The 57,810-nt window shown below is 61.5% G+C and overlaps 2 protein-coding genes across 3 annotated transcripts; one reads left to right on the top strand and one right to left on the bottom strand.

Moving 5' to 3' along the window:
• Positions 1-435: 435 nt before the first annotated feature.
• On the top strand, positions 436-4,558 carry CHRNA2 (cholinergic receptor nicotinic alpha 2 subunit). Its single transcript, XM_013945037.2, has 5 exons — positions 436-590; positions 2,051-2,095; positions 2,252-2,361; positions 2,810-3,884; positions 4,433-4,558. The coding sequence occupies exons 1-5, from the start codon at positions 444-446 to the stop codon at positions 4,556-4,558; spliced, it is 1,503 nt and encodes a 500-aa protein (XP_013800491.2). The 5' UTR covers positions 436-443.
• A 1,818-nt stretch (positions 4,559-6,376) lies between these two features.
• On the bottom strand, positions 6,377-39,566 carry PTK2B (protein tyrosine kinase 2 beta). Of its 2 annotated transcripts, none has more exons than XM_067294473.1 (31): positions 39,501-39,566; positions 26,154-26,401; positions 23,556-23,734; positions 23,343-23,430; positions 22,824-22,903; positions 22,532-22,594; positions 22,060-22,114; positions 21,125-21,265; positions 20,329-20,403; positions 19,906-20,007; positions 19,328-19,445; positions 18,759-18,798; positions 18,609-18,655; positions 18,203-18,256; positions 17,432-17,529; positions 17,216-17,300; positions 16,263-16,363; positions 16,014-16,129; positions 15,326-15,426; positions 14,958-15,047; positions 14,085-14,289; positions 13,077-13,185; positions 12,742-12,807; positions 11,433-11,558; positions 10,842-10,988; positions 9,485-9,520; positions 9,088-9,115; positions 8,402-8,457; positions 8,117-8,260; positions 7,600-7,680; positions 6,377-7,453 (listed from the first exon to the last, which is right to left on the bottom strand). In XM_067294473.1, exons 2-31 carry the CDS (start codon positions 26,358-26,360, stop codon positions 7,238-7,240), a joined length of 3,054 nt encoding a protein of 1,017 aa, XP_067150574.1. In that variant the 5' UTR covers positions 26,361-26,401; positions 39,501-39,566; the 3' UTR covers positions 6,377-7,237. The 2 variants fall into 2 exon arrangements, with proteins under 2 accessions (XP_067150574.1, XP_067150575.1); XM_067294474.1 differs by having other exon boundaries at positions 8,402-8,448.
• Positions 39,567-57,810: the final 18,244 nt, after the last annotated feature.

The raw sequence follows: 57,810 nt of genomic DNA, 5'->3' as shown, positions 1-57,810 counted from the left end.
TCATGCCAGGTTAGCCTTGCACAGCCCTCAGCTCTCCAGCAGTAGCACTGGGGCAAGCAGCCTTGCAGGGGCTAATTTCTCTCTGCCCACCACGCGGTGGGGTTTAACGTCCCCGCATGCCACGGTGAAGAGGAGAGGGGCTTGTCCAGAGTCACCCTGAGCCCAAGACAAAGAGGAGCAGAGGGACCCAGGCGTCCTGAGTCCCTGCCCTGCATTGAAACACTGCACTTGGGTTGGGCTGCCCCGGAAAACGGAGGGTGACGCTTCCAGTGGGATCTGCTCCGGGGTTTCCCAGGTCTTGTGCTGTTCCTGTTTCCCACCCACTCCGGTGGAGCCGTGCCCCCCCCCCCCCATTTTAACCTCAGGGTTGTGGCAGGGATGCGGGGTGAGCTCTGCCCCCAGCCCTAGCCCCGATCCGTCCCCGTCTCTCCGCAGCCACCTGCATGCAGGAGCAGACCCACAGCCACGCCGAGGAGCGCCTCTTCAAGTACCTCTTCGCTGGCTACAACCGGTGGTCGCGACCGGTGCCCAACACCTCCGACGTCGTCATCGTCAAGTTCGGGCTGTCCATCGCACAGCTGATCGACGTGGTGCGTATCCGGCTGGGCGCTGGGTCCCCCCCACCAGCCCCCTGCCGCTGCAGCAGCTCTCGTGTCCCATCCAGGGCTCCTGCTTTGGGGGTCAAGAAGGATGTCCCTTCTCCCACCTTCTTGAGAACATGGCATCTTTGAGTGCTTTTAGGTGTCCAAGTCCAGGATGAGGGTTTTTAGAGTCACAGGAAGGAAAACCCTGGGACGGGGTTCAGGAGACATCAGGCAAGTCTTGTTCGCTGCCTGCAGTTGTACACAGCGTCGGTGCCTGCCCAAGCCGGGTGCCTGGGCATCCCTTGCAGCCGGCAGAAAGGCACACAGGGGTGCCCGGAGCCACCTGAGATGCCCCAGAGAGCCCCGTTTGCCACTGCACTCGGAGGGCACCGGTGTCTCCTAGGTCCTGCGGTGCATCTGCGAGCCCTGTGCAGATATCTGAAGATGCCTGAGGGCTTCTCAGATGGCACCGGATGCCCGGCCGGGCCCACGGATGAAGCTGCTTGGTGAGTTCAGGTCATGATTCATTCCCCCACGAGGCAGAAGCCTGTACTGCAGCAGCTGACATGTGCTCTGGCCTGCCCGGCTCTCCCGCAGGGGCTCGCTCGGATGGAGATGCTTCAGGGCAGCTTCCACCTGGGCTTCTGCCCCTCCGCCTGCCAGTCTTGGGGACATTCCTTCAAGGTTGCCTTCAGGCAGCAGCATCCACCCTGCCACCTCCAGCGGTGCCTAGCTGTCCATCCTGCCTCCCGCTGGGCTGGGTACCTTCCCTCCAAGGGTGTCCTTCCCCGGGCTCAGCTCCTTCCACCTGCCCTGGCCCAGGCTAAATCCGCCTCAGAGGGCACCTACCCCCTGCAGGGGCAGAGGCAGCCCTGGGGACTGGCACCGGGCAGACACCTCGGGAGGCATCGGGGTGCAGGGGGCAATGGTGGTTTCATGGGGACCCTCCTGGAGCATCCCAAATCTTTCCTTGCCCCCGATGGCTGCGAGAGCATCAAAGAAAAACCGCACAGCTCTCCACCCCTGTTCCATCTTTACCCACCCACCCAACCACCTACCCCTGGGGCTATCCCTGTGCCTGTCCGTCCATCCATCCATCCCCTTGCTCTTTCCTCCCATATATCCTTCCATAATCCATGGCACTGTGCATTTGTCCGTTCAGCCACGCTTCACCATGCCCGTGGAGCGACTCAGAGCCCTGCGCCACAATATGCTATTTCTTGCTGCCATCTAGCGAGCAGATATTCCCAGGGAAACACAGTCTGTCCTTCAACTCATACCGGTACCAGTGTCTTCCAGTAGCTGAACCCCAGAGGTGGATGGAGGTGGAGGGCAGAGGAGGAGCAGCTCAGCTGCACGAACTGGCTGGGTGAAAGCAACTCTTTGGGGGCTAATGAGGTGATGGGACAAGCCCTCAGGCTCTCTCCATCCTTCTTCTCTCATGCGCTCTCTCTTTCCCACCGCAGGATGAGAAGAACCAAATGATGACCACGAACGTCTGGCTGAAGCAGGTAGGAGCCGATTCCCTCTGCAGGGCCGGGGCAGGAGCATGTCTGGGAGGGCATTTGGGGCAGAGGAACTCTGAAGAGGAGGAGGAGGGTTGTGCTGGTCCTCGCCAGACCCCGTGGCAGCCTGATGCCCTTCCCTCCCTCCTCGTGTCCCTCCAGGAGTGGAGCGACTACAAGCTGCGCTGGAACCCAGCAGACTTTGATAACGTCACTTCCATCCGCGTGCCCTCCGAGATGATCTGGATCCCCGACATCGTGCTCTACAACAAGTGAGTGGCGCTGCCGAGAAGGGGCGGCCGTGGGGCCAGCCTTCCCCATCCCCTTCCAGCCCCTCAGATCCCTTGCTCCCCATCCCACCCCTTTTGGCACGGGTGCAAACCAGCCTGGGTCAGCAAGGGTACGGTTGGTGCTCACACTCCTGCCTGTCTCCCCATTCTAGATGATGCCTGGAGGGGGGGGGGGACATGGCATTATGCAAGGATGCACGATAGGGCCACAGCATCAAATCAAGGCTAATATCAGCACCGAGAGCTGATTTTCCTGAGTGCTCAGCCAGGCGGGGAACTCCTGCCCCTATTTCCCAGGGGAAACTCTACGGCATCACTTCACCCCACAGAGCGAGGCATGGCCAGGGCTCCCTGTGCTGGCTTCGCCCACCTTAGCAGGTTCAGTGCCTTCCTGCCTCCTCTGATCTTCACATGTCTCTGCCCCATGCAGCGCAGATGGGGAGTTTGCCGTGACCCACATGACGAAGGCTCACCTCTTCTCCAACGGGAAGGTGAAGTGGGTGCCGCCCGCCATCTACAAGAGCTCCTGCAGCATCGACGTCACCTTCTTCCCCTTTGACCAGCAGAACTGTAAGATGAAATTTGGCTCCTGGACCTACGACAAGGCTAAGATCGACCTGGAGAACATGGAGCACCACGTGGACCTCAAGGACTACTGGGAGAGCGGCGAGTGGGCCATCATCAACGCCATCGGCACCTACAACTCCAAGAAATATGACTGCTGCACTGAGATCTACCCTGACATCACCTTCTGCTTCATCATCCGCCGCCTCCCACTGTTCTACACCATCAATCTCATCATACCCTGCCTGCTTATCTCCTGCTTGACCGTGCTGGTCTTCTACCTGCCCTCCGACTGTGGAGAGAAGATCACGCTCTGCATCTCTGTCCTGCTGTCCCTCACCGTGTTCTTGCTGCTCATCACGGAAATCATCCCTTCCACCTCCCTAGTCATCCCTCTGATCGGAGAGTACCTCCTCTTCACCATGATCTTCGTCACGCTCTCCATCATCATCACCGTCTTCGTCCTCAACGTCCACCACCGCTCCCCCAGCACCCACAAGATGCCCCGCTGGGTGCGCAGCTTCTTCCTGGACTTCATCCCTCGGTGGCTCTTCATGAAGCGGCCTCCTGTGCTGCCTCCCAGTGATGGGGCCGCGGGGCAGTACGACCTGCCGGGGACAAGGCTCAGCAGCTCCCGGTGCTGGCTGGAAACCGACGTGGATGACAAGTGGGAGGAAGAGGAGGAGGAGGAGGAGGAGGAGGAGGAGGAGAAGACGTACCCCAGCCGCGTGCCCCAGGCGAGCTCCCACAGCCAGGGCACCCAGTGCCGCTACGTTTGTGGACGCCAACTCAGGAAGGCATCGGGGGGCCCGAGGGTGCCCTCCAAGGGTGACGATGCGGGTTCAGACCAGGGGCTGCTGCTGTCCCCCAGCATCCTGAAGGCCTTGGAAGGGGTGCAGTACATCGCTGACCATCTGCGAGCAGAGGACGCTGACTTCTCGGTGAGTGTGTACCCCTATGGGTTGGGGGTGGCCAGGGGGTCCCCACTCCAGTGCTGCCAGAGGGCAGCTGCTGGTGCTTGTCTGCCATGGGGACACGATAGGATGGCTGGTGGGATGCTCCATCGCTTTGCAGTGGAGCACTGCTTCGCCCAGGCTCGGCTCAGAGATGTTTGAAGGCCCCAGCCAGCCCACACTATCCTGCCCTCAGAGACCAGGGATAGACCAGACCAGCCTGCCTAGACCCAGCTCAGTGGTCTGCATGCCTATTTTCAGCCAGGTGGTTTCAGGAGACCTTCAGCGGGGTTTGCACTGCTCCGGGCTCTGCCCAGCCTCTCCAGAGAGGTTCCTCCCCAGCCCTGGTGCTCCAAGGGTTTCCCCAAGACTCAGCACAGGTATTTCCCCATCCTGCTGCGGGCAGCCAAGGCAAATGGCAGGACAGAGGAGAGCCGGGTCGTCTCCTTGGCCCGAGAGCATCCTCACAAGTGCAGGCAGTGTCCTCTCCCCACAGCCAGATACAGCCGTGCTCATGGCCCCTCTCTGCTCGGCAGGTGAAGGAGGACTGGAAGTACGTGGCCATGGTGATAGACCGCATCTTCCTCTGGATGTTCATCATCGTCTGCTTGCTGGGGACCGTGGGGCTCTTCCTCCCGCCCTACCTGGCGGGGATGATCTAGAGCGCAGCCGGGCAGGGGCCGCGACGGGGTCGGGGGGGTGACACGCATGTCCTCCTGCCACAGTGGACGTTGTGCATGGGCACCGGCTCCCTCCAGCAGCAAGGACACTCCGATGAGTCTGGCGTCTGCCCTCGAGCGTACGCTGCAGTTCCGTCCAGCCAGAGCATGCCTTTCCCTGGCAGCAGCATCCGCGCGCTCGGGGTGCAGCTGGGACCACGGTGGGAGATGCAGTCGGAGCTGGCTGCAGGGGGGGGGTGAAGCGAGAACTCTGCCATGGGGGGGGTGACCTGGTCCCATTGGGATGCTGGTGGGGGGGGGGAGACGGCCGTGCACATCAGCGGCTGACCAGGGCTGTCGCTGCCTCCGGCTGGATGCGCTCCAGCCCGGCCGTGCCAGCCTGGCGGGGAACGCAGCGCTCCGAGGAAGGCGCACCGCAGCCCCTCTGAGCCCGAGCACCGGCCGGAGGTGTCTGGGGGAGATGCCGCTTCCTTGCGCTGCTGCAAGTCCTACCTTAACCCCCCGAGCTGTGTCTGGTTGTGGCTCCAAAGTGCTGGGCGAGAAGACGCGCGCCTGGGACATCACAGCCTCTGCGGGATGCACCTTGACTACGGCATGCTCAGGACCGAGCGTGGCCGTGCACAGAGCCAGATCAGGCATCCGATGGGCCACACAGTGGAGGAATAGCTGTCAGGAACGGGCAAAGGCATCTGCTCATTGAATCGGAAAGGTGGGTGGCTTGGTAAAGCCCGGGCAAATGGCCCTCTCTGGCCCACAGCAAAGATCACCAGGCTGCTTTCCTCCACCCCCTGCCCACCTCAGGCTGTAGATCCAGCACTGCCTCGCTCTGACAACTACAGTCCAGCTTTAAATTTCTAGCTTCAAGGTTCCCTGGAAGACCAAGCCTTGCAAGGGATCTAGTCTCTTCTTCAGCACCCCGAGAGACACCAGGTTTCTGCTGCTGTGTTTTCTGCTCCAGTAGACCGAACCAGGAATCGCAGTGCTGGATGCAGCCTGGGGGTTTCAGAAAAAAGCACCCAGGAGTAAACTGGGCTGGGATAAATGGTGCTGCTGAGAGCTCTTATCATCCCAAGGGTGCTACAGCCTTTCATGCATCCTTCAGCGCATGCAGGCTGGCTCAGAAGATCGTGCACATGGGGCTGAGAAAAGGGATGCATGAAGGAGCAAGCGCCCAGGCCTGCCTGGCTGGATGTGTGTTTGCGCAGAGGTGCGTGGATACATGTACGCTCCTCTCTGACGCAGTACACACAGGCCTCGAGGCTGTACAGACCTGGGTGGGCACGTGTGCGAATGAAGAGTCCTCCAGCAAGGATAACTTTGGACTTGGCATGGGCTGCAAAGGGCTGCTTATTCCTGGATTCGACCAGCGCCCACCCCCCCCCCCCAGGTATTTTCAGTAGTGAGCCCTGGAGGAGGAGCAGGGGGAGAACATAGGGATTACGGGGTCAATTGGGGTGAAATGGGGCCCCAGCAGGCCCAGCACCTCTGTGCCAAATGCACCTAAGGCGGCTGGAGGGGACAGACCCAGAGGAGGTGGCACAAGGGGTCGGGAAGCGAGGGAAAGCCTCGCCGCGGGGTGTCGGGGATGCTAGAGGTTGGCCTTGGCCCAAGGGGTCACAGCTGAGAAGTTTGCTAAGGGCTGCTGAACGCAGACAGACCGTTTCACCGTGGGAAGCAGGGCCCTAGGCCAGGCAGCTCGGTGGTCTGAGCAGCATGGTCCTTCCCGGGTTTTTAAGGAGATGGGGGCCTGGAGATGTACCCCTGTGGCACAACAGGACCAGGAAAGGAAAGGCACCGCTGGACTTTGTGCATGGTTTTATCTCAGCCAGAGTAAACAGCGTTGTGGGAAGATGCTGGGGAAAAGCCCGAACCGTACAATTTCCAACTCGAGCACAAACCGAACAGAGATTTCTTTGCTGTTGTCGCTTACACGGAGCAGCTCGGAGAGATATACCGTTCTCACGGGCGGTTTGTGTGACCGAAGGCTGCGGTCGGCAGGGTCCCGTCCCTCCCGCGCTCCAGGGAAGGGCGCGAGAACCGCTCCCAGCGAGGCGCATGGATCCACGCACTGTCATTAAATAATCTCTTCTATACAATGTACAAGGAAATGCAAACAGTCCCTCTGCAGGTCGCCGGCAGCCGCTCCGAACAACTCCGGGGAGCCGCACACCGTCCTGCAGGAGCAGCCGGCGGCCGCGCAGGGCTCCCGGGAAGCCAGCTCCCCCGGCCGCCGTTCCCGACGGCTCCCCAAGTAAAAAGAGCAAGGAGCAGGGTCCAGGCCGCCAGCACGACACGCCGCCCACGGCCGGCCTCGGAGGGGCCGGGGAACGGACGCGTGGATCCCCCCCCCCACAGCCGGGGAGAAGGGCGCCCGCGAAGCCAGAGGGATCTCTGCCCTCCCTCGAGGAGGACCAGGGCCACCCCAGCCCTTTCAAGGGACAAGTCGCCAGATACCTCCCTTCTTCGGAAGACCGACAAGGCGATATTAAAGACACGAGCGGCTGCAGGAGGATGGGGGGGGACAGGAAGGGCAGGATGGTGAGGCCACGAGAGATACACAAAAGCCAGGTCTTCTGCAACACTCTCCTCCCGTCTCTGCTGACGGGAGCGTGCGCTCTCTCCTTCCCCATCCCTTCTCCTTCCCTCTCTCTGCCCCTCCTCTCACTCCAAGCAGAGCTTCACCAGGTTGGCCTGGACCTTGGCTTGGTCCACAGCGTCGAGGAGGTTCTTGGCGTCCACGGCCAGCGTGTGGGAGGCCGTGAGCATCTGCCGCTTGCACTCCTCGCTCAGCGAGGTGACGGCGTTCTGCTGGGCCAAGCGCATCTTGTTGATGAGGTCGGCCAAGTCCTTGTTCAGCAGCTTCTGGGTCCCCTCGATCTGTCCGTGACACGCAGGGGTTAAACGCGGAGGTACCGTCTCCGCTAGCACCCTAACCCATGCCAGACCCATCCCTGCTCCAAGGCTGGGAAACTCTCCCCACTCTCCCGCCTCCGTGGCCCCGCAGGGCACGGCACGGGCCCTACCTCGGTGCGCGAGGCCGCGGGCAGCACCGGCAGGATCTCGTCGACGCTGCCGATCAGCTTGCGGAGGGACAGCCCCACGTTCTGCAAGGAGGGCAGCAGGGTTAGGATGGCTCCGGGCATAGGTGTGCTCCCAGGTCCTCCCGGCACGGCACGGTGGGAAGCGGTGCACGGGAGCAGTCCATGCTGCAGGCTCAGCAGCCCCATTGGGGAATGGGGCACCCTGGGAAATGCTTCCACCATTGCCTGAAGGATCCCGTTGGGGAGGGGACACGATGGGAAACACCCTCCCCCATTGACTCAAGGACCCATGGAGAAGCAGAGCATGCCAGAAACACTCCCATCATTGACTCAAGGACCCAATGGAGGAGCCGGGATTGCTGGAAAATGCTCCCTTCTGTATGTGTAAGACCTTCCAGAGAAGGATGCTCGGTGGGAGCCACTCAGCAGATGTGTCTGTGACTCCCTCTCCCGTTCCCCCAAGGAAGCCCTGGTGTTGCCCTCTCCCTTCCCTGTCTACCTTCACCACGAGGATGTACCCCTCCGGGGGCAGGAGGCTGATCTCGTTCTTGAGCTGCAGCACAGACCGCACCAGGTCCATGACGTTGCTGTACACCATGTCATCCGTGCGGTCCAGGTTGGCGGTGGGGGCCGGGTGGATGGACTGCCAGGGAATGGGGATATAATGGGATCAGACAGCCGGAGGGAAAGACCGGCAGCCGTGGGCAGCCCCGGACAGTCTCTGCACACTCCGGGGCATCCAGAAGGACTGGGACTGTGGTGTCACGGTCTGGGGAGGCCTTACCTGTGCCCCAAGTCTCGGAGGCTTCTGGGGTGGTCCCGTGAACTCCGCTATGCCGTCAGTAAGGGAAAGGAAGGAGGGTCACTCTGGCGGGTCCTCAGGACACACGAGCGTGCTGAAGACCCCCCCTCGGGAGCTGCGCCACGCGCCGCGCCACCCCGCAGCAGCATTCCCCCACTGCAGCCAGACACCCTGAAACTGGGCCCATCACGCGGCAACACGGGCATTTCCCAGGAGAGACCAGCCCCTCTGCGTGCTGCCTCCCATCCGGCCCCCAAAAGGCAGGGAAAAGGGGCCGTGCCCTGGGCTCAGCTCCCACACGGAGCAGGTGACCCGCAGGGCTCCCTGCACCTGGATCAGATCCCCTCATACCCCCAAATCCAGGCCGGGCAGGGCAATGCCACAGCCTCCCTCTGCCCCGGGATGCCCAGGGCACACAGTGCTACTTCCTACGATCCACGGGATTACGGATGCAGAGGATATCGTAGCCACGAGGGACGCAGCCCCCGGGCAGGTAGCAGCTCAGCACGGGGGACCCCGCTTGCAGCGGGTGCTGCAGCCCGGCCCCGTCGCTGGCGCCAGGGCTGTGCCGCGTGCAGAGAGCGGCGGGAGCTGCCCGGATCGGGGCTGTAGGTAGCCCTGCGCTCCCCACGCAGCAGCGGACGGGAGGGGCAGCAGTAGGCACTCACTGTAATCCGTCTCCTTCTCCGGGAGCAGCTGCAGAGGAAAGAAATACAGCAGCAGATAAGAGGCACAAACTTTTTCCCAATGAAATACTGAAGGGCGCATGCTGGGGAGCTCAGACACGAGCAACCCTGGGCTGAGGGATGATCCCAACAGGCTCAGCCCAGGTGTCTGCACTTCTCCGCACAGCTGAACGCAGTTTCCACCCTAGTATATCCTAGGGCAAGGAGAAGAAGGGACAACGAGGACTGCGCAGCGCCACTGAAACCTGTAATTATCTATCGCCCGTCCGTACCAAAGCAAGCCAACATCTCCAGACGTCCCCAGCAGAAGGACCCTCGTGCACCCACCACCACCACAAATACCCCACGGCTCTGTTTCTCCAGGCTTGGCACCACTCACCGGAGGAATGTTGTTGTTCATGAACACCGTCGGGTCCTGCAAAGGGGAAAGAGCCTTGTGAGGGGCACCGAAACCAAGGGGAAGCCACGGGGCCGTTGGTGGTACAGGGCTCGCGGGGGATCCCACTGGAGTCTGGGCTCCATCCCAGTTTTAGAGGGAGGCGAGCAGGGCTGGGGAGGTGCCTCCAGGCTTCCCGGGAAACGCTCTCCCCGTGGGAGAAACGGCAGCGGGCCTTGCGCAGGGCTGCTTTGAGCAAATCCCTTTTCCTAGCCGGTTTCCGCACCGCTAGGCAGTGATTTTGGCTTTCCCCCCCCCTGTTTCACGTGGATTTTGGTTGCCAGGCTGCAACAGGCGTCGCTGTGCATCCTCAGCGACAGGAAGGCACGGAAACCGGAGGGAAACGCGGGGGCTGACCCGCACGGAGCTGCTCCCTGCCCTGCTCCCCCTCCCCGGCACAACTTCCTCAATTACCCCCCTTCGGAAGAGGAAAAGAAGCACCAGCCCCCTCTTGCACTGCCTGTCGGGGGCCAGGAAAAACCACCGCTGATCCGTCAGGACCAGTCTCTGGGATGGAAAATATATTGTGGGAACCCATTTTCTTAGCTCTGCTGGGTCCAGGGATGTGGCAGAGGTTCAGGCTTTACAGTCTGTCACTGCTCCATAAGGAAAAAGCTCCCCAGCTCCATCCCAGCCCATCAATCCCCATCTGCTCTCCTGCTCCAGGGCCACCAGCCACCTTCAGCTGCTGCTCATGATAATTAAGCTTAATTCAAGCAATTGCCTCCAGCTGCTCATCACCTTAAAGCTAGCTTCATCCCCCAGACCTGGGAGGTGGTGAAAGTTGGGCTTTTTCTTTCCAGCTATGTCAGTTGATCTAATAAAAGACTTTTTTTTCCCCTCCCTTCCAAGCCTGTCTCACTAAAAGCTGATGCATTAGTCACCCATTAGCTATCTCAATTCCTTATTTAAGAAGTGTTACAAAAGCTCATTAAAATGAGATTGCAAGTATTTAAAAATTCCCCAAGTTTCAAAATAATCATTTCCCATAGCATCTCTGTGAAATTTTTAACAGAGTGTGGAAAATAAAGAGGTGCAAGCATTTTGGTTACTCCAGAAGCTGTTCTTCTCAGAGAAAAATGGGTTTTCCAGCCGTGAAAAATGACCTAAATGACTGCAGTAAATGAAAAACACATGCTGTAAAAGCACAGGAAAAATTCACCGAAGGCCCTGTTATAAGCAGGGACGTTTTGCATCGCACCTTGGGGGCTAAATCTGGGGCTTATCCCACTGCCTTCATGAGGGTGCAATAGCTGGAAGTGGCCCACAGAAACCCCGATGCCAGCCCCACGCCGCTCACCAGCGACTTCTCCTCCTGCCTCAGCCACTGGTAATCCTCCACCATTTGCTTCTGCTGCTTGTCCAGGACCTGCCGCATCTTGAGCCGTTCCATCTCCCAGAGCTTCTGCGCCTCCTCCCTGCTGCTGGGCCGGAGGAAATCTTCCTCCTGGCAGGGGGAGGCAGCGGTGACAGTGGGGCTCGGGTGCCAGCGCCCCGCTCTGTGCATGCAAGCCATGCACCACGCCGGCTCATCTGCGGGCATGCCTTCACCCGGACACGCGTGCCACCACGCATCGGCGGGGGCTGGAGACAGCCCGGGGGCCTTCGCGAGCAGGCACCATCCCTTCAGCCTGAGCAGCCAGCAAGCAGCCCTCAAGGGCAGGACGTTGGCAGGGTTTGGCCCTCCCGTAGGCGAGTCAGGAACGGCTTTTAGCTTGAAGCAGCAGACGCGGCAGCAGCACGAAGCAGAGCGCGGTGCATCCCTCACCCTCCCGCTGAGCCCCCTCCTCTCCCGCATGCAGCATCCCCGCTGGGCCAGGGACGAGGCAGGCCACGGTTCGGGGCAGGGACGTCCTCCGGGCGCAGCGAGGCCGGGGAGACCTTCTCTTACCCTCATGCTGTGGCGCTTGAAGACGTTGTGGCGGTTGAGCGGCGGGGTGTGCAAGGAGCTGGCTGGCGACTGGTACTCGACGGGGCTGGTGAGCGTGGGCGAGCTGGCACACAGACCCTCGGGCACCTGCGGGAGGGCAGGGGCACGGGGAGCGGGACGGCGCGGGGCACAAAAACCAAGCCGTGGGAGGTTAGCACGGATGGATGGACAGACAGAAGAGTGAGCAGAGAGCGTTTGGGAGAGGGGCTTTCACACCAGGGCGTGGAGGAGATGGATCTCCCTCCACCCCGATGTCCATCCATGGCTCAGGGATGGGGGCTTGGCTCTTCCTCTGTCTCCTGGCCAAGAGGTTCCCCCTGGTGCCCTGACCACAGGCTTGAGACCGGGGGCTGCCTCCTCTCACTCCCCTTCCCAAACCCCTGCCCGTCCCCGAAGGAGTGCCCAAAATAACAGCTGCTCTTGCAGGCTTTGCCATGGCATTCTGGGGCTGGGACAGACACTGTCCTGCCAAGGCGGTGGCATCCTGGAGGTGACACCAAAGGGTGCCATAGGTGTCTGCCCTATTGCACCTTGCACCCCTGCCACCCAGCACAGCCCTCTTCAGAGAAGGGGGAGCTGAGACAGCACGAGGGGAAAGGACTCGCCAAAGCCTGGGACGGAGACCCCAGGCCCCCAGGCAAACGTGTGCTCTAGCATCTGGACCAGCAGAGCGGTCAGGATGACGTGAGACCTGATCCAGAGCAATAGGAGCACTGCGAGCGCTCAGGGACCATGCTCTACACTTCAGAGTCCTATGAGACATTAGGCAAAAATTTAAACGTCCGAATTCTGCCCCTCAGCTCCCACAAGAGCTCCTAAGACTGAGCAGTGACCTTCCCTGTGCTCCCATGGAAAGGGCCACCAAATTGAGCCCCCAGTAATGCCAGAGAGCAGCGAACACCTCCTCTCTTCGCAGTTGCATGGGCAAACTGGCCCGTGCCACACAGCAACCCGCTCCGCCACCCTTCCCCGGGGTGAAAGCCTCTCTCTGAGCTCCAAGGCACGAACAAAACACGGGGCGCAAGCTGCGTGGTTAGAGCAGGGCTGAATCCGAAGTGGAGCTGCGTCCTGCTTGCAAGGCAAAGGGAAGCACTCAACGGCGCAGCGGCGGTGGCGCGGAGCGGCTTGGCAGCCACGTGTCTCAGAACCAAAGGCCACGATGGCAAGTGACCCAAGGGCTGGAGCACAGGTCGAGCCCCAGGTGCTGCTTTCTGGTGTCAATCCCCTTGCTCAGGTCCCCACCGGCTCATTCCCGGCTATGGAGCCTTACCTGGAACTGCAGCTTGGGAGCCAGGAGGTTGTTCTGTGGTGGTGGTTTATATTTGGGCCTGCTGGGCTGTGGGAGGAGAGGAAGAGGGAGAAATGCAGGTGAATAAAATGTCTTTCCCGGCTAGCTTAGCTCAGGGAGGCTCATCTTCTCCTGCAGCAAGGGCCAGCCGGGCTGCCTGCCCGGAGTCAGGGTATTGCACACATCCTTGGGGTGAGGGGGGAAGTGAAACCACAGCTCTACGGAGCTGGCGATAGCACCCTCGAGCGTCCCCGGAGAGGGGCTGGCACCTGGTGTCCCAACCACACTGGCCATGCCGGGCTCTGCCCTCTCCTCACCTTTGGCGGCGGCTCCTGGAACGACGGTGGCTCCATGATTTTGGGAGGCCGATGGCGATTATTCCTCTCCTGCTCCTTGGCGAGCTCTTTCTCCATCAGGTAAATGTCGCTGCACGGGGAGGTGAAGGGAGAAACCCCCAGGAGGGGGCATTAGCACAGCCCCATCCGGCAGGGACGCGTCTCGGGTGCTGGGGAGGGCTGGGCGATTCATAAACTAGATGCGCAGTGGAAAACATGAGGGAGCAAGGAGGGATGGGAAGAGCGAAGGGAAAGGACTGGGAGGAGACACCTCTCAGTCCCGGCTGGCCACACCAAGGCATCGCAGCAGCTGGTCCCTGCTGTTTGCACGGCTGAGATATTTCCCCCCTTGCAAACAAGGTCAGGACACCCCAGCAGCACTGCTGTGTCACGCTGCCACGCTGGCCCTAAAAAGCAGAGCGGGCTGGGGCATGAGGTCTCCCTCGGAGGTTTGTGGAGCCTGTCCAGATTCCTGGGCTCCCCAGCCAACGGCACAGTTTGTGCAGCTCCAGCAGGTTCAGGGCCCCATTCGGCTCCTTCCCACCTGATTCCTGGGAAAGGAAATGGCTCAAAAATGCTGGATTAAAGAGTGAATTGGCCAAAGCTTCTGAAGGAACCTACGGGGAATGTAGTGAGACACGAAAGCCACTACAAAACTGAGAAAAGCTTTGTGCAGTCAATTTTTCTGCCATTTCGGAATTAAAAATGGATAGCTTTTCAAAATGGCTTTTCAAACTATGAGCAGAAAAGAGTTAATACCCACTTGCCCGTGAGAAGCAAACCTTCTCCATTGCAATCCAAACACCACCACCACCACAAGTTGGGGAGAGGGTCATAAACAGTCTTTTGAGTTTGGGGTTTGCCAGAAAACTCAAGACCTCACCTCTTGGACAGGTTCAGTTTTTCCCTTGCCCATCTGTCCACCCCGCCATCAAACCATCCCACCTCACTGTCTCTCATCAGGCACCCCATCACCGCCACCCTGCTCACCTCAAGCTGCAGACCAGCTCCTTGAACTTGGGTCTTTCACTGGGGTCGTAATCCCAGCAGCGCGTCATGAGGGTGTAGACGACAGGCGGGCAGAGGTCGGGCTTGGGGAGGCGGTCGCCCTTCTCCAGCACCCCGATCACGTCCTTGTTCTCCAGCCAGAAGAAGGGCTGCTTGCCGTAGCTCAGGATCTCCCACATGCACACGGCTGGGGGCACAAGACACTGCGGCTCAGGGTGGGCAGCGCGAGGAGGCACAGCTTGCGCTGATGGGGTGGCTAACACGACGCTGGGTTAGAAGAGCAAGCTCTACCGATGCTACGGGGACTAGCCAGGGAATCACCACCCGCCCGGGCTTTTGGAGACCTGGTCACAGCTCCATGGTCTGCTGTGTGACTCCAGGCACGTCACTTGGCTGCTCTGCATTTCTGTTCCCCAGGTGAAAAATGCAGAGAAAAGAGATACCTGCTTTTCCAGGGATCTGCAGGGAACTAAGCTCCTGTGTTACTGGTGAGCACAGGACTATTAGGGATGAACAGACTGACGGATGAGCACTAGAGGCTATGGGGAGGAGCAGATAGGCAGGGAGACGGATATTTGCAAAGGGTGGAGTTTAACTCAGCCTCCCTGACCAGAGACCAAGGTCTTGAATTCCCTGGAGGAGGAGGAGGAGGAGGCACTTAAAGATGCTCGAATTGCAGGAAGACCCAAGCTCTGTCCTGGAAACCTTCCAAGGTGTCGGCAAATCTGGGATAATATCACCACTCCAGATTTACACCAGGGAGCCGAGAGCAGAATTTGGCCCTGCAGGTTAAGACAGTGCCCTGCGAGGTAGACAGCTCTCGGGAGCCTGCTCCATCCCCATCCCACCACGCACCAAACATCCACACATCGCTGGCTGTCGTGAAGCGGCGGAAGTTGATGGACTCCGGTGACATCCACTTGATGGGGAGACGGGTCACGGATGCTGGTGGAGGGAGAGACAGAGGCCACGGTTACAGCAAGGCTGCAGCCCTGGGCGGGCAGCATGGCAGGAGGAGAGACAAGCCCACCACAGCCACACACAGGCAGGACAGGGGAACAAGACCTCGGCATGGCCTCTGCCACTTGCTCCTGCTACACCAGCCCTGGCCCCTTCCCACCACCCCTCACTTCCCCATCTGCAGCCCTCCCACAATTGTGCTGAGCCCCATCACATGCCTGCTCTTGCGTCCAGGACCATCAAGCCCATAACACACCCCTTACCTTTATAATATTCCTCTTCCTCTATGTATCTGGAGAGCCCAAAGTCACCCAGCTTCACACACTCCGGCGAGGCCACCAGGATATTCCTCACAGCAATATCCCTGCAAGGAGAGAGACCCTTGAGTGGGGAGAAGGAGGCATCTGGAGAAGGGATGGACCAAGCCTTGCTCAGGACAGGAGATAAGCTCACACCTGGAAAACCAGCTCGCCTGGCTGCAAAATGCCCCCACCCAGTCCACAGTGAAGGGTGCCACCAACCTCTCCCACCCAGCTGGCCCATATGGCATGGTCCCGCTTTCCCATCCATCTATCCCAGCCCAGGTCTCTACCTTTCCCTTCCTCTCTCAGCATCCTGACCTTCTCCTTCTCCCCTGACTCTCAAGAGGGGACTCGCCTCTCCAGGTAAAGCAGGGTAGGTGAGAACTGCCTCCCCACCAGGACGGCACAGTAGCATCTTTGTTAGCACCTCAATATCCCACACATCGCAATGGGCCAGGGCTTGAGAAAGGGGGCTGCTCTCCCCGCTCCTTCAAGCAGTGCCCCATCCATCTCCAATATAAAGCCCAGCATGCTGGAATTTGCCATTCCAAATGGGAACTCCCCTCCCTAATGCCCGTCTTCACGTGCCAGATCCTTCTCAGCTGTCACGAAGGGCCCTGGCCAAGCCTCCTCCCTTGGCCTGCGTTACCTGTGCACACAGTTGATGGCCTCCAGGTAAGCCAGGGCTTTGCTGATCTGCAGCGCGTACAGGATGAGCGTAGGCACAGTCAGCAAGTGCTTGTTCTGCTCGAGGTATTGCCCCAGCTGCAAAGCAGAGCTGGGTTTAGGGGCAAGGTTGTGCAGCCCAGCACAACGCCGCGGAGTTGGGGGGAAGGAGGGTGGCAGAAGGACCACTCAGCCCCACTGCCTCGCTGTGTGGCTCCCCCACCCTGCTCACCTCTCCGTAGGGGTAGAGCTCCATAATGATCCAGGTCGGCTCCTCTTCTGCGATGCCGATGAGCTTTACGATATGGGGGTGGTCCAGCTTCTTCATCAGCACTGCGGGGAGACCACCGTCAGACACCGAGCCCTGACACGTGGGGCCCCGCTCCGGGAACCCAGACCTTCCTCTGGGGGTGTAGGGGCAGGTGTCTGCCATAAAGCCGAGGCAGGCAGTTGATAGGGCAGCAGGAATTGCCAGGGATATCCTAGTATGTCTGCAATGGGGCTGGGACTGGAGAAACCTCCTGACTTCCAGCTCCTGCGGATTTGCAGCCAGATTGTGCCTGTCTGCTCTCATGCAAGGTTTCAGTAGCTTTCCTTCTCTCCCCGTTAGTCAGCTATCCCATAACACACATATTTTGGAGAATGGGCAGACTGTCCCCTCTGCAGCCCCTTGCAGCCTGGATCTGGCCTGCAAACACTTCTCCTCCCGTCCCTTTGGGTCTGCTGCCTATTCCGCCCACCCGCGCTGCCTTTCTCAGGCTGGCTCCAGCCCTGCCAGCCCAGGTGCTGCTAGCAGTGAAGGTACGAAGGCACAAGCCCCATGACGTCCCTTCCCATCCCCTCCCAGCACTGCTCGGTTTCAACCCATCAGCGCTCCCAGCGTGACGGAGCCGGAGATCCAGGAGGGACAACGTGCCTCTCAGCTTTCCCCTGTACCCTCTGCTCACCTCCAAGCCCTTTTGCAGAGTCCTGCAAGCAGTGACCTCCTCCCCAGGCCAGGATCCTGCTGCCCCAGCCCTAGCCCTGTGCCTCTATTGGGCATCAGGGATCTCAGAGCGGGAGAGAGGGTCCATGGTGGGAGGTCATGGTGCAAGTCCCGTTCTGGGCAGAGGCCAGCTGTGCCCATGGCGGAGGAGCTCAGAGTTGGCCATGACACCCCAAAGGGCAGCAGGACCCCCAGCATACCCGCTTCGCTCAGGAACTTGTCCTTGTTCTCCGGGCTGCAGTCCTTCTTGCAAGTCTTCACAGCCACGTTGATCCGCTCCCCCTTCTGCAACGAGAAAGAGGGGGAGGTTCTCCTTTTCACCCAGCACCCATCATGCTTTATCCCACTTCCCTCGGCCGTCACTGCCGGGGAGAGTGGAGGAGGTTGGCAGGGAACGGAGAGGGGAGCAAACTCACCGGGTTGGTGTAGATGCCCTCGTACACCTCTCCAAAGAAGCCTTCGCCAAGGATCCTGCCCAGCGTGACGTCCTCCCGGGAGATCCCATAGTACTGGACTTCATGGATGGGGAGACAAGGCAGGACCAGTGGGTGTTGGCAGCTCCTCTCTTCTGAGAACAGCCATGTAGGAAGCTGCCTGCACCCCAGTCCCACTCCGTGGGCAAAGCGCTCATGCTGAGCAGGAGATTTTCGTCACCCTTGGGTACCCCTCTCCATCAACCTCTCACCGAAGGCAGAGCCATGGATCCTACCCCATGGCATGCAGAGCAATTCCTGCTCCTTCAGCCCCTCTGAGGAAGAGGGCGGACATAAAGTGAGCCATGTGGGCATAGTCTTGCTCCTTGCTTTTGGAGGGTGGAGAGGTGTTGGTGAGGCCAGGATGGGAAACTGGGGCAGGGAAGAGGGTGAGAAATAGAGAAGGAAAGAGAGGGCCTGGTTGGGAAATTGGAGGATGGGGAAGAGGAGAACATGTAGGGACAGGGGGCTGTCCTGGTTGAGGGTGGGGGGTGAAGAAACGGGGTGAAATGGGGGATGTGGGAGTTCCTGCAGGGTTTGGTGGTGCGACGGGTGATGTGACAGGTGGGATGGGGGATGTGGCAGGAGGTGTGCGACAGGAGAGCAGGGGAGCTGGCACACGTCTCCATATGAGCTCAGTGGGACCCTGCCCCAGAAGTCCTGCTCCGGCCCCACACTGCCCCGTATGGGGCACCTGGCGGGGGTGACACCTACCTCCAGACCTTGGTCTTGAGGACTCATCTGGGATTTCAGCATAAATATCAGATTCTAGGGCAAGAAAGACGTTTCAGGCAGTGATCCAGACAGCTACCTGGGCACACACGTTTCTTGCAGTGTCCTGAAAGGATCCGGCCCTTGGTGGTCAGGGTCTCTTGGTGTCCCTGCAGGGTACCGCATCCCGTGGGGCGCACGGGATGCAGGCCTGGCTTTCACGCTCACAGTAGGATGCTCAGCTGCATCTCTTTGAGTGTGCTGCTCACGTACAAAGAGCCAGGGGCGTCTGCCTCCACCACATCCCCAAACCCCCATGCTCCTATGTCCCGCTCTCCGAAAGGCTGTGGGACAGCCCTGTTGGCACTCCCAGGCTGATGGGAAGGAAGGAAAAGAGCCTAAAACTCACCCATGCTTATGCTGTCTGATAACACGGACCTTCTCTCCTCTATGTGCCTACGGGGCAGAAGGAAGCTCAGGTTATCAAACAAGGCAGGGAGAGACACCAGGACTCAGGGGCAGGGGCGCAGCCCTGCTCTGAGGGTCACACGCTACTTACTGGGTTGGGATCTGTGGCAGGCTGATCCTCTTCTCCTTCTCTGCGGACAGGACAGCAGAAAGCCATTACCAGCTGTTCCTGACAGACCCTGGTGACCTCAGGGCCTCCCCCTACGCATCTTCAGCCACGGTGCTGCCTCCAGGGCAGACGTGAGGCAGGTCACCCTGTGCACCCTGCCAGATCCCCGTGAAGTGTTGGGAGCAGCTAGGGAAGAGGTGGTGTGCAGGGAAGCAGCCAGCTACCCCTGCTTTGGAAATGCCACCACCCTTTGGCTAGGGACCAGCTGGGTTAGATCACACATGCAGCAAGTTTGGTAGACCTCAGCTGGGACGATCTAGCCCCAAGACAGCTGTCAGCAATGCCGTGGCCCTGGTGAAAGTCTGAGGTGGAGAAGGGTCTGGTGGGTGCTGCAGAGCTACAGGGGCTCAGGGGAGCGGATGGGCAGTAAATGAGGGCTGCTGGGGATTGCCAGGGAGGACAGCCGGCACGTGGGCCAGTCCCAGCTCCCCGTCGAGACCCCGCTCCCGACTCTCCAGAGGACCCTGCTGGCTTCGGTGCTCCGTGCTCACCTTTCCGGGGGAAAATGATGAGGGAGGTTTCCAGGTCCCCTTGCAGCCGGCAGTAGCCGTCTATGAGGTCGGCCATGTTCTCCGCCTCGGCCAGAGAGGACGTCTTGATGGCCAGGTACTAGGAGAGACAGCAGGGACAGGAGCCCAGGTAAGCCGGTGGCCTGGCATGCAGAGGGGCCACCCCAGCCCTCTGCACCCAGAGCCGAGGATCAGGGGGACGCCAGGGCTCGGGCTCCCTCCCCTCTCCTCTCCACCTCAGGGTAGCTCAGAGCATCTCCAAGACCTCCCTCCCCGCTCGGCAGCGGGCCTCAGTCTCCCCAAAACCATCCTTCCCAGTACCCCGGGACTCCCCAGCCCATGCGCCCAGCACCAACCCACCCCAGAGCCCATGAAACCATCTATCAAGTCCTACCTAATTTCACCCAACAGGATCTCGTTCAACAGGAAAACATGTCATCCCATGGCACCACCATCCCACCCACAGCCCAGCAGAGCCCAGCACACTCGCTGCAGCTGTGTTTAACCCTCCAGCCCAGAGCAGCACCCACGCAGGTGCCGTGGCAGCCCTGCCTCCTCACCTGGGGGGTGCCCGCGAGCCCCAGCTGCAGCACAGCCCTGCCCTCCTCCACGCTCGAGCACTTGATGGACTTGATGTGCTTGAATTCAGCCAAGCAGGTGGGCTGCAGGAAGAAGGGCATCACCAGGCCGTCACCCCGGGTTCCCCCGGGATGCTGCCAGCGCTCGGAGAGCGGTGATATTCTCACCCCCGCGTACACGCACACACAGCCAGAGACGTGTCCTGGCTCACTCCGACCAATGTTTGCTCTTCCCGCTGCTTCCTCCGTGCTCCCTGGCACCCCACAACACGACTCACACGCCATGAGCACCCCAGCTCCTTCCAAATTCAAGGGAGCAGAACATGCTCAGGACCCCACCATGCTCTGGCAGGGCTCCTGGGTCTCCTTCTCCAGGCCATGACACCCAGCACGCGCGCCACGTACCTTGGCCTCTTTGCTCGTCATCTGCCGGATGCCCTTGGGCCCAATGACAAGGTCCACGGTGATGTTCCATCCTTGCTGTGAGGGAGGCAGAAGGACAGCACAAATTTTAGGGGTCTCCCTCTGCAACCAGCTCCCTCCCCACCTGCCCTGATAAGTGTGGGACACCCGGGAAAATTTGCCTTTAAGGAGAGATTTGGAGAGGTGCTGGCTCAGAGAGGGGCCCGGCAGAGGGTGCAACACAAAGTGGCCCGAGGGAAGACCACTGCGCTGATCTTTTACCTCCTCCTTGCCCCAAAGGGGTTCAGCAAACTTCAGCTTCCCAGGCACCGGCTCGCACCAGCCCCACTTGCACTTGTCAAAGTGGAAGCAGCCCCGGGGGTCTCCACCACCCCAAATCCCTCCTGTACCCCCAGCCCCTTGCAGTTGTCACCATCCTCCAAAAAGGGCCCCCAGGTCCTCCCCCGCACCGCAGGGAATGGGGGAAAAACACTAAATTTCCCCTCCGAGCTGCCACTTCCCCTCTGGGACATGATGCCAGGGTGTTCGCAGGATCAGGAATCCCCTCCCGGGGGATCTGGTTTTTTTTGCCTCCCCTGAGGTGACAGCAAATAATTTCCAGGCATTGGTCATTTCCTGCAGAGACTTCCCAGGGCTCGTGTGGCTGCACCCACGCACTAAATAACCAAAAGCGGAGCCCTTCCCTGATTGGGGACAGCCCGGTGTGCGCCATCCCAAACGGTGCCCGGGCAGGGTCCCGGCTGCCGCTAGCCAGCCCGAGCGCGGCCACGGGACTCACTATGAGCTCGCAGCGGTAGCTCTCCTGGTCGATGTTGGCGAAGGTGGAGAGGGTGTGCAGGAACTTGAGGATGCACTCCTCCTCCCGCAGCAGGGCGTACTGCTGGAACGTCTGCTGGATCATCTTCCGAAACTGCTTGGGCTGTGGGCACAGCGGCCGCTAGTCACCCCGGGCACGGCCCGGTGGCGGGCAGCTTCTGGGGCGCAGCAGGAGCAAGCACAGCCTTGCACACACACACACACGCACACACGCACACGCACACACACACCTACAGGAACGCTCACCTGCAGCTATGAACATGCACCTGCACACATGCACGTTCAGGTACGTCTGCGTGCGTGCCCGTACACATACACACGCATGTGCCTGCCAGCCTGCCTCCGTGTGTGTGTACATCTACACACGTGTGGGCAGATAAGCATGCACATACGTGTGCAGATCCACACATGCACACACACGGCCACATGTGTGCATGCATACACACTTATGCATGTGTGCGCATGCATATATAGCTTCACATGTGTGAGCAGATGTTCCCACATTCATACATATACACACATATATATATGTGTGCGTGCAGACAGACCTTCACACCTGTGGGCAGACAGGCATGGACACGTGTCTGCAAAACCACAAGTGCACACTGATACACACGCATGCACACACATGGCCGTATGCGCGTGCATACATACACGTGCACATGCGTGCATGCAGATGCACCTTCACATGTGCGTGCAGACCTCCACATGTGCACGTGTGGCAGATACGCAGGTACATGTGTCTGCAAAGCCACACATGCGCAACGATGCACACCCATGAACATCCCCGGCCACATAGGTGCATGCATACCTACCTCGTACATGTGCGTGCAAACCTATGCGTGCACATGAACGCACACATCCATGCACACGCGCGCCTGGACACAAACCCCTCACCTTCAGATTCTCCTGCATCTGGCTGGGGAAGAACAGGTCCAGGCCCACCTCCTTCCTGGAAAGCAGAACCCCCCGTGCACATTAGTGGCCTCACGGGGACATCTGTGGGGACCGCAGAGCAGTGACGCGTGGCACATGGTGGGCACATGCACCGGGTGAAGGGGGTCCCAGCTCAGGGGCGACGGGGTGCTCGTCATTGAGAAGCTGCCGTGCCTGCATGGGCACAGGGAGCGAGCCCACCACCCGCCGGGGCAGGGATGAAGGGCTCCCATCCTGCTCTCACTGCACCCTTCACATCAGCAGGGCCACCTTGGGCCCCAGGAGGATGAGGAGGGTCGGTGCTGAAGGCCCCTCTGCAGGGTCCCAGCTGGAAGGGGGGTGGTTTAGGGGCGAGGGGTTTCTGTGCAGGTAGGGGGGCTCTTTGGGGGACCCCGAGGGCAGCAGCCCAGCGGGTCCGGCTGTGCCTACTCACTCCAGGAACTCAAAGTTGGACTTCTTATCCAGGGCGTTCTGAGGCATGTCCTTGTAAAACCTCCTGCGAGAAGGGAGAGACGTTGGAGAGCCGCACAGCCACAGGCCACGTGTCCCTCTGTCCCTGCACTCGGGTCCTCCCGCCACATCCCATCCCCTGAGGGCAGAGCTCCAACACATTCGGTGCAGGAAGCTCCTGCCTCCCCCATGAGGATCCATCCAAACTCTTTCTTGCCCTCCCCAAGCTCTCTGGCTCCCGAAGGCGTATGCTGGGATGCTCCGAAGGCACGTACCTGAGCTCGAGGCAGCCCAGCTGCAAGGCCATGCCTTCGCTCACCTTGCTGGCGTAATTCTGCATGTACTCGCTGCGGAGCTGCAGGCGAGAGCGCGGCATCAGGAGGCTGCGGAGGCGCCTGCACGTCCTGCAGCTCCCACGCTATCCCGCACCCCCAGCTCGCCCGCAGCAGGGGCAGGAGCGGGGAGAAGAGATTTATCGCTATAGCTGGCGTGTTTGGGACCGGCAGCCACTGCTGGGGACCCACAGATCCAGCTGCCGCATGGGACCACAGGGACGAGCTGCAGGGTCTCAGCAGCCTCAGTGAGATGGTGCAAAGGCAAATGGGCTGCAAGGTCCCAGGTTTCATGGACGCACATTTACAGGGCTGTGGAGGAGGAGAAGCCCTCCTGGTGCTGGGGCAGTGGCTCTGGAGGTGAGTCGGGGTGGCCAGAGCAGCCCTTGCACACGCGGGCGCAGTGATGTTTTACTGGGGTTGAGGTCAGAGGGCCCAGGAGACACCGCAAACGCCTCTGACCTGCTGGTAGAAGTAGAGCAGCGTGGTCCTGTCTTCCTTGAAACGCTCCACGTAATCCTCTGGGAGATATCGGATTTGGAGATCATACCTGGTAACACAGGAGAGTCCCTCGTTCGGCTTTGCTGGCACCCCCGGCTTGGCACGGGAGCAGCTTTCCCTCTAACAGGGGGTGCGGAGATGCCACGGCCACCGCGGGGGTCCCTGCCCACCTACCTCCACTCGGCCTCCAGGTGCAGACACTCGTACTTCTCCTGCACTTCGCCCACCGTCAGGTCCGGGTGCAGCCAGTGGATCTCGTCCGACTTGACGTGCTTCAGGCGGAGGCCGTAGCACTCGGCCAGCTTGATGTCAGGCCCGATGCGCCCGCTCACCAGGATGGACTTGATCACCTCCTGGTGAAGGCGGTGGGAAAAGCAGCCGTGAGACCCGCGCGGCCGACACCGTCATCCCCCACCGCACATTTCACGGCTGCCCTTTGCGCTCCAGGTCCCCATGGACCTGCCTGCATTTACACCATGACCAGCCCTTGCCCAGCGCAGTCCCTTCCGCAGGATGGGACGGGACAGGATGGGAACACGTAAAAACCAAGCTCTGACTGCTCATCCTTACTGCAGACCCCTGACCCTATCTGGGAGCACGTGTCCTCCCTGGGCACTCAGCCCCTTGGCTTCCCTGTAACGTAACCAGTGGGGCGACTGCAGAGGTAAATTTATCCTTCCTCATGCAAGGGATCAGCTCCTGCTGCTTGAGCTCATTTGCGAGAGACCCTTGGATAAGGGAGGCATCGGTTTTGCAGAGCTGAGTTCAGAGTTCCTGCATTTTCAGTGTACACATATTCCTAAAGCAGGTGTGTCCCTCCAATACCTGGGCACTTTCAAGCTGAATTTCCCCTGAAAGCTTTTTTTTTTCCTCTTACGAACTTTACAGTCTTCAAGTTCTACAGATAAATTTAGAGAGCTCAAAAATGAAGAGAAAATACGACTGCAACAGAAATGTCCCTGTAGAGAGACCACAGCTCCATGCACAACCACCAGCCCCAAGGGTCTCCACACGGGGCCTCCAAAGATGCCTTGGCCTTGGCCAACCCACTATGCAACAACCTGCAGCTTTCATGTGTCTTGCCCAAGCTCCTTGACGTGTTTCGGTCCAGGATGAAAACCTGATGGGGTCATTTGCTCCCTTCTTTGCACCCCAGCAGAGCTACATCTGATGCACGGCATTGCCCCACAAGCAAGCACCAAAGCAGACACTGCCAGCAGTGCACAGCCTGGCTCACACCAGCCCTGCGTCCTCACCAGGCTTTCATTGCCAGGAGGGGATGTGAGGGGAAGAGAACAGAGAAAGAATATCTGATCTGTCCTTCAAATCTCCCAGTCTCCAGCTACTTGTGACTGAGAAACCTCCAAAGCCGGACATAATTTTCATGTGTTCAGGAGCCCTCAGTGAATTTCTTTTCCGGGAGCTTGTCTCATCTTGCCTGGACACCACAGCAACTTCTGGCCTCTGCAATAGTTTGTTCTCCCCAGCGAGGAGCAGCTTCCTCCTGCTTCAGGTCTTGTAAAGAAGAAGCAGGGACCAGCCAAAGCAGTTTGGTTTCACGGCCTCTCTCCCCTGCCTTGCCCCCCGGCACCTCTTTCCCAGCCTAGAGCATCCTCTCCTGCTCCAGTCGCTGCTGAGCTCCCCTCTGAAGCCTTTTGTCATGCCATGAGCTCCTCCGTGCGACAGAAGGACCAGCAGTGCCTTGCACGTCCTGCTGGCTGAGCAACAAAGCCCAGCTGAGCTGTGTTTCGGTCACCTCCGCACGAGTTTATGGCAAGGTGCTGCCCCCAGGACTCAGCCCCGGACAGCACGTAACATCACCCACTGCACCAGGGCACGCAGCTCCCACGCTACCCAAGGGAACACATCCCAGCCTGCAAGTCCCCAAGCCCAGTTCCCAGGTCTGGGATGGAAAAGGAACAATGTCGTGTTCTCTGTTCTCTCCAGGATGCAGGGATTTTGTGTTCACACCGGTTAGTCAGAGGCCTGCCAAGCTCTGCAGGGCGCCCCGTGATAAGCATCTGCCTCGAGAGCCACCCAAGGCAGATCTGACCTTGCAACCCGCAGATAAGCAGCTCAGCGTTGCTTCACCACCCTGTGCCCTCCAGGCTTCCAAGCTTGCTAAACAACCCCTGGCCCATGAGGATGGGTCTGAGCAGGTCCTGGCGTGGGGCCAGGCCTGGGGTGGGAGGCGCAAGGCTTTGGGGAGCAGCGCAGACATGGTAGAGTGGCAACAGGCATCTCCGCAGTGGTGCTTCACCGCCAGACTTCAGGGCTTCTCTAGCCTGGAACATTAAAGCCATGGGATACCTGCCTGGCACATTAAATCCATGGGACACCAGTCTGGAACATTAAAGCCATGGGATACCTGCCTGGCACTGGGGTCTTCACTGCCGCAACCCCGATTCACCTGAGGATATCTGGGAAGGCTGCAGCAAGGGAGCTTGGGCACTCAGATACGCGGATGCTCCCAGCACGGCCACACCAGGCGCACGCGCCCTTGCACACATCGGCACGCTCACGTGTGCCCGTATGTGCGCGTGCACCTATGGGGACATGCACAGACCCCAGGGAACGACCGTGGCTATTTCTCCCACCGCCCCATCCCAGCCCGGTTCCTCCCTTCCCTCCGGGTCCCGGCAAGTCTCACTCACGGCGCACTGGAGGATACAGTGCCGTGGGAGAAGGTGTCTGCGAGGAAACCAGCTCAGCCGCCACGGGGACAGAAAGGGCCTCGCGCCCCGACCCGAGCGCGTCCCCTTCGCCACCTACCCGGATCTCCGTCGTCACGGGGCACTTCACCAGCTTGAAGTTCTTGCCCATGTTGAAGCTGTTGCTGTAGAAGCACACCTTGAGGATGCGCATCTCCTCGCGGTCGGCCTCCAGCGGCAGCATCACCATGGGGCTCTCCAGCGTCCCGGCCAGGCTGCGGAAGGAGCTGCTCCGCTGGCGGCCCAGCGCCTCCGGGATGGCCGACATCCTCACGACGCCCGGGCCGCTAGGAGCGGAGCATCCCTTCCCTGCGGGGGGAGAGACGCCGATGGGGGGGTGCCGTGCCGGGGGCCCACGGGGAAATGGGGGACCCTGGAGGGGGGCAGCACCCTGCGGGATGGGGCACAAGGAGCCTCGGAGGGGGGGGACGGGGATGGGTGAGGAAACTGGGCACATGGGTGGGATGGGACACAGGGAGATCCCAGTGCGAGATGGGGGAAGGGAGGCAGGAGAAAGAGAGAGAGAGAAAGAAAGAAAGAAAAAGAAAGAAGAAAGAAGAAAGAAAGAAAGGAGGAGAAAGAGAAAAAATGGAAGAATGAAAGAAAGAAAGAAAGAAAAAGGAAGGAAGGACAAGAAAGAAAAAGGAAGGAAGAAAGAAAGAGAAAAAGAGAAAGAAAGAAAGAAAGAAGGAGAAAGAAGGAGAAAGAGAAAAAAATGGAAGAATGGAAGAATGAAAGAAAGGAGAGGAGAGGAGCGGAGCGGAGCGGAGCCCCGGGGCTGCTCCCAGGCGTGCTCATCCCCTCCCAAGCTGCTCCGCAGACCCCATCGCTCCGGCATGGTGCAGACCCCCCCCCCCCCATATCCTCATTTTTTCTCCAGTGGGCTTTGTTTCCAGGCAGGTTTCGGCACGGAGCTCTGCAGAGACACCCGCGGCCCTTCAGAGGGATCGTCCATCCCCCTAAAAACCACAAGCCTGCTGCAAAGCTAAAATTAAAGAATAATTTAACCGAAGGGCCGTAAGAGCTGTGGGATTTTGGCCGCAAACATTTGCAAGCGCGAGGCCCGTCACCGAAATTGGCTTTCGGGGAAGCTGTCGCCAGGCGGACGGGGGAAGAAGAGGCTGTGGTCACCCTGCGAGCATCTGAAAAACGGGAAGAAACCTCCGCCGTTCTTCCCCGCCGATGAGGAACCCCGAGAAATGCAAGACGCCCCGGCGGCGGGCTGCAGCGTCGGCACAGCGGGAGGGATCGCTGGAAAGCGGGGCGGCTTTGGGAGCGCGGAGCTGGACTGACACCCAAGAGACGCGGGGAGCTTCACCGTCAGCCCTGCAAGCCGATGCATCTGGCGGCGCGCCTCAGTTTCCCCAAATACCGGCGGAGGAAGAGGCATTACTGTGTTTTCTTGCAAACCGCGCTCTCGCTCGGTGCAAAAGCTGGGGAGATGACTATTAAAGCAGAATAGTTTCCCCCCCCTGCCCCCAGAATCGCAAGAGCAGAGCTCGCCTGACCACAAGGCGGGCGAAGCGCCGAGAGGCCGTGCACCGCGCGGCGTGTGGTCTGCCACGGCCGCCGGCATGGCTCATCTCTCGCGGCTCCGGCCTCGCCGGGGAGATTTTAGCAACTCTCCGTATACCGAACCGTTGCCCCGAATGGGGAGGAAAGACCCCTCCGGTGCCACAGCCAACGCGACGTGCGCTGCAGCGAAGGCAAAACGGGAAAAGCGACCCGCGTTCGCTTTCGTCCGGAAGGGCGATATTTATTGATGTCGATTTGCTCATTTATTTTTAAGGGGGATAAAACCCAGGAGCCTGTTCAAAGATGTCATCTGAGCCGAGAGGAAAGCAGCTGGGGGTTTTCTTTTTGGAAAGAATATTAAGGCTGGGTCGGCCCAAAAGGGGTTTTGGACCTTGGTTGATCCAAAGTTTTCTTTTTCACGACCGCAGTCACCAAGGGTCCGTCATCCCCAAATCCGCCAGATAAAAGTGAGCTGCCGGCTGCCCTGGGAAAAGCCAACGATTTGCATGGGTTGGAATAACCCCCAAAATGAGGAAAACTCCCCTCATTTGAACAGCAGATGCCCCAAGAGCAGGGCGGCTGGGCGCGCGCTGGGGGATGGCACCAGCCCAGCTCAGCCCAGCCCGGCCGTTAGCCTCCCCGTGGAAATCTCCGCACTTCACTCTGTCCCCCGGCACCGGCCAGCCCAGGCGGTGCCCGTGCCGCGGCTCCGGCCCTCGGTGCCGCGGCCGAGCTGGGGCCTCGAGTTAATGATTAAACAGGCGAGACGCCGTCTGCAAGCAGGAGCTTTGCAGGCAAAGCCTGCGCGCGCGTCGGTCCAGGCCCCCAGCGAGGGAACGGGCGGCGTGACGCGGCTCCGGGGTGAAAACGCCGCCCTGGCACGGGGCATAAACCGGGGTCGTCCCCGGGCATCCATCGGGGAGCCCAGGTGAGTCCGTAGCGCCTTTCCTGGTCTGCAAGGAGAGGGAAAATGTAGCTCGGAGACTCCAGAAACCCTCCCCGTTCCCCCACTTCCCCTTTGCCGCTGTGATCTGGGCAGAGGCGGCTTTGCGGCGAGCGGCGCCGCGGCGCGATTGCAGCTTGCGCCACGCCGGGGCCGCACGGCCCGAGCCCCCAGCTCCCACGCAGCCCACGCCCGCGCTCCGCCAGGACGCCGTGTGCCGGCTCCTGCGGGCTCCGGCTTTTTAAAGCAACGCCACTGAGTCACCGGCCTAAAAATACGCGCGGCTTCGCCTGGCACTTCCAGGGCTGCGCACGGGGTTTTGCTGGCAGCGGTGCAATTCGCCCTGCAGGAGCGCGGACGGCCCAAACTTTGTTTTCCAGGTTTTGCCAAGGGGGAGGAGGCTCTGCGTCTCCGTGGATGCGATGGAGCGCTGCTGCGGCGCAGGTGGGAGCTGGGACCCCAACTGCAACCCGCATCCCGGGTCCGGGAGCGCCAGGGTGGCGGAGCCTCCTCCACCGGCGCGTGCACGCACGCTCGTACGCATTTTCACACCGGCTTTTTCTTTCCTTTGCAGCTCTGCAACCCACATCCTTTGCAAAAACGCTCCCACAGCCCGTCTCCCTGCAGTCGATGTGCATGGTAACCATGTCCCCTGCTCGTGCTGTCTTGTCCCCGCGGGCCGCCGGGGCCGCCGGCCAAAGCAGGGACGGCCACGGCATCCCCAAGCGCCGGGGAAGCACGGGAGCCGCCCCCGCGTCGCAGCGGGATGTCGGGACAGAGCAGCAGCACCCGGCCGGGAGCAAATCCCACGCGGGCGAAAGCCGGGTTGTGTCTGCCATGCAGGACGGAGCGAGCTCTCCCGAAACCTCCCCCAGCTCCGACACGGAGCAGATACGGAGAAAACCGGGGAGACGGTGACAGCATCCACCTGGGAAGCAGGAGGCCAAGCGAGCCCGGCAAGGGGCGCGGAAACGCTCCACTTCAGGTTTTCCCGTAGCTATTGCTGCTCCCGGCTCCGGAGAAGAGGCTGGTACCCAGCGGTGACACTTCTCTCCCCCCCCTACAGCCTCCAGCGAGCCCCTACGGAGCATATACCTATATATAGCTACATAAGTGTATATATATATATATGTATTTTTGGTTATACATAGTCATATATAGCTATATATACCCAGAACTACATTCAGAACCGCCTGCTCGCAGCCCCCCTCTCAGACCGCCTCGGCGCTGCGCGTGAAAGCGTCTCCCCCCGACGCGGCACCAGCGCCTCGAGCAGCGGCTCCGCCTTTCCCGAGGGAGCTCGCTTCGCTCCGGCCGCGCAACAGCTTCTCCGGCCGGCGCCCGGGGCCCGCTCCTGAAACCTGCGGTCCCTCGGGGCTCGCGCGGCCCCCCCCCCCCCCCCCCGGCAAGCGGCGCCCCGGCGGGCACCACGCGTCCCTCGCCACTCCCAGCGCGGCGCCGGGGCTGAGCCCATCCGTGCCGGGACGGCGGCGGGCAGCATCCCGGGTGGGCAATGTCCATCGGCGCTGGCTAATTCACCGGCACGGACGGCGATAAAATCAACAGCGGCTGCACGCGCATCTCCACCTCCAGCGTGGCCGGTCCCCTGGACGGGGCTGGCGGTGGCAGCCCGCGTCTCCGGGGCACCAACGGGCTCGAGGACCCCAGGGACACGGCCGGGCCCGGGCAGGACATCCCCTCTGCGTCCCTGATCCGATGGGCAGCGCGGCGGCAGAGAGCATCCCGCTGCCCCCGAGCAGCGTCCGCGAGGGCCGTGGTGGGAGACGGAGCGGGGGGGGGAGCTGGCACGAACACGGGCGCCCGCCGCCTTGCCCGGAGGTGCCGGCTGCGCCGTGAGAACCGGGCGGCACCGGGATCCTTTACAGCCTGTGCAGGTGCAACCGGTGCCCCAGGTCCCGGCTGCACCGGGAAAGGGGGTCAGGCCGGGCACGGGATGCCGGCACGGGTGCAACCCCCCCATCCCGTCCCTGGGCAGGCGCAGGGGTTACCCGGGGCAGGATCATCCCCCGGGCGCAGTTTGGCTGCAAGGACGTTTTCCCATACGGACCTGGCCGGCAGCAGCTCTGCTGCAGCGCCCATCTCCCTGCTCCCAGCCCCGTTCCCCTTTCTCCAGGGGCTCAGCATCCGCCTTTCCCGGGGGGTCCCAAAACAAGGCGACAGCCAGAAGGTCCCCAGCGTGGCTCCGAGGCTCTAGTCCCATCCTGGGCCCCGGCACAGACCGAACCAGCAAGTTTCCCCGGCTGCTCCCACGCGCTCCAGAGACATTAAAAAAAAAGTTTCGAGCCCGGGGGCACCTTTTTTCCAGCCTCGGACGCACCTGGGCTGGAGGCAGCCCTGCCGCACCGCCTGTCACCGCAGCACCCGCCTGCGCCGGGGACCCTCCGGCCTCCCGCTCCCCTCCCCGGCCCCGCGTCACGAGTTCGCACGCGCTCAGCCCCCCCCCCAGCCCACCTCCCCGCGGTGGCGCCAGGTCCGAGCCGCGGCCGCGCTCGCCCCGGAGCCCCCGGAGCCCCCGGGGGACGGCCGAAGAGAAGCGGCGCTTACGGGAGAGACGCCCCGTGCCCTGCGTCCCCGCGTCGAGCCCGCCGCTGACTGCGCCGACGCTTCCTGCCTCTCCGCTCGCGAGCGTGCACGGAGGCATTTGCATACCGCCGAGGCAGGGACGCAGCCGCCGCCGCGGCCCACGCGCACACACACACACACACACACACACAACGTGCACGTGCACGGCGTGCCGGGCTGGATGCAGCTCCCTCCTCCCGTCCGCCTTTCTCGGTCCGGTTTCTTGCCGGGGGGACGCAGGGCGCCCAAGTCCCCGACGGGAGGTTGCGGGAGGCGACACCCCGGGGCGGGAGGGAGCCGCGTGTCCCGGCCGCTCCAGCAGGATCCCCTTCACCCCCCTCTGTTTGGGGCTGTTTTCCGTGCCGAGCCAGGCGTCCTGGCATTCGGTTTCCCAACCCGCCGGTTCCCGGCGTTTCGAGCACTGGAGGCACCGGCCTGAGTCCCCCGGGGGCGAGCAGCGTTCCCCGATCGCAGGGGCCACCGGGGCAGGGCCCCGCGCAGGGTCCCCGCTCTGCCCCAGGCCCTTCCCCGTATCTCTGCAGGCATTTCAATGACTCCTCGTCACCTCGCTGCAAAGGTTCGCAGCTTCGCGGCGCCAGGCACCAAAAATAGTGCGTTTGTACTCTTTTTCTATTTATTGCAACGGAGCTGCAGGAAGATCAAAACACGGGGTTTTAATACGGCGTTTACGAGCCCGGGTTGATTTGTCACAGGTTACTAGCCGAGACGTGCAACCGAGTCTGTTTTTCCTCAGTTTGCCTTTCCTTCTGCCGGCCCCGGGGCGCGACCGCTTTGGAGCCGAGCGGGCGGGAGCAAAGGGGACCCGAGGGACGCCTCGCCGCCGCCCTCCCGCAGAAAAGCCGGGAGCAGAGCCAGGATCGGCGCTCTCTGACCTATCGCCAGCAGTGTCCGGCCACCCCGGCGCTGTCCCGGCCTTATCACCGCTCCCCATATCTGCCCCAAATCTGCCTTGCGCAGCTCCCTTCCATCACTGTAGCCCTGTCCCCCGTGGGCAGAGGGAGGAGGTTTCTGCCTCCCTCCTGCGGACGCCGGTCCGGTATCAAAGGCCGGGACTGCGCCTCCTCTCCGAAAACTCAGCGCCCGGCCTCGGGGTGCTGCCGAGATCGCAGCGGCGGGGAACGGCCGGCTCGGCTGCAGTGGGCTGCCCGGCTGCCTGGTGCATCCCACCGGCCAAGCCTGGACCCCGTTCTCCCCTCTCCGTCCCCCCCGGCTGGCCTCCCCTCTCCCACCACCAGGGATTCCTCCTCTGCACCGGCGAAACCCAGCACGGCGCCCGGGACAGGCCCGAGGCCGCCGGGTTTTCGCCCGTCTCGGCGTGGCGACGGGGCAAGCCGCGCCGGGAGGACGGGCGGCATCGCCGTGCCGCGGGCGCCGCCACGGCTCGGGGAACCGACGGAGGCGGCGGCGGCGGCGGTCGCGGGGCGCCCTGGCTCCTCACGTGACCCGTCCCCGCAGGCGCACGCAGAGGAAGCCCGCGTTTCGCAAAGCGGAGGAAGTGACGCAGGCTCCGGTCGCGGGGCACGGCTGCCCGGCCCGGCGGCGGGAGCAGGGACGGCGAGAGGCGCCCACCCTCCGTCCCCGAACCTCCCCCGGCGCCGGCGCCTTTCTGACACCTTTCTTGCTACCGTGGCTCCTCGTCCCATCCCCTGCGGAGGGACTATCCCTTCCCCAGGCAGGCTCTCCCCGTTTTGGCACCGGGAAAACGTTGGCACGGGCGTTTCCGCGCCCAGAGATCGGCGTGAGCCCGCACCCCTCCTCCCCGGCCGATGCTCGGACCCCAACCGCTGGCTTAGGGGGGGCCTTACTTCGCCCTCGCCGCTCAAAAACCTGCCTCACCGAGAAGCTAAAGAGAAGCGCCGGTTGCACGCGAACAGCCGGGGACTGCAGGTATCAGCAAAGCCCTCCCGGGGAATTAGAAATAACACCCGGAGAGCTGCCGTCAAGCCCACGCTCGGCAGCTCAGCTGAAGCGGGTGACTCAGGCATGGGGGAAAGAGATCTCTGTGTTCCCGGCGCAGAGGAACGCTGTTTATCTGGAAAACGGCGAAAGGACGAGGCAGGGACCATCTGTGAAGGCATTTCTCACGCTCGGGAGGGGACAGCATCCCCGGAGGCAGCGGGTCGGCGGGCCAGAAGACAGGCTGCCGGCACGGCGGCGTCGGCAGCACCAGCCGCCCGGCTCTAGGCTCCCCGCGAGCTCCCCGCACGGGACGCAGGTCCCGCTGCGAGCGCGGGGCGGCAGAGAGGCAGCGGGATTTACACCAGGGAGGGATCTCAGGGACCGGTGTCCCACCACCACCACCACCACCACCAGAGCTGCGCTCATCTCAGTCCGCCGTCCACCCCGAGGTGGTCGCCCCCAGGAAATTCCACCCCGAACCACACAGAAGTGCCCAACGCCAGGAAAGGGCCCCTTGATTGGGAGCCCGGAAAAAACCTCCCCTCCCCGAGCTCCTGCTTGCTGCTTCCAGACCAGGACAGCAAGATACCGTGGGCACCAGCGTCTCCGCTAGAGAGAAGTCCCGTGGGGGTTTCCCAACTCCACCTCCACTGTAGCACCCGCTGGCAGGGCAAAGCCCCCCTCCAGCCCCATGCTTTGGGCTGGTCAGGAGCGAGCAGCATTTCGCTTCCTCCCTGAACGTCTCTGCTGAACAGCTTGTCCCAAAGCCCGGAGCTTCAAGCGCTGGAAGCGCGCCCCTAACGCCTGCCCGCAAAACGCACCGCATTGCATTGCCAACCGATAGCCCCGGAGCCAAGAGCGTCGCAGACGGAAACCAAAGGCCACTCCTGGCTCATCCTCCAGGGATCAAACTGGAGAAATCCGTATCAAACTGTTTGGTCTCTAGGTGTTATTTTTTCATCATGCAAAAAGGACACCTGTGCTGAGTTGGCGGGTTCTCCCTTGCTCCCCCGAATGTCCCAGCTCCGTGTCCAAGCCAGCCCGCCAGTCGCTGGCGATGAGCGCCCTTCAAAGAGCTTCTGCTGGGCAAGCCAGAGAAAGCAGCGTTCGTTCCCCTGAAAGCCCTCGCTGGCAACAGCAACTGCTTGGAAAGAGGCAATTTCAATGCCGTTTTCCATCAAAACATCATTTGAACGCGGGTGATAATAATGTTTCCCTCCTGAAAACGCCCAGGCTACGGCATCCGGCTTCCAACCCATCCTCCTAAGGGCCTGGGGTCCCAGGGCACCGCAGGCGTGTTACGGTCCCGTGCCGTATCACGGGGGTCCCGGGGCTCCCATCCATTCTTACAATTAACAAGGCAATTATTGTTCGGTCGGATGTTTTTTCTTGGACCTCTACAAACAGAAATGGACCCAGGGCTGGTCCAGCACCGAACATCAAGGCGACCGTGGTGTAAGGAAGCGGGTCAAAGCTGCCCGTAGCCCAGCAGAGCCTCCGGGAGCAGGGCTGGGGCTCGGAAAGCCCTCGAGCGCCGTCGTAGTGGGGCTGCTCAAGGCAGTTCCCGCTCTTGGCCCTGGTGGGACAACGCACGGGCAGGAGCCCGGGGCTGGACACGGCCCCCGCGGCCAAGGGCCGGCGACGGCATTGGAGAGGAGGGCGGAGAGCCGCGGCCGGCCGGCAGCAGCGGGACGGCGGCAGGCAGGCAGGCAGCAGCCTCAGCCCCTTCTCAAACAAACCGAGCCGTCAAAGCTCGCAGAACGCTGCTAAAAATAACGGGCGAGCAGCGCTCAAAGCCTCCCCTCGGGGAGGGGAAACAGCTTCCCAGGAACAGGGTGGGCGTATTTCCCGGTAACCTTTCTCGGCGAGAAGGAAGCGGCGCGGGCGAGGGCTCGCGGCGGCGCTTGCGGCACCGCGGGGAAGCGCGATGGCGGGTCTCGCGCCGCTCGCTGCGCATCCCCGTCTCCAGGCAACCCGAGCCAGATCCCACACGGCGCTGCTCCTGCCTCCTTCGGGAAGGCAGGGGCGGAGGGAAGGGCAAACGGCGGGTCCGGGATAGTTCGGGAAGGAACCCGTCGGAATGCTGGGACGGGGCGAGGGAGCTGGCCGGGGGCATTGCCAGCGGGACGCCAGGCGGGATCCAAGCCGTTCCCCTAAAGCTCAGGGAATTTCAAGCCCGATCCGCTTTTCCGCAGCCTGGAAAGGCCCTTGGCCTCGGTCTCACCACGCAGCCACAACTTCCCCAAGAAAACTGTGCCCCGAGCGCCGGCTCCGAATTCACCTCCCAGTCTCCCTTTAAAACTCATTTCCTTTTCAAAAGCACCAAGATCCGTCACTAAGCCCTCCGGAAATTTTGACTAGGTTCGCTAGCAGGTCCCACACTGCCTATTGCACTATTTATCTGTGCCATCCTGGATACCTGGATCCGCGGCTTTTTATCCACCCCCTCTGAAGAGCAAGAGGCCTCCGTCCTTCCAGCCAAGGGTGCGCCCGAGCTGCAGGGGCCTAGCTCACTCTTCAGCAGCGCCTGGGTCCGTAAAACGGGGGGAAGTTTGCATTTCTCAGGGTGGTTCAGCTGTGTTTTGGGAAATTAATTCCTGCAATTTAATTAAGCGTTTCATTTTATTGGTTGTGAGTCGTTTCTAGTGTGCGCCGTTATGCTGCTCTAGAGGCTTCTGGAAGACAGTATCTCCCCCAAACTGGAAGTAAAGAGAACATTTTCACCCTTTAAAACGTTTTTAACCTTTCTCTCGGGAAAAATAAACAGTTAAAATGTATTTTTAAGCATGAAATATTCTAAATGGCCCCCAGAGGTCCCTTGCAGCCTCAGTCCCTCTGCGGTGGCAAAGGTTTCATTCTGGAGGTGCAGCAACTCGAAACGCAGCACAGCTTTTATGTCTCTTGCCTTTAACTCCCCCAAGCCGCGCGATTTCCACCCTCTTTCAACAGATTGCAGCGCCCGTTCCCTAGTTTTGGCCTCGAGGCTTTGCTCCGCGTTGGGCCCCAGAAAACTCCGCGGACAATGACGCAAAGCACGCGTGTCGCAGCGCCGTGCGGAGACGCACCCCGAGCGCCCGGCCGCCGTGTTCCCCAGGTTCATCCCAGCAGGGCAGGAGGCCGTTTTGTTTCGCGGGACGCTGCCTCCGAGCGCCCGGTGCCAGCGCAGCGAAGCTCCCGCACCGCGTCCGGGAAAGAGGTGCTTAAGTCCCGATGTTCGAATGGCCCCTTGCTATCTCTGCAGCCGGAAGGGTTTGGCGAGGGGGGATTTTCCAGCTGTCAGCGCTTCAGCCTTCGGAGATAAAAACGGGCGGCGAAATGGCCCAGTTCCTGCCGGCTGGAAATTCCAGGTTCAGGGGCTCTCCCGTAGCTCCGAGGGGCCGCGGCCCAGCAGCACAGCCAGGTATTTTGCCCCGGGCTGCAGCGGCAGGGGCAGGGTCTGAAGGAAATCCCACCGCCTCCTCCTCTTCCTCCACCACGTGCTCTGCTGCTGATTCCCGTGGCCTCCCGGCCGCCGCGCTCAGGCTCCCGGGGGTTGGAGCGAGGCGGAGACGCCGTGCAGGAGCCCAAACCGAGCTTCCCGCAGCCCAGCTCTTGCTAACTCGGAGCCTTTCCCTTTGCTGCAGCTCAGCAGCAGCCAAATAACTGCTTGAATTAAGGAAAGCCCCCAGTTGGCACAGGGCTCGGAGGCAGAACGCCCCGGGCGCTACTTTCCGGCGCCGGCTTAGGAAGAGAGACCGAGGTCGGGCTGCCCGTGGCAGCGCTCGAGCTAAGGTGGAAGCGTATCGAGCCTGCGTGACTGCGTGGGCACGGGCTGAGGCTGCGCGGGGAGAGCGCGGGGCCGAGCAGAGCAGGGCCCACCAGGGCACGTCGCAGGCAGAGCTCTCCGGCATCTCTTAACAGAGCATGAGGCCAACGTGAAGATGCTAAGAACCTTCCTGCAGGTTAGGGCACTAATAGGCAACTTTTTATTCAAGCGAGAGAAGCAGACGCTTTTAGGCCATAATCCACCTCGCCTCTTTTCAAGTTCTCCCCAGGATGAAATGAATCATGCCCTTAAAATGCCTTTTTTTTTTTCTTTCCACTGACTGCAAGGGGAACCCTAGCTACGTCTTCAAATGCCGCTTGGTCGGACAAACCCTGTCGTATGAAGCAGCTGCGCACACGGAAGACGTCGCCTGCCCCTGAATCTGCAGCACTTCCTTCCCTCCATGAGGCCTGTCCTCACCGTTGGCGGAATCCCAGTTCGGGGTCAATGCACCAGTTAAGCTGCCTTACTGGCAGCCAGGGCTTGGGAGAAGTCTTCCCCCCCTAGGTGGCTGCTGGGTTTTTGCCAATGGCAACCAGAGTTGTCACGAAGCGATTTTTTTGCAATTTTTTTTTAAACGAGAAAAATTTGCAAGCTGAACATCTGCAAATGCAAAAAACCCAAATCGATTCTGCAAGGTCTCCCCGGTGGCTCGGGGGAGCTGAGTTTCAAACGCGTCGTGTTCCTGTTTCCTTCTTTGAGACTAGTTCCCCAAACAGCCCTTGGCGGCCCTGGCGTGACGCTGCCACGGCCACCCACCTCCTGGCTGCAAGGGCCGGTCCCCAGCCCCACGGGAGCCAACATGGGGGGCCAAAGCCGAAGTGGAGATGCTCCCATCCCTCGGTATTGCACCGGAAGGATTTCCCTATGGAAAAATCAAATATCGCCCCTCTGGTTCCATGGGGAAACGTCTCCCTTTGTGCCCCCCATCCCAAGTTTTACTTCTGCTCGCCCACCCGCCTCGGTGGAGGAGACCTGGGCATTACGTGGGCCGTGACGCTATGGCAAGTCAAAATACAAGCAAGGCTTCACACGAAAGGTTCGCGTCTCTGTCAACCGCTCGTGAGTAATAACTGTGCCAAGGAAAAAGCGGAATGATTCAGATGTTGTTTTCCCAGCCCCCACGGGCTGGAGGAGCCTGGGTGCTGCAGAGCAGCAACAGCCGTGCGGGGAGGCAAGGAAGCGCGGAAGGCTGGGCGCAGCGGCACTTGCGCTCCCGCACGCTGGACACGCGGGTCCGTCCCTGCCCCTCCTTCGGGGACCGCGCGCGCCCTCGCCGCGGGGATCTCTCGCCCGCGGAAACGCGGAGGCGTATTCGCAGCATCTCGCGTGCCTTAACCACGCGGCTGACACCGGTGTAGCTCCCGGGGGCGATTCCTCACCTGCGGCTCAGCCCTGCGACGCTTGTAGCCCGGCCCCGGTGATGGTTAATGAATGACGGACGCGCCACCGGATACCTGGGGGCGAGCAGCAGATAACTGAGGGCTGCCGCAGAGAAGCGATGTGCTCCTGCTCCCCGCCGGGCCCTGAGGGCATCCCTCACCCCGGGCTCTCCTCCAGCGGCAAAGGGACGAAGCAGGAATACGTGGAGGATACAACGGGGCACCGAAGTTGCCTGCCCCCTCTCCGACAGAGCCGATTTGTCCTGGAAATACCCTTGTGCTGGCCACGGTTTGGAGCCGAGAGACCCGGCATCAGCTCCTTAAGTCAGGAAGCCTCCAGGCGAGATCACGCTTTGGCCCAGCCACCAGCACTGAACTCCTCGGCACCTGCCTGCCTAAATTCGGGTGCCCTGTCCAGCTTGGTCCGGGCACCCACGGCCGCACGAGGCAAGCGCGTGCTTCACACCCAGCCTCCCCCCCTTGCTTCATTTCAGCAGCTCCACCAGCAATTCTAGGCAGTCCCAGCCCCCCCAGCACCTCCGAGCCCCCCGGTCCCTTCCGATCCCTGGCCAAGCGTTCGGAACATTCCCCATCCCCGAGGACCTGGAGTCAGGGCCAGCCTTTCCCAGCTGGATGCGGCGCAGATTGACCGGCGGCATCACCCAGCCCCAGGAGCGGGTTAGGAAGGGCAGCGTGTCCCCAAGGGGTGTCCACCACTGGGATGACACAGCCCCAGGCCGCTCGGGGAAAGGAAAAGTGCAACAAAAAGCAGCCTTTTCCCGAGCCGGACTCGGGCTTGGGTCCGCACGGGGGCTCTTGCATCAGAGCTCTGTGTCAGCAAGCAGCCACGGGCCCTGTGAAACGCTCCCGGCTCCCCGCAGCCCGGTGTGTCCGAGCCGGGCCTGTAAACACAGGCAGGCACGTTGGCCGGGCGCAGCCGCGCCGCTGAGAAAGCCACCCCGCCTTCGGGCAAACACGGACGCCGGCAGAAGATAGCGAGGCACGGCACCTCCCGTCCCAGCGCGGGGTGGCTCGGGGCAAGTCCTGCCGCCGAGCCCGGGGCGGCAACGTCTGGCCAGGGACCGGAGTGCCCGGGAGCTCGGCACGGGCTCCAGGCCCACCGTCACGCTGTGCCAACGCTCGTCCCCCTGCTTTCGCCAAGCATGCCGGCATCACCGCGAAACGCGACCCGTCGGCGACCCACGCTCCTTGCTGGGGTGGGGAAGAGCAGGCGCGGGAAGGGTTAACGAAGCTCCCTACCTTTCCACCCACCTGTGGAGCTGGCGGCGGGTTGGGGTCATGGGGTGGGGACTCCGTGTCCCCCACCCCGAGAGCCGCGGGGAGGGTGTTTCCAGGACGGGAGAGGAGCTTGCTTGCCTTCCCCGCCCGGAGGCCACGACGCCGAGCAGCACGCCCCGGCGGGCTCGCACTTCCTGGTCTCGGCTCGCTTCTCCCTCCGCGTTCCTCCCTCTTCGCCCTGCCTCCCTCGCGCGCCTTGCCGGCATCGCCCCGAGGCAGGAAGCATCCCCGGCCAAGCCCCCGCGGCGCCCCGAAAGCACCCGGAGACGCTCACCTTGGCGAAGGCGCTGGGGAGAGCGCGGGTGCCACCTTCGCCCGGGTCGGCCCCGCTGCCGGCTCGGCCCGGTGCCCGCCTCTGCCCTGCTCGGCGAGCGCCCGCGAGAGCCGCTGCCAGCACCGGCAGGCGTGGGAGCTCTCGCCAAAGGGGAGGGCCGGCGACGGCAGGTATTTATCTCGCGGGGTTGTTCACGGCGGTGAAACTCCTCCCCGCTGCCCACTTCCTGCACGGGCTCGCCAAGCCCGGCGGGTGCTGCTGACTGCATCCCGGAGCCGGCGACTTCCGCCGCGCCAAAGCAGGAAAAAAAAAGAAAAAAAAAGACGGGCGACGAGGAGGCGAGGACGGCCAAGGTCCGCTCACCTGCCCGCCCTGCCTTTTCCCCTGCCGCCCCGGGGAGACGGGTCTGGGCAGCTCCCCGGCTGGCCCAGGGCTGCCGTGCCAGGAGCTGGGACCAGCTGGAGATTTGGGCAAGGAGCCCAAGGCAGCCCTAACGGGGGGCAGCTTTCAGGGCCTGCTCTCGTACCTTGGAAGAGTTTGCAGGCTGCCCTCACCGAGTCCCGTCGCTGAGGGTCTCTCCTGCTCCGAGGCCGGCAGTGACTGCAGGTTGCCGGTTCGCGGTGCTACAGGAGGACCAACGACAGGAAAGAGGATGGTGCAAGAGCCTCTGTGCCAACACAGACGTGCAAAACAGATGGGGCGTGCGTGGCCGCGTGGGGCCGTCACACCTCCAGGGCCACAGCAACATCTCTGCCCAAGGTGTAAGGCCACTGCTGGGTACACCCGGCCCCCGCCGGCTTGCTGGCAACAAGCACTTGCCAGCAACAAATCCACACCGTGGGTCCCCCTGCACAACGCATGAGCCCTACAGGCCAAACCTCGTGGCACCCCCTCACCCCTGCCACCACGGCAGCATTCAACGCCTCTCCCCTAAACCGCAGCCTGGACGGCAAACCTGGCCTTCCCGGAGCAGGAAAGGGGCCACAGAGCTACGCTGCAGCCAGGGTAACACCATGTCCTGGGCTCATTCCCGCTCAGAAGAGCTCTTCTGGAGACCTTCTCACCGCAAAAGACCTGGCCTTGGCCCTGGAACAGGAATGGGTTCTGCCAAAATTTGATACCGTGACTCCTCAGAGGGGTTTGGACAGCTCTAGGGATGCAGAGGGGCTGAGGAAGAGCTGGAGGAAGGGGAGGGAAGCGCTGGGATGCACCCCCTGCCCCGAGGCACGCCGGCGCGGGGAGTCACGATGCTGGCGCACGGCAGACAGCAGCCAGCGCCTGGGAGGCCGGTGCTCCTGCCAGGGGTGCCGGGGGGGCGCTGGGGGACATGGCTCTGCGGAGCAGGAACTGCAGCACGGAGGGGGGAAGTGGGAGGGCAAAGCCTCACGGCTTGCTGGTCAGGCAGTTCCTTAAACCCCGAGCAGAAGCGTTCCCCTCCGCTGTCAGCTCGGCGGACCTCAGGCACGTGGCAGAGCCGCAGGTGGCATAGGTTGCAAGCCGCAGGGGCCTCGTTTGGCTAACGGGGACTTCCCAGAAAGTCACTCTCCCCAGGCCGCCACCTGCAGCCGCAGCAGCTTCCCTTCGTGATTCCTCTGCCCAACATGAGACATCTCTGCGGCTTGGTCTGGGGGTGGGCGACTGGGTTGCAACAAGAGGTCCCCCGGGGTGGCCCAGCCCCTGCTCCTCGGCCTCCGCATCTCCTCTGCTCTGGGACACCTTCACCGGCGAGGCCAAATGGCCCCGCTGCCCAGCAGGGTCGCGGGGAGGCAGAGAAGCTGCCGGGCTCCCAGGGACGCCCCTGCCCTTCGTTCAGCAGATCCCTGCCGGGCAGCACCATCGCCCCGTCACACAGCCCCATCGCCGGACGCACCGGGATCCCTCCCGGCGTGGGCGTCTCTTGCTTCGGGAAAGAGCCAGGTCAGAGTCCTGCTGTGGCGTCGCCGCAGAGGGCACGGAAGGGACGGCGGTGGCCGGGGAACCAGCCGCAGCTGCGCCCCGCGCCCCGGCGTTACCGCGGGCGGGCGGCGCACCTCGTGGGTCAGAGCAGCCCGGCCAGGGTGCGGTTCACCAGCCCAAGCACCTGTGTGACCCAGCCCCGACGTTCAGAGGTAGGTCTCGTGCCATCTCGTTCCCAACCGTTTCCTCCCTCATCTTTCCTCCTCCGCTCAGAAAATGATACCGTTCGTTCTCCTCCCCTGCTCCCCCAAATTAACCCCCGCTTTGAGGGGTGAAGCCTGGTAGCGACAGATGTTCCAAAAAGCACAAGCTAGCCCGTACCAGCGAGGAGTGAGACACGGCTCCCTCAAACTACAGCCGCTGCAAGACAGCCGGAGCATCCCTGCTAGGCACGCTCCGGCAGCCGGACACGCACGGGGCAACAGGACCTCTCTGCACCAAGAGAAACAGCGAAGGAGTCATGGAGACCAAAGGGCTTGTGGGCACGAGCGAGCCGCTCTCGGGGGCCAGGAGCGCTCTGCGGTGGCACGGGGCAGTCACTGCGACCCCCTTCGCAGCGTGGCCCAGCCACCAGCGGTGCCCAGCTCCCGAGGCAGCGAGCTCCGTCTCCCACGCTGACAGCGCTGCAGGCAGCGCGGCGCTGACAGCCTGCACCCACTCTCCTGCCCAAAGTCAGCCAAGCTATTTAAACGCCTAAATACCATCAAAGGGATAAAGCTACCTCCGCACGCCCGGTGTGGGCTGGCATCGCTTGGCAAAGGGCAGCAGGGAAGCGCCCACTGGGCAATAGGTCCCACCAGCTTCACGAGCTGGGCAGCGGAGGGCAGAGACCACCGGCTCCCAGGGACCCTCTTCCCCTCTGCTGCGACTCCACGGTCCCCCACATACACCTTCCTTTTGCATCCCTTCCCCTCTCCGTCCCTTTGCCCTGGTCCCTTCTCGTGTGCATGCTCCCGAGGAGATGCCTGGGCTCCGCTCAAGTTTGTGAGAGGCGCCTATGCCGCTCCAATGCCCGTGCCAGCAGAGCCCCTGCAGACCAGGACAACCCTTTTCCCCTATGATCTGTGTCAAAAACTGACCCAAGACCCACCCGGAGCCCATGCCGGATTTAGCCGGAGAGACTTACAGGAAAGCTGGTTTAACAGCCTGCTGAGCCATCCCATGCTCCTGCACAGAGGGCGAGCTTGTAGCTACGAAACGCTCAAGAGAAACAGGTTTCCCCCCCCTCCTCCCCCCTTCCCCAAACCACCCTCTTCATTGGCACGGAGAGAAGCGATAAAATCTGACAGGATTTATTAATAGCACCTCTCCCATCACTAGGGAGCTGCGCTTAGAAAATGGCTTCAAGCATCCCAGCATGGGGCTGCTCAATGGGGAAAGGCACCAACTTACTTTTGCCAGGGAGCAGGGATGGGGCTCGAGAGTCCGGGCGGTGGAGGAGGAAGCCAGCTGCAGCTCCAGAGCCTCAACCAGATGTTTGCCTTGCTGGGGGGACCGGAAAGGAGCAGAAGTTGTTGCATGCACCAGAGTCACGTATAAGAAGTGGGGGGACGATGCCAGGAGAGGCAGCTGGGGGTGTCCTTTGAACAGGAGGGTTGGATGGAGCGGTCCCCACTCACTTCGAGCTAGCACACGGATGCTGCATGGCATTGCTGCCATCTTGAGGCCAGCCACCCCGAGGCGGAGAAATATCCTCTGGTCCCCCACAGCACCCCCGGGGAGCACGGGGCTGCCCTCAAGCCTGTACCCCGAAACAGCGTGGGTGAGATGCAGTGGTCCCAGGCAGAGCTGGGGCTCCTAGCCGCCTTTCGCAGGGGCAGAGTGAGGACAGCACCACGGTACTTCACCGCATAAATAGGGGACACGCCATCTGCTGGGCCACCAAGCCACAGGCTGGCTCTCGCAGGGGAACCCGCTGGTTAAAGGGGGGTTTTCATTAAAAAAACTCTTTCCACGTGACCGATTTTTTTTTCATGCAAAAGCCCAGAAGTGTTTTCAAAATGTCATTCTGAACTTGGGTTTGAGGAAGAGGGCACAAGCAAAAGGAAATCTTGGGTCCCTTTTGTTTGCAAATACAAACTAGAGGCCTGGGCCTGGACACATTGTAGGTACCAGAGGTGAAAACATTGGGAATGTGTTTGAATGACATGTTCAGATGAATCTGGAGGGGTGTTGTTCTGATTTCAGCTGTGCAATGTTTGTCTTTTGCGGCAGAGAGCGAGCTGATGATTTCAGATCCCAATTCCAGGAAAGCAGTTATTTTTATTATTTACTTAGAAACTCAATTTTCTTTTCATTTATAGGGTATGAAAAATCCCCTTCCCAAGTAGCTCAGGCCCTAACCTTCTTAAAACAGGAATAAGGGCAGGCTTCCACCACAGAATGGATCCTAGTGCAGACACCCCCGTGTAACCCCCAAAAGCCGATACTTCTGCAGCCCTCAGTGATGGGGAGATACCAGCCACGTCAGCTCCACGATGTTAAGCCATGAATTATATCACGTTGAAGTGAGATTCTTGGTACTCGGGTATTTTGAGGGGCTGTCAGTATGGGCCGGGATAATTGCTAATACTACATGATGCGCCAAACAGGAGCATGCCCTCTCCTAAGGGGCACCAAGTTGGCAGCGTGTTGAATCATCCCGTCCTTCAGCGTGGATGCTCCCCACCAGCACGGCATCTCTCCTCCTCATCTCTCAGTCCAGGTCAGGCCCTGAGGATTGCCAGGATAGGGCCCAATATGGGGCTAGATTTGCTCTTCTTTTGCCATCTAGTGGTCCCTGGTGAGATGACCATGTGGCTCACTGGACCCTGAAGCTCTGAACGCCATCCTTCCACCCACCACAGCTTCAAAGGGGCCAAGCAGGCAGCATAGTGTATCCCAGAGCCAATAAGGTCCTGTATGAATTATCTACTGACATTTTTCTGCTGTTCGACCCCAGTTCTGCCTGTGTCTATGGTCCCTAGACTATCCTCCATCTCCCATCCCAGCACTGCCTGGCCTTTGGCCTGCTAATGTTTAGTGAGAGCAAAGACCGTTTCACTCAGCCCAGTAGAGCTGAAATCTTACCAGTGGCTTTGAACAACCCTAGCCCATTTTCCCAATATCACCTTTGGAGGGTGCACTTCAGTTGCATCTGGCTTCTGTCTCACCCAGACACCTCAGAAGTTGAGCAGACACAACCAGGGGACCTGCTTATACTGGCCTCAAGAGGTGCCGGTTAAACTCCTAGTAAAGGTTTTTGAGAAAACCAATTCCCATGCATGCTGCCACTTCATAAGGAGACATCTAGATGGACTGGACCCTCACGGGTGGAATGGTTGTACTGGGATGGGGAACTTGGTCCCCCGGCTCTGGGATGAAGTTAGCTGAGGTGACAAGGATGAGGTTGACACGACCATGTCTGGCCGCCTCAAAGCTGCAGGATAATCCCTTCTCCTCCATCGCCCGCAACTGGTGCTCACCAGGGCAAGGAGGAAAGATGCTGCCTGTGAAATGCGGAGGAAGAAAGCTCCTGGCTTCAGTACGCCCGGGTATCCACCCAGCATTGGGCCCCGGCTGTGGAAACCAGTGGAGTTGCCTGTGCTGTTGCCAAGGGGTTGCCATGGTATTTGCATCCGAGGTTGCCATGGAGAGAGGAGGAGTTTGGAAGTGGGTAGGCTGCTGCCAAGGCCACCAGCATCTCACCCCAGCCCCAGTGGCCTGCAGGGGACCTCCAGGGATAGAAACCGCAGGGTCACCAGGAGCCAGGCAGCTGCCCAGGTGGCCTTGCCCGGTGGATGGATGGATGGATGCCCATGGTCAAAGAGACCTTCCCTGCCCCTTTCCACCGCAGGACCCCCAGCTACAGCCTGCTGTGCGCTGCCCCACACCAAACCCCAAAGTAGGAACTCTCTGGGGCCAGCTGCCCCCTGGGACCTTCACAACCACCTACTCTGTCTCTCAGGCTCTCCGCTCTGTCACCAGTGGTGACAGAAAAAGAGGACAAGGTTTAGAGAAAAAAATCAGGTATTTGCGGTGCTTGGCCGCAGGGAGAAGAGAAGCCGCGGTGCCACCCATGACGTCCGTGCCCTTCGAGCTCCAGCAGTGCTCAGTGTCCTCTCCTCAGCCGGGAGAAGATGGCTGCTGGTGGGGGCTGCTGCTCCCCACAAAATGGCTGCTGGGGCCAGGCCTGCAGAGCACAGCTGAGGTGGTCACCCAGCCTGGGCCTGGACCCGCTGTGGCTCTGGGGACAGCGCGCTCTCCTCAGGGCAGGGACACGGAGGAAAATGTTCACAGGAATGTCCCTGCTGGGAGGCCACCCATGACATCACATACAGTATGATGTCACCATCGCATCACAACGCAGGGTCTTTCTGGAGGTGGGGCTGGGGCACCTCAGGGGTCACTTTGCCTGCGAGCGAGCGAGCGAGAGAGTGAGTGAGCGAGCAGGTGAAGAGCGTGGTTTGAGCTGCGACCAAGGAGCAAGGCAGCGGGGTAAGAGCTGCCTCCTCCACTCTCTCCCCGCTGTCTCCTCCCCTCCCTCCCGCCGCTCTCCCTGTCTTTGGCGGCCTCCCCAGAGCCCACAAACCCCTGCACGCTCCCTCCTGGGGCAGCGCCCGCCCCACGAGCCGGGGGCATGTGCTGCTGCTTGGGTTACAGCCTGGCATTGAACTGACCCTCCCTCGACATGTCCCGCTGCAAGGGCCACAAGCATGGAAACGTCCCTCAGCAAAGACCAGCAACCTTCGGGGACGAGTGCGCGCACTTGCTGCTGAGGACAGGGGGTCCCAGCACAGCACTGCTGAAACCAGCCCTGGCAGCGGGCAACCAGGCAAGGCCCATGCAGTGAGCGCACTGTGCTCTTCTTTTTGCAGAATTGCTCTCGGCAGCCTTTTGCTCTTCTCGTTGTGGCAGATTGACACTCTCAATCTTGGGGCACGGAGGATCGTGCGAAGGGTGAGCCCAAGAGCAGAGGAGAGGGGGCAGGGCCGGGGAGGTTGGTGGAGCGGCATGGGGAGGGAGTTGTTGAGGAGCAGTTTGGGTGGTGCTGCCCTCCCTCGTGCTGGGAGGGTGCTCCCCCGACAGCGACCCTCACTGCTAAGAGCTGTGTGCCGTGTTTTGGTTGCCCTCTGGAAACAGGACTTGGGCGCAGAGCACTGTGCCGGCTGCACGCTTGAGGCGCGCTTCCTTTGGCAAGATGGAGGCCCAGAGGCTGAGCGCCGTGTGCCTGCTCATGGGACTGAGCCTTTTGGTCCTGTGGCTGCTCAAGTTCCCTTCTCTCTGTAACCTGCTGCTGCTGCTGTGGCTGGTGTTCTTCACGCCTGAGGGGGAAATCCCCCAGCCCAAGGTAGGAGTCAGGCACGGCATCGCCCCAAGCACTTCCCGGGCAGGGACAGGGTGGAGCGCGAGACAGGGCCCATCCCTGGGGCAGTGTGGATGTATCCTGGTTTGGGGGGGCAGTTGAACAGCCTGGCCAGGGCCCGCCAGGCCGGGCCACCACTATGGACCCTCTGTGCCACCTCCCCTGGAGCCGGACTCTGCTGAGGACGCTCCTGTCCCCATCTCATAGATCAAGATCAGTGGGGACATCCCCAGGCACTGCGGTGGCAAACAAACACCCCCTGCTTCCACCCCCTCTGCCCTCGAGCAGCTCCTGCAGCCATGGGACCCTCACAGCCCTCCCCAAAACCCTGCCTGCACCCTGAGGTACCCTGCCTAGGGTCAAGGTCCCTGGAGCGCAGGGCATCCTGGAGGAGGGCAGAGGCTCCCTGCTAACCTGGTGCTTGCTTTTGCTTAGGGGGGGACTTCTCAGAGGAAGAGCAGTCAGAGAAGCAGGAATGAGAAACAGAGAGGTAAGCGACCTCCGTGCCACAGCTGCACCAGGCTCTGCAGCAGCTGCCTGCCAAGAAATGCTCCCACCGCCCGTGTCCACGAGCCTCTGCCCTGGCTGGGCCTCCACGGAGGGGCTGCCCTCCCTCCCCCACTCACTCTCTCTCTGCCTCCTCTTGCAGCAGCCTCCTTCCTGCCCGAGGAAGACACCGAGGAGCCTGCAGCAAGCCAGAAGGCAGGGTAAGCGGAGCCCTTACCCGCGGCAGGGCTGGCCCTCTGGGAGCCCGGTGCCGGGAAGCCCGAGAGTGCACGGAGCCGGGGAGAGCCAGGCTTGTCCTGGTCAGCCAGGATGGGACACTTCAGGGCCTCCCAGCCTCTAGAGGTTGCTCCTGGGCACAGAAAGGAGACCTGGGATCTCCTCCCACCTCCTTCCTCCTTGCAGGTTGAGCAAGGGCGCATTTGCCAGTGGCCGATTCCACCAGTCTGGCTTGGACTCCAGCCCTTTCCTGCCCCGGCACAGCCGTTCCCGTGTGCAGGAAGACGCCTGGCGCCTCCCTCAGCCACCTTATGCTGCTGGGGCAGGCTTGTCCCATGCCCCCGAGGACCTGCCCGATCCCCAGCAGCGCGGGGCTGGCAGGGCTCGGCCCTGGGCAGCGGCAGCTCAGCCACCCTGCCTGGAGAGGACACATGGAGCCCGCTGTGTCTTCCCAGTTCAACGTCAGCACCCCAGGGTCCAGACAGCAGATCCCACCTCAGCTGGGGGAAGATACAAAGGAAAGGACTGTGGGGACGCAGACTCCCGCAGCAAAGCACGTGAGGAGGGCAAAGCTTTGGAAGGGTCTGTGGCCAACCAGTGCAGCTGCCATGGGCGCCTGACGACTGAGGTGCTCTCAACACGGAGCGCAGGCACTTCCCCCACAAGATGCCCTGCGACACAGGCGTCACCAGTCCAGGGGGGGCCGTCAGTGCTGCCACCAGCTCCAAGCCCCTCAGGAATCTGCGCCCCCATCGACAACATGGAACAGCTCGCCAGATCCCTCATGGGGTCCCTTGACACCACCAGAATTGCTCTCAATCTGCTTGGCAAGCTGAGGAGCAGACAAGTGGCGCATGAGGCTCCCCTTCCGTGCAGAAATGTGGTGCAGGAATACCCCATCTGCCTGCAATGCTGCTGGTACCTCACTGACAGCTGCCCGCACCGCAACCGGCCCACAGACACCCAGGGCATTGCCACGCTGGCTGCCTTCCTCCTCTCCGTGAGCATGGAGATGAAGGGAGAGGGCACGCAGTTCCAACTGGGGCTAGGCTTTGAGCTAGCAGTCAACAGGAAGGCAGTCTACAAATGGGAAATAACACAGACGCTCCCAGAAACGGACGGCTCTGAGCAAGGTGGAAGGCTCAAGGCACAGGTGGAGCCTTGGGAAAGGTCTCCTCCTGCAAAGCAGCCACCAACGCGCTCTGTCTTCACCAGCACAACAGACCTGCGGAGAGCTGGGCAGAGGAGGTCTTCTCCTTCGCCAACCCCCATGGGGGCCCTGCCCCCATGGGCACAGCCACCCTCCCATGCCACTCTCGCCAGGCTCCGGAGAGCTGCCTTGCAGCCTATGCCCTTCATCGGCTACAAGTGCATGGGGCAGGGCAGAAAAATGCAGCGCCTGAAGAGATGGTGGCGCAGGCTGCGCAGCAGGGTGGACAGGAGCATCTGGGGGAAGTGGGGCCGCCTTCCGGGAGCAGAGAGCTCAGCACCCATGGGCACCGCTGGAGCAGAGCAGCAGCACCAGCTGCGCGCTTGCCAGGCTCAAATCCACGCGCTCTTCAACGCCATGGTCATGGATGTGTAGGCAACACCAGCAACAAAAGTACCTGTGGGAGCTTATGGGCGAGGAGGCTGATCTTCCCTGTATGACCTACAGCAGGTTGCCCAGGACCATGTCCAGATGCCTTTGGAATATCTCCAAGGATGGAGACTCCACAGCCTCTCTGGGCAACCTGCTCCAGTGCTCTGTCACCCTCACAGTAAAGAAGTGTTCCCTTATGTCCAGGTGGAACTTCCTGTGTTTCAGTTTGTGCCTGTTGCCTCTCCTTCTGTCACTGGGCACCACCAAAAAGAGCCTGGCCCCTCCTCTTGACACCCTCCCTTCCTATATTTATACACATTGATGAGATCCCCCCTCAGTCTTCTCTTCTCCAGGCTGAACAGTCCCAGCTCTCTCAGCCTTTCCTCAGATGAGAGATGCTCCAGTGCCTTCATCATCTTAGTGGCCCTCCACTGGACTCGCTCCAGGAGCTACGTTCCCCCCCACTTGGCTCCCCTCCAACGGTTGCCCCCAAATGTCATGTCACCAACCGGCCCTTCCTTGCTTGTAAGTACCAGGTCCAGCACACCTCTCCGCATGGGCTCCTCTATCACCTGTATCAGGACGTCCCGAAATCATCTTTGTGGCTGCCCCCAAGGCTTTGAACAAGCTTAACTCCCGTTCCCAGCACCCCTTTGCGAGGGTGCATTTCAGTTACACCTGGCTCCCCCCCACCTGGGTCCCACCCAGCCCCTTTAGGAGTAGAGAGAACATACAACCAGTACACCTGCTTAAAACCCAAGCTGAGCTTCTCCCAGTGGCAAGAGGGAGACACAGGAGGGACACAGGGAAGGGGGACCAGAACAACGGGGACAGAGCCCAGAACAGGACAGGACATCCTGGGGGGATGGCGGCAAAGTGCACTGCCCGGGCCCAGTCAAGGTTCAGTTCCTGGTGCAGATGGAGCCACCATGACTGCTGCACCCTTCGGAGGTGGCATGGTTGTGCTGGGCTGGGGAACCCGGTACCCTGGCTCTGGGATGAAGCCAGCTGAGGTGATGGGGATGAGACCGGCATGATCACGTCTGCCGCCTCGAAGCTGCAGGACAAGGGCTTCTCCTCCATCACCAGTGACTGGCGCTCACCAGGGCAAGGAGGGAAGGATGCCAGCTGTGAAGAGCCGAGGAAGAAAGCTCCTGCCTTCAGCATGCCCAGGTATTGCCCCAGCTTTTTGGACACCGGTGGAGTTGCCTGTGCTGTTGCCAAGGGGTTGCCATGGTATTCACATCTGGAGCTGCCACAGAGAGAGGAGCAAGCTGGCAGTGGGGAGGCTGCTGCCAAGGCCATGAGCATCGCACCCAGCCCCAAGGGGCTGCTGCCGGGGCCCTCGTGGGATGTGGGCACTAAAGCAGCCCTGGGGCCACCAGGAGCCAGGCAGCTGCCCAGGTGGCCTCCCCCGGTGGATGGATGGATGCCCATGGTCAAAGAGACCTTCCCTGCCCCTTTCCACCGCAGGACCCCCAGCTACGGCCTGGTACGCGCTGCCCCACACCAAACCCCAAAGTAGGAACTCTCTGGGGCCAGCTGCCCCCTGGGACCTTCACAACCACCTACTCTGTCTCTCAGGCTCTCCGCTCTGTCACCAGTGGTGACAGAAAAACAGGACAAGGTTTAGAGAAAAAAATCAGGTATTTGCGGTGCTTGGCCACAGGGAGAAGAGAAGCTTTGGTGCCACCCATGACATCCGTGCCCTTCGAGCTCCAGCAGTGCTCAGTGGCCTCTCCTCAGCCGGGAGAAGATGGCCGCTGCTGGGGGCTGTTGGTCCCCACAAAATGGCTGCCGGGGCCAGGCCTGCAGAGCGCGGCTGAGGTGGTCAGCCAGCCTGGGCCAGACCTGCTGCAGTGCGGCTGGGAAACTCCCCCCTGAATTCCCCCAGAATTGCTCTCGGCAGCCTTTTGCTCTTCTGGTTGTGGCAGATTGACACTCTCAATCTTGGGGCACGGAGGATTGTGCGAAGGGTGAGCCCAAGAGCAGAGGAGAGGGGGCAGGGCCGGGGAGGTTGGTGGAGCGGCATGGGAAGGGAGTTGTTGAGGAGCAGTTTGGGTGGTGCTGCCCTCCCTCGTGCTGGGAGGGTGCTCCCCCAACAGCGACCCTCACTGCTAAGAGCTGTGTGCCGTGTTTTGGTTGCCCTCTGGAAACAGGACTTGGGCGCAGAGCACTGTGCCGGCCGCACACTTGAGGCGCGCTTCCTTTGGCAAGATGGAGGCCCAGAGGCTGAGCGCCGTGTGCCTGCTCATGGGACTGAGCCTTTTGGTCCTGTGGCTGCTCAAGTTCCCTTCTGTCTGTAACCTGCTGCTGCTGCTGTGGCTGGTGTTCTTCACGCCTGAGGGGGAAATCCCCCAGCCCAAGGTAGGAGTCAGGCACGGCATCGCCCCAAGCACTTCCCGGGCAGGGACAGGGTGGAGCCCGGGACAGGGCCCATCCCTGGGGCAGTGTGGATGTATCCTGGTTTGGGGGGGCAGTTGAACAGCCTGGCCAGGGCCCGCCAGGCCGGGCCACCACTATGGACCCTCTGTGCCACCTCCCCTGGAGCCGGACTCTGCTGAGGACGCTCCTGTCCCCATCTCATAGATCAAGATCAGTGGGGACATCCCCAGGCACTGCGGTGGCAAACAAACACCCCCTGCTTCCACCCCCTCTGCCCTCGAGCAGCTCCTGCAGCCATGGGACCCTCACAGCCCTCCCCAAAATCCTGCCTGCACCCTGAGGTACCCTGCCTAGGGTCAAGGTCCCTGGAGCGCAGGGCATCCTGGAGGAGGGCAGAGGCTCCCTACTAACCTGGTGCTTGCTTTTGCTTAGGGGGGGACTTCTCGGAGGAAGAGCAGTCAGAGAAGCAGGAATGAGAAACAGAGAGGTAAGCGACCTCCGTGCCACAGCTGCACCAGGCTCTGCAGCAGCTGCCTGCCAAGAAATCCCCCCACCGCCCGTGTCCACCAGCCTCTGCCCTGGCTGGGCCTCCACGGAGGGGCTGCCCTCCCTCCCCCACTCACTCTCTCTCTGCCTCCTCTTGCAGCAGCCTCCTTCCTGCCCGAGGAAGACACCAAGGAGCCTGCAGCAAGCCAGAAGGCAGGGTAAGCGGAGCCCTTACCCGCGGCAGGGCTGGCCCTCTGGGAGCCCGGTGCCGGGAAGCCCGAGAGTGCACGGAGCCGGGGAGAGCCAGGCTTGTCCTGGTCAGCCAGGATGGGACACTTCAGGGCCTCCCAGCCTCTAGAGGTTGCTCCTGGGCACAGAAAGGAGACCTGGGATCTCCTCCCACCTCCTTCCTCCTTGCAGGTTGAGCAAGGGCGCATTTGCCAGTGGCCGATTCCACCAGTCTGGCTTGGACTCCAGCCCTTTCCTGCCCCGGCACAGCCGTTCCCGTGTGCAGGAAGACGCCTGGCGCCTCCCTCAGCCACCTTATGCTGCTGGGGCAGGCTTGTCCCATGCCCCCGAGGACCTGCCCGATCCCCAGCAGCGCGGGGCTGGCAGGGCTCGGCCCTGGGCAGCGGCAGCTCAGCCACCCTGCCTGGAGAGGACACATGGAGCCCGCTGTGTCTTCCCAGTTCAACGTCAGCACCCCAGGGTCCAGACAGCAGATCCCACCTCAGCTGGGGGAAGATACAAAGGAAAGGACTGTGGGGACGCAGACTCCCGCAGCAAAGCACGTGAGGAGGGCAAAGCTTTGGAAGGGTCTGTGGCCAACCAGTGCAGCTGCCATGGGCGCCTGACGACTGAGGTGCTCTCAACACGGAGCGCAGGCACTTCCCCCACAAGATGCCCTGCGACACAGGCGTCACCAGTCCAGGGGGGGCCGTCAGTGCTGCCACCAGCTCCAAGCCCCTCAGGAATCTGCGCCCCCATCGCCAATGTGGAAGAGCTCGCCACATCCCTCATGGGGTCCCTTGACACCACCAGAATTGCTGTCAGTCTGCTCGGCAAGCTGAGGAGCAGACAAGTGGCACGTGAGGCAGTGTGGATGTATCCTGGTTTGGGGGGGGGCAGTTGAACAGCCTGGCCAGGGCCCACCCGGCCGGGCCACCACTATGGGCCCTCTGTGCCCTTTTGTGGGGGCTGTTGCTCCCCACAAAATGGCTGCCGGGGCCAGCCCTGCAGAGCGCGGCTGAGGCAGTCACCCAGCCTGGGCCCGGACCCGGACCCACTGCAGCGCGGCTGGGAAACTCCCCCATGATCCTACAGGCAGGGCAGCCCGTCCCAAAGCCAGCGCCAGCCTCCATGCATGGGCTGAGCCCGCCGGCAAATGCAGAGCTCCCGGCTCCGTGGCAATTCCGGGGCCAGTGTGTGCGGCCGGGATGGAGCGACAGCCAGGGGCACTGCTGCAGCAACACTCTCGCCAGGCTCCGGAGAGCTGCCTTGCAGCCCGTGCCTTTCACCGACTACAGGTGTGTGGGGCAGGGCAGAAACATGCAGCGCCTGCAGGGATGGTGGTGCAGGCTGCGCAGCAGGGTGGACAGGAGCGTCTGGAGGAAGCGGGGCCGCCTTCCGGGAGCAGAGAGCTCAGCACCTGCAGGCATTGCTGGGGCAGAGCAGCAGCACCGGCTGCACGCCCAGCAGGCTCAAATCCACGCGCTCTTCAACGCCGTGGTCATGGATGTGTAGGCAACACCAGCAATAAAAGTACCTGTGGGAGCTCATGGGTGAGGAGGCTGATCTTTCTTGACAAAACCTTGAAGTGAATTTCCCCAAGATTTCATCCCCTCACACCCTCCGCCCTGCAGCCTTAAAATCATGCCCACACCAATGTCTTGGGCACCTGACCACAATCACCATTGCAACACAGAACAAGGGATGCCCGCAACGTCTCACGACAACCCCAGGGTCATCCTTGCCTGGCAAGATCTGCTCTGCCCTTCAGAGCCATCAGCCAGAGGGGGCGTCTTTGGACCCCAAATGCTGATGCTCCTGCTTCCCTCAGCATCAGCCCCCACTGCTACCCACTAACCCCCAGTGCTTGGCGTGACTGCCGTGCGGGGCTTCCTTGACCACGCATGCGCAGTGCCAGTCTTACTGAGCAACACGGCAAGGCCAGGGCAGCGTGAGCCCAAGGAGCATATCGCCATGCACCATGAGACAAAGCACTGCTGGGAGATGGACCTGCATGCCCAGAGTCCCCCCTGCCTACCACTGCCAGCTTTGGGACCCCTGCCCAACATAAAACAGTCCTCAGACAGGGACATCCACCACCCCCACCAACCACCCCTGCATTCAGGGCTCCTGCCCCAAACCAGCACCGGGGCTGGTGCTGGACCTCAGTTCAGCCTGTGCCTTCACACCGCAGGCTGTCCTCCGTCTCCCAAGGCAGCTCCGCCTGGGCCTTGGCCTGTCAGTGTTTATGGACAGTCAGTTCACTCAGCACAGCAGAGCTGAAATCACAGAAAAGTTGGGATTGGCAGGGACCTCTGGAGACTATCTAGTCCAACCCCCCTGCTCAAGCAGGGTCACCTACAGCAGGTTGCCCAGGACCGCGTCCAGACGGCTTTGGAATATCTCCAAGGATGGAGACTCCACAACCTCTCTGGGCAACCTGCTCCAGTGCTCTGTCACCCTCACAGTGAAGAAGTGTTCCCTTATGTTCAGGTGGAACTTCCTGTGTTTCAGTTTGTGCCTGTTGCCTCTCCTTCTGTCACTGGGCACCACCGAAAAGAGCCTGGCCCCTCCTCTTGACACCCTCCCTTCCTATATTTATACACATTGATGAGAGCCCCCCTCAGTCTTCTCCCATGACACCCATGACATCCGTGCCATTTGAGCTCCAGCAGTGCTCAGTGTCCTCTCCTCAGCCAGGAGAAGATGGCCGCTGGTGGGGGCTGCTGGTCCCCACAAAATGGCTGCCGGGCCCAGGCCTGCAGAGCGCGGCTGAGGCTGTCGCCCATCCCGGGCCCAGACCTGCTGCAGCATGGCTGGGAAACTCCCCCATGATCCTACAGGCAGGGCAGCCCTGCCCCCATGGGCACAGCCATCCTCCCATGCCACTCTCGCCAGGCTCCGGAGAGCTGCCTTGCAGCCCATGCCTTTCACCGACTACAAGTGCATGGGGCAGGGCAGAAAAATGCAGCGCCTGCAGGGATGGTGGCGCAGGCTGCGCAGCAGGGTGGACAGGAGCGTCTGGAGGAAGCGGGGCCGCCTTCCGGGAGCAGAGAGCTCAGCACCCGCGGGCACCGCTGGAGCAGAGCAGCAGCACCAGCTGTGCGCTTACCAGGCTCAAACCTGGTGCCTCAGCTCTGGGATGAAGCCAGCTGAGGTAATAGGGATAGGGCTGGCATGATCACGCCTGGCTGCCTCAGGGCTCCAGGACAAGGCCTTCTCCTCCATCACCAGTGACTGGCGCTCACCAGGGCAAGGAGGGAAGGATGCCAGCTGTGAAGAGCCAAGGAAGAAAACTCCTGCCTTCAGCATGCCCAGGTATTGCCCCGGCTTTTTGGACACCACTGGAGTTGCCTGTGCTGTTGCCAAGGGGTTGCCATGGTATTTGCATCTGGAGCTGCCATGGAGAGAGGAGGAGGCTAGCAGTGGGGAGGCTGCTGCCAAGGCCATGAGCATCACACCCAGCCCCAAGGGGCTGCTGCCAGAGCCCTCAGGGCATGTGGGTGCTAAAGCACCCCTGGGGCCACCAGGAGCCAGGCAGCTGCCCAGGTGGCCTTCCCCGGTGGATGGATGGATGGATGGATGGATGCCCATGGTCAAAGAGATCTTCCCTGCCCCTTTCCTGCTGTGCACTGCCCCACACCAAACCCCAAAGTAGGAACTCTCTGGGGCCAGCTGCCCCCTGGGACCTTCACAACCACCTACTCTGTCTCTCAGGCTCTCCGCTCTGTCACCAGTGGTGACAGAAAAACAGGACAAGGTTTAGAGAAAAAAATCAGGTATTTGCGGTGCTTGGCCACAGGGAGAAGAGAAGCTTTGGTGCCACCCATGACATCTGTGCCCTTCGAGCTCCAGCAGTGCTCAGTGTCCTCTCCTCAGCCAAGAGAAGATGGCCGCTGGTGGGGGCTGTTGGTCCCCACAAAATGGCTGCCGGGGCCAGGCCTGCAGAGCGCGGCTGAGGTGGTCACCCAGCCTGGGCCTAGACCTGCTGCGGCGCGGCTGGGAAACTCCCCCCTGAATTCCCCCAGAATTGCTCTCGGCAGCCTTTTGCTCTTCTCGTTGTGGCAGATTGACACTCTCAATCTTGGGGCACGGAGGATCGTGCGAAGGGTGAGCCCAAGAGCAGAGGAGAGGGGGCAGGGCCGGGGAGGTTGGTGGAGCGGCATGGGGAGGGAGTTGTTGAGGAGCAGTTTGGGTGGTGCTGCCCTCCCTCGTGCTGGGAGGGTGCTCCCCCGACAGCGACCCTCACTGCTAAGAGCTGTGTGCCGTGTTTTGGTTGCCCTCTGGAAACAGGACTTGGGCGCAGAGCACTGTGCCGGCTGCACGCTTGAGGCGCGCTTCCTTTGGCAAGATGGAGGCCCAGAGGCTGAGCGCCGTGTGCCTGCTCATGGGACTGAGCCTTTTGGTCCTGTGGCTGCTCAAGTTCCCTTCTGTCTGTAACCTGCTGCTGCTGCTGTGGCTGGTGTTCTTCACGCCTGAGGGGGAAATCCCCCAGCCCAAGGTAGGAGTCAGGCACGGCATCGCCCCAAGCACTTCCGGGCAGGGACAGGGTGGAGCCCGGGACAGGGCCCATCCCTGGGGCAGTGTGGATGTATCCTGGTTTGGGGGGGCAGTTGAACAGCCTGGCCAGGGCCCGCCAGGCCGGGCCACCACTATGGACCCTCTGTGCCACCTCCCCTGGAGCCGGACTCTGCTGAGGACGCTCCTGTCCCCATCTCATAGATCAAGATCAGTGGGGACATCCCCAGGCACTGCGGTGGCAAACAAACACCCCCTGCTTCCACCCCCTCTGCCCTCGAGCAGCTCCTGCAGCCATGGGACCCTCACAGCCCTCCCCAAAACCCTGCCTGCACCCTGAGGTACCCTGCCTAGGGTCAAGGTCCCTGGAGCGCAGGGCATCCTGGAGGAGGGCAGAGGCTCCCTGCTAACCTGGTGCTTGCTTTTGCTTAGGGGGGGACTTCTCAGAGGAAGAGCAGTCAGAGAAGCAGGAATGAGAAACAGAGAGGTAAGCGACCTCCGTGCCACAGCTGCACCAGGCTCTGCAGCAGCTGCCTGCCAAGAAATGCTCCCACCGCCCGTGTCCACCAGCCTCTGCCCTGGCTGGGCCTCCACGGAGGGGCTGCCCTCCCTCCCCCACTCACTCTCTCTCTGCCTCCTCTTGCAGCAGCCTCCTTCCTGCCCGAGGAAGACACCGAGGAGCCTGCAGCAAGCCAGAAGGCAGGGTAAGCGGAGCCCTTACCCGCGGCAGGGCTGGCCCTCTGGGAGCCCTGCGCCGGGAAGCCCAAGAGTGCAT

The sequence above is a fragment of the Apteryx mantelli genome, chromosome 3 (assembly GCF_036417845.1).
Source record: "Apteryx mantelli isolate bAptMan1 chromosome 3, bAptMan1.hap1, whole genome shotgun sequence".
NCBI classification, from domain to species: domain Eukaryota; kingdom Metazoa; phylum Chordata; class Aves; order Apterygiformes; family Apterygidae; genus Apteryx; species Apteryx mantelli.
This window is presented reverse-complemented; position numbering and strand designations above follow the sequence as displayed.

Coding starts and splice junctions, on each gene's coding strand:
- CHRNA2 (XM_013945037.2), top strand. CDS start 444: ATGCAGGAGCAGACCCACAGCCACGCCGAGGAGCGCCTCTTCAAGTAC. Junction 591..2,050: donor TCGCACAGCTGATCGACGTG/GTGCGTATCCGG, acceptor TTCCCACCGCAG/GATGAGAAGAACCAAATGAT. Junction 2,362..2,809: donor GACATCGTGCTCTACAACAA/GTGAGTGGCGCT, acceptor TGCCCCATGCAG/CGCAGATGGGGAGTTTGCCG.
- PTK2B (XM_067294473.1), bottom strand. CDS start 26,360: ATGTCGGCCATCCCGGAGGCGCTGGGCCGCCAGCGGAGCAGCTCCTTC. Junction 19,446..19,905: donor GGCTCGCGGGCACCCCCCAG/GTGAGGAGGCAG, acceptor TGTCTCTCCTAG/TACCTGGCCATCAAGACGTC. Junction 9,521..10,841: donor GGCAGGAGGAGAAGTCGCTG/GTGAGCGGCGTG, acceptor TCCCCTTTGCAG/GACCCGACGGTGTTCATGAA.